The sequence below is a fragment of the Setaria viridis genome, chromosome 9 (genome assembly GCF_005286985.2).
Source record: "Setaria viridis chromosome 9, Setaria_viridis_v4.0, whole genome shotgun sequence".
In the NCBI taxonomy this organism is placed as follows: Eukaryota; Viridiplantae; Streptophyta; class Magnoliopsida; order Poales; family Poaceae; genus Setaria; species Setaria viridis.
Window position 1 is genome coordinate 17,099,345 of NC_048271.2, and position 55,114 is coordinate 17,154,458.

General features: G+C 47.7%; 8 protein-coding genes, 1 long non-coding RNA gene and 2 other non-coding genes across 11 annotated transcripts; 4 read left to right on the forward strand and 7 right to left on the reverse strand.

Moving 5' to 3' along the window:
- Positions 1–112: 112 nt before the first annotated feature.
- LOC117835372 (uncharacterized mitochondrial protein AtMg00810-like) lies at positions 113–712 on the reverse strand. Its single transcript, XM_034714734.1, has 2 exons — positions 401–712; positions 113–346 (listed from the first exon to the last, which is right to left on the reverse strand). Exons 1-2 carry the CDS (start codon positions 710–712, stop codon positions 113–115), a joined length of 546 nt encoding a protein of 181 aa, XP_034570625.1.
- Positions 713–4,850: 4,138 nt separating this feature from the next.
- Positions 4,851–8,522, forward strand: LOC117839073 (uncharacterized). Its single transcript, XM_034719319.2, has 2 exons — positions 4,851–7,984; positions 8,076–8,522. Exons 1-2 carry the CDS (start codon positions 5,092–5,094, stop codon positions 8,447–8,449), a joined length of 3,267 nt encoding a protein of 1,088 aa, XP_034575210.1. The 5' UTR covers positions 4,851–5,091; the 3' UTR covers positions 8,450–8,522.
- A 227-nt stretch (positions 8,523–8,749) lies between these two features.
- LOC117839074 (uncharacterized) lies at positions 8,750–14,582 on the reverse strand. Its single transcript, XM_034719320.2, has 19 exons — positions 14,425–14,582; positions 13,904–14,002; positions 13,637–13,791; positions 12,920–13,021; positions 12,609–12,845; positions 11,813–11,914; positions 11,610–11,702; positions 11,410–11,526; positions 11,270–11,329; positions 10,917–10,994; positions 10,723–10,845; positions 10,573–10,626; positions 10,401–10,492; positions 10,196–10,313; positions 9,945–10,033; positions 9,754–9,844; positions 9,574–9,665; positions 9,099–9,406; positions 8,750–9,011 (listed from the first exon to the last, which is right to left on the reverse strand). Exons 2-19 carry the CDS (start codon positions 13,983–13,985, stop codon positions 8,980–8,982), a joined length of 2,025 nt encoding a protein of 674 aa, XP_034575211.1. The 5' UTR covers positions 13,986–14,002; positions 14,425–14,582; the 3' UTR covers positions 8,750–8,979.
- A 1,408-nt stretch (positions 14,583–15,990) lies between these two features.
- LOC117836359 (cellulose synthase A catalytic subunit 7 [UDP-forming]) lies at positions 15,991–20,213 on the reverse strand. Its single transcript, XM_034715764.2, has 6 exons — positions 19,888–20,213; positions 19,475–19,669; positions 19,228–19,384; positions 17,416–19,084; positions 16,914–17,264; positions 15,991–16,795 (listed from the first exon to the last, which is right to left on the reverse strand). The coding sequence occupies exons 1-6, from the start codon at positions 20,153–20,155 to the stop codon at positions 16,208–16,210; spliced, it is 3,228 nt and encodes a 1,075-aa protein (XP_034571655.1). The 5' UTR covers positions 20,156–20,213; the 3' UTR covers positions 15,991–16,207.
- On the forward strand, positions 17,305–17,375 carry TRNAG-GCC (transfer RNA glycine (anticodon GCC)). The gene has a single exon. It is a non-coding gene; the product is annotated as a tRNA-Gly (tRNA).
- Positions 20,214–21,032: 819 nt separating the features above from the next.
- Positions 21,033–23,921, reverse strand: LOC117836361 (eukaryotic translation initiation factor). Its single transcript, XM_034715766.2, has 5 exons — positions 23,646–23,921; positions 22,627–22,795; positions 22,383–22,508; positions 21,446–21,511; positions 21,033–21,316 (listed from the first exon to the last, which is right to left on the reverse strand). Exons 1-5 carry the CDS (start codon positions 23,861–23,863, stop codon positions 21,266–21,268), a joined length of 630 nt encoding a protein of 209 aa, XP_034571657.1. The 5' UTR covers positions 23,864–23,921; the 3' UTR covers positions 21,033–21,265.
- A 393-nt stretch (positions 23,922–24,314) lies between these two features.
- Positions 24,315–30,477, reverse strand: LOC117836360 (peroxisome biogenesis protein 12). Its single transcript, XM_034715765.2, has 10 exons — positions 30,100–30,477; positions 28,572–28,677; positions 27,881–28,026; positions 26,704–26,956; positions 26,215–26,324; positions 25,885–25,959; positions 25,699–25,785; positions 25,259–25,345; positions 24,927–25,064; positions 24,315–24,835 (listed from the first exon to the last, which is right to left on the reverse strand). The coding sequence occupies exons 1-10, from the start codon at positions 30,205–30,207 to the stop codon at positions 24,764–24,766; spliced, it is 1,182 nt and encodes a 393-aa protein (XP_034571656.1). The 5' UTR covers positions 30,208–30,477; the 3' UTR covers positions 24,315–24,763.
- Positions 30,478–34,486: 4,009 nt separating this feature from the next.
- Positions 34,487–34,681, forward strand: LOC117841179 (U2 spliceosomal RNA). The gene has a single exon (XR_004637206.1). It is a non-coding gene; the product is annotated as a U2 spliceosomal RNA (small nuclear RNA).
- A 230-nt stretch (positions 34,682–34,911) lies between these two features.
- LOC117838973 (uncharacterized) lies at positions 34,912–39,338 on the forward strand. Its single transcript, XM_034719191.2, has 8 exons — positions 34,912–35,473; positions 35,624–35,725; positions 35,821–35,902; positions 36,031–36,050; positions 36,545–36,605; positions 37,519–37,613; positions 38,864–38,956; positions 39,086–39,338. Exons 1-8 carry the CDS (start codon positions 35,003–35,005, stop codon positions 39,146–39,148), a joined length of 987 nt encoding a protein of 328 aa, XP_034575082.1. The 5' UTR covers positions 34,912–35,002; the 3' UTR covers positions 39,149–39,338.
- A 724-nt stretch (positions 39,339–40,062) lies between these two features.
- LOC117838974 (uncharacterized) lies at positions 40,063–44,030 on the reverse strand. The gene is made up of 2 exons (XR_004636750.2): positions 40,598–44,030; positions 40,063–40,450 (listed from the first exon to the last, which is right to left on the reverse strand). It is a non-coding gene; the product is annotated as an uncharacterized lncRNA (long non-coding RNA).
- Positions 44,031–45,110: 1,080 nt separating this feature from the next.
- Positions 45,111–48,067, reverse strand: LOC117836656 (uncharacterized). The gene is made up of 2 exons (XM_034716123.1): positions 46,919–48,067; positions 45,111–46,828 (listed from the first exon to the last, which is right to left on the reverse strand). The coding sequence occupies exon 2, from the start codon at positions 46,686–46,688 to the stop codon at positions 45,273–45,275; it is 1,416 nt and encodes a 471-aa protein (XP_034572014.1). The 5' UTR covers positions 46,689–46,828; positions 46,919–48,067; the 3' UTR covers positions 45,111–45,272.
- Between the last annotated feature and the right edge of the window lie 7,047 nt (positions 48,068–55,114).

Genomic DNA, 55,114 nt, shown 5'->3' on the forward strand with positions numbered 1-55,114 from the left:
AAGCAAGCGAGACATGAAGCTCTTGAAGAAGTTGGCGCAGCTAGCAACACTCTGCCACAGCACGAGCCACGGCCTGGTACTCCGCCTCAGCACTGGAACGAGACACTGTGGTCTAGCGCTTGGAGGACCAAGACACCAGATTGTCACCGAGGTAGACGCAGAAGCCGGAGGTGGAGCGTCTAGAGTCTGGGTAGCCAGCCCAGTCGGCGTCGGAGTAGGCAGTCAGAGACTGAACAGGACCAGTGCCGATGTGAAACCCGGAGGAGGGCGTGCCCTTCACATAGCACACGATGCACTTGATCAGGGCCATGTGGGGCTCGCGCGGGTCATGCATGAAGAGACACACCTATTGAACCGCATACGCCAGATCTGGTCAAGTTAGAGTGAGGTACTGAAGGACCCCAGCAAGACTCTGATACTCAGAGCCGTCCTGGAGCATGGCGTCGTTGTGTGCCGAAAGCTTAGCATGAGTGTCAACGGGAGTCGTTATAGAGTGACACTCAGCCATGCCAGCACGCTGAAGAGTATCGAAAGCGTACTGTCGCTGAGATAGGAACAGGCCCAGGGAGAAACTTGTGATGGAGATGCTGAGGAAGTGGTGTAGATCGCCAAGATCCATCATGGCGAACTCGGAGTAAAGACGCCCCATGATGTGCCAAAGAAGAGTTGAGGACGACGCGGTGAGGACGATGTCATCGACGATGTCAGCCATGGCACTGCGATAGTTTGCCAGAATCGGAGAGGGCAGAGAAGAAGTCGAGGCTGTCATACCGTAGTAATGGCGCCGTTGTATTGCCCCAGTCACAGACCGAGTGACATGGCGCGGAGGGGCAGGTGGCGATGAGGAGGGCGCGGGCGCCACGGGCGCGGAGGGAGGACTGGGGGCACTCGCCCGACCGGTCGGAGCGCTCGCCGATGCGGTCGGGGCGTTCGCCGGAGCGGTCGGGCGTGCGCCCGACTGAGCAGGGCGCTCACCAGTGCGGTCGGGGTGCTCTCCCGACCGAGCAAGGCACTCAACGGTGCGGTCGGGGCGTGGGCCCGACCGAGCGGGGCGCCCACCGGTGCGGTTGGGGTGCTCACACGACCAAGCGGGGCGCTCACCAATGCGGTCGGGGCGAGCACCGGTGCGGTCGGGGCGTGCACCCGATCGAGCGGAGCGCTTGCCGGCGCGGTCGGCATGTCCACCCGAACAATCGGAGCGGGCGGCGGTGCGGTCGGGACGTGCGCCCGACCGAGCGGAGCACTCACTGGTGCGGTTGCAGTGGGCACCGGTGCAGTCGGGGCGCTCACCTGACCGATCGGAGCACGCGCCGGTGCAGTCGGGGCCGCATCCGCGAGTGGCGCGTTCGCGATCGGAGCAGGTCGGAGCGCGGTGGAGAGCGGCGACCTGCTCGCAGTCAGAGCGGGGGACACGGTCGGCCCGTGAAACAGGATGGTGGGGTCATCGTTGGTAAGTTCCTGCAAAACAACTGATGAGAGTCGCGGCTGCTCAACGTCTGACGACGGAGCGACCGAGGTAGAAGCAGAAACATCAAAGAGGATCAACAAAAGGAAGTCGAGCTGCGATGGGTGAGTAGGATGGGAGGAGAAGGGAAAGACAGACTCGTTGAAGACAACATGGCGAGAGATGATGACTCGACTGGTGGACAAGTCAAGGCAGCGGTATCACTTTTGAGAGGAGGGATAACCGAGGAAGACACATGCGGCTGAGCGAGGAGCAAACTTGTGGCGTGCCGTGGCTGAAAGGTTGGGGTAGCAAAGACAATCGAAGACACGCAAGTGAGAGTACTTGAGAGGCTAGGAATAAAGGAGGCAGTAGGGGATATCATTCTGAATGGCAGAACATGGGTGCCGGTTCAGAAGATAGGTGGCGGTGGCGAGCGCCTCGGCCCAGTATGGAGCAGCCATGGAGGCGTGAATGAGCAATGTGCGAGTCACGTTATTAAGGGTGCGGAGGACGCGCTCAGCTTTCCTATTTGGGGGAGAAGTGTAGGGACACAAGAGGCGCAAGTGGATGCCCCGAAGAGTCAAAAAAGAAGTGAGAGGTTTATTGACAAACTTGGTCCCGTTGTCAGCTTGGACGATTCGAACAGGAAGACTAAACTGCGTGTGAGCATAGGTGCAGAAATCAGTGATGTGTGAGGTGACTTCAGACTTGTGAACTAGAGGAAACGTCCAACAAAAACGTGAGAAGTCATCCAAAATGACTAGGTGGTAGCGATAACCAGAGACGCTAACTAGGGAGAAGTCCAAACATCACAGTGAACTAACTCAAAAGGCGTAGAGCTGCGAGAGTTAGAATGTGAGAAAAGTAACCACACATATTTCCCTAACTGACATGAATGGCATAGAGTATGACTATCTTTATTACAAGCAATGGATGAAGTCTGTCTAAGTGTGGTGATGGCAGCAGGACCGGGATGACCAAGACGGAGATGCCACAAACTGGAGAAGATGGCGAGGTCGGCGTGGGGTGCTACAAAGCTGCCTGCTGGAGGCATGGTGTAAAGATCGCCATCGCTATTGCAGCGAAGAATAACGTGTCTGGTCGGAAGATCCTTGACAAAAAAACCAAAAGCGTCAAACTCTATGGTGCAGTTATTGTCCTTAGTAAATTGACGAACAGAAAGCATATTACGAACCAAAGAAGGAACAACAAGGACATTATTAAGATGAAAGTGAGAGGTGGGGGTGGTAAGGGTGGAGTTGCCATGGCACGTGACAGCAAGGGTATGACCATTACCGATGATAATGGAGGAGTGAGAGGGAGGGAGTCGGGAAAGAAGAATACCATCCAAGAATGACATGTGGCCGAAGGCACCTGAGTCAACCACCCAATCGCTGTTCTTAGCGCTATCTGGTTCAGGGCAGCGACCAGACCCGCCTAGTCCCAGGTTGACGCCTGAGTGGACGCTTGAACAGGGGCGTAGGCGGCGTGAGCCTGCAGAGGGGGGCCGAGGAGACCAAGGGCGCCGGGGTGCCAGCCCCCACCACCGCCAGCCTGCTGGAAACTCGTGGCGTCGTAGGAGCTGACCTCGGGACTGAAACAGAACCACGAGATGGTAGGCCATGGGGGCTCATCGCCGTGAGAGTTGCCGCCGCCAGGGGGCACCTAGAAGCCGTCGCCGCCCTTATTCGGCCACTTCTTCTTGCCACCGCCACCGTCGCTGCCGCTGCAGCCGCGGCTACTGCTGCTTCCGCCGCCACCCATCTAGATAGAACCAGACGTCGAGCGACACCCGCCCGTACAGCCGGAGGACGAGGAGGTCCCGGCGAGGAGGGTAGTGGAGTTGGAGATCTTCTCCTTGTTGGCAAGGCGAAGTTCTTTCAGGACGAGCATGTCCCACGCCTGGGCGAAGGACGGGAAGCCAGCAGAGGAGTTGGCGATGTCGTCAGTGGTGTTGGAGAAGTGCGGATTGAGGCCGTGGAGGAGGTTCAGGACAATTTGGGAGTCCTGAACGGGATGGCCGACGTCACAGAGGGCGTCGGCGAGGGTCTTCATGCGGCTGCAGTACTCGGCGATGGTGGAGTCACCCTGCGTCATGGAGTGGAAGTCGTGGTTGAGGAAGATTACCCGGGACTGCTTGTTGGCGCAAAAGAGACCCTCGATGGCGAGCTAAAGATCCCTGACAGTCTGATCGTCATCGGTCATGGCGAGGTCGAGGACGGAGTCGTCGACGGAGCTGAAGAACTAGGAGCGGAGGCAGCAATCCGCTTGATCCCAGTCGGGGTCCTGGGGTCGGGACGCCACCGTGCCATCGATGTGTGACTTAAGGCCGAACTTGCCGCACATGGACTTGAAGAAGGACGCCCATCGAGAGTATGCGTTGGACTTCATCGTCGGCGTCACGGGAACGTGAGACTTGACAGATACGGTGGCGTAGGGGTAGACGGCGAGCGGCGGCAGCGGGTACACGATGAAGCCACCGCCGCAGTTGCCGGCGACGAGAAGCCTGGGGCGTATCGCCAGAGGAGCCACCAGTGGCAGGTGGCGGCACAGATGCACCGCCGTGGGCAGCAGGGTGTGGTTCAGGAGGCGGCACAGGATTAGCAGCAAGAGCGGTGGTGTCGTCGGACTTAGAGGAGTCAGCGGAGAACATGGCGCATGACCGGAGGGGGGAGCCGGTCGGGGAACTGGTCGGGGAGGGGGGCCAGTCGGGGAGGTGCAGCGGAGGGTGGGTGGTGGCGGGATAGCAGGGGGCGCTGCCTAGGGTTGCGCGGAGCAGGGGAAGGCGCAGGGAGAGGAGGCCCACGATCTTAATCTCATGATACCATGTAGAGAAGTAGATGGGAAAACACCACACACCCTAATAAGAAGGGGTGGCATCTATATATATGACCAATATGACTTGGAGTATAAAGAATACATCAAGTGTACAAGGAAAGAATAAATACATTCTAAAATACACATATACTTCCTAATAAAAAGACCAGCTAGTCTCGAATAGGCATTCATAGTGATAGGGTGTGTGTTTGTGTACATATATGGAAGCATTTGTTTGCGTTGTGTTTCTAAAGAAAATGGCCCCATGTGTCATGTCGTGGAGGCATAGTTTAATTTTGTCCCCTTCCTCATTGATCAAGAATAAACACGGCACACGAAAGGAGAACAGATTGATCATATACGCACGCACTAAAACAAACAAATATGCTCTCGCCCTTGTTTTGCTCGAGTCTCGATCATTAAAAAAGGAGAGGGGCCGAGCGGAAATATTTAATCTGATTTGTATCCATTTTATATATGAAGCCAAATTTCCAAAAAGGGCACAAGTCTTGAAATATAAAATATTTGAACAGAAGTGTGGAGAATATAGCATAGGGAAATAGCCGGAGTGATGCATCATTTTGTCAGGTTCCACGGGCACATCCCAGAAGCATTCATAAGCAGGCAGCACAGTGCCCCCCTTACAGAGCCCATCCGACCACCAACTCTTGATCACAAGCACTAGCCGCCATGGCCGCGGCTGCCCTCCGAACGGAGCGCGCACAATTCCAGCAGCGACTCCTGCTCGGTGTCGGCTCCGCAAGTTAGCGCTGATCACCCCCAGTTCGCCGCATTTCGGCATCCGCACAGATTCTGCCGAGGAATTCATGGCGCGCCACGGAGCAGGAACATCTGTGCGCCGTCGCTGTATAGTAGTTTGTCGAGCCGTCATGTCATGGCGGCGCGCGCTCCTGCTGTTCCTGCTCGCCTCGCCGTTCTTCCTGTGCGATGCGGACTCGGCGCAGGGCGAGGCCGAGGCGCTCGCGAGGTGGAAGGACAGCCTCGCCCCCGCGGCGGCCGCCGCGCTCGCCTCCTGGTCGCTGCTGAACGGCTCCGCGGTGGCCGCCGCGCCGCCGGCGCCGTGCTCGTGGCGCGGCGTGTCGTGCGACCCCCTCGGCCGCGTCGTGGGGGTCGACGTGGCCGGCGCGGGCCTCGCCGGCACGCTCGGCGCCCTGGACCTGTCGTCCCTGCCCAGCCTCGCCAGCCTCAACCTCAGCTCCAACGCGCTGACGGGGCCGGTCTTCCCGTCGAACATCTCCGCGCCGCTGCTCAGCTTCAGGTCCGTCGACCTGGCGAACAACAACTTGTCGGGTCCGATCCCGGCGACGCTGCCGGCGTACATGCCGAACCTCGAGCACCTCAACCTCTCGTCCAACCAGTTCGCCGGCGGAATACCGGCGACCCTCGTGAAGCTGACCAAGCTTAAGAGTCTTGTCCTCGGCTCTAACAACCTCGTCGGCGGCATACCGGCGGTGCTTGGAAACGTCACCGGGCTACGAGAGCTCGAGCTGTCCAACAACCCGTTGGGCGGCACGATCCCCGCTGCTCTCGGCAAGCTCCTGTCCCTGGAGCACCTCAACGTCAGCCTCACTCAGCTGGAGTCAACGATTCCAACCGAGCTCAGCCTCTGCACCAACCTCACCGTCGTCGGCCTCGCGGCGAACAAGCTCTCCGGCGGGCTGCCGCCGTCGCTGGCCAAGCTGACAAAAGTACGGGAGTTCAACGTCTCCAAGAACATGCTCACCGGCGAGGTACTGCCGGACTACTTCACGTCGTGGACCGATCTCAGGGTGTTCCAGGCGAACGGCAACCGTTTCACCGGCGGGATTCCACCGGAGGTTGCGACGGCATCGAAGATGGAGTTCCTCTCCTTGGCGACCAACAACCTCTCCGGCACGATCCCGCCGGTCATCGGGAAGCTGACGAGCCTCGAGGTGCTGGACCTCTCCGAGAATGAGTTTTCCGGCGCGATCCCCCGGGCGATCGGCAACCTCACGAGCCTCAGGGTACTGAGGCTGTACGACAACAAGCTCACCGGCCGGTTTCCGGACGAGTTCGGGAACATGACGGCGCTGCAGAGGCTGTCGATAAACACCAACATGCTGGAGGGCGAGCTGCCGGCGGGGCTCACCCGGCTGCCGAACCTCCTCGGCATCGTTGCCTTCGATAACCTGCTCTCCGGCGCCATCCCGCCGGATTTCGGCCGGAATCTGTCCATCTTCAGCATGTCGAACAACAAGTTCTCCGGCAGGCTGCCCCCGGGGCTGTGCAGCACGCCGCGCCTCCAGTACCTCTCCCTCGACGACAACGACATCTCCGGCGTCGTGCCCGCTTGCTACCGCAACTTTACCAGGCTGGTGCGGTTCCGGATGGCGCGGAACCGGTTGTCCGGCGACGTGTCGGAGATCTTGGGATCGCATCCTGACCTGTACTACGTTGACATGTCCGGGAACTCGTTCGATGGCGAGCTCCCGGAGCACTGGTCTCAGTTCAAGAGCCTCTCGTACCTGCACTTGGACGGTAACAGGATCACCGGGACAATTCCGGATAGCTACAGTTCCATGGCTGCATTGGAAGACTTGAGCCTCGCATCGAATCGTCTAGCCGGCATGATACCGCCGGAGCTCGGTGGATTGCCGTTGCTCAAGCTGGATTTGAGTCACAACATGCTGTCGGGACAGATCCCTCTGGCACTCGGGAACGCCACGCGGATGCTACGGCTGGACCTGTCCGGCAATCGTCTCGACGGTGGCGTGCCGGTGGAGCTGACCAAACTTGCCCACATGTGGCACCTGAACCTGAGCAGCAACAACCTGACCGGGAGAGTCCCGGCTCTGCTCGGAAAGATGGCCTCGCTGCAGGAGCTGGATCTTAGCGGCAACCCGGGCCTGTGCGGCGACATCGCCGGCCTGAATCCCTGTCGCCTGGAGCCCATCAGAGGCTCCTCCAAACGCCACATCGCGAGGCGGCGGTTTATCATCGCCGCCACCGCGGTCTCCGCCGCGGCGCTAATGACCTCTGTTATGGCCGTGGCGGTGTGCGCTCTGGCCCGCAGGAGGAGGAGGAGGCGGGCTGGTAAGGACAGCACGGACACGGCGGCGAGCGGCGGCACGGCGGCTCCGACGGCCTCCGTCTGGGGCAAGGACGCGGAATTCTCGTTCGGCGACATCCTGGCGGCGACGGAGCACTTCAATGAGTCCTACTGCATCGGCAGGGGCAGCTTCGGGAGCGTGTACCGCGCCGACCTGCCCGGCGGCCACAGCCTCGCCGTGAAGCGCCTGGACGCGTCGGAGACCGGCGACGCGTGCTGGGGCACCAGCGAGAAGAGCTTCGAGAACGAGGTCCGGGCGCTGACCCGCGTCCGGCACCGGAACATCGTGAGGCTGCACGGGTTCTGCGCCGTGGGCGGGCACATGTACCTGGCGTACGAGCTCGTGGAGCGGGGCAGCCTCGGGAAGGTGCTGCACGGCGCCGGGCGGAGCTGCGAGCGGTTCGGCTGGGCGGCGCGGGCGCGCGCGATCGGCGGGCTCGCGCACGCGCTGGCCTACCTCCACCACGACTGCTCGCCGCCGGTGGTCCACCGCGACGTGACCGTCAACAACGTGCTGCTGGACACGGACTTCGAGGCCCGGGTGTCGGACTTCGGCACGGCGAGGTTCCTCGCCCCCGGCCGCTCCGACTGCACCAGCGTCGCCGGCTCCTACGGCTACATGGCGCCAGGTAAAGACCCTGCAACCTGCATTCGCAATGGCTGCACGGTATAGTGCAATGGGCCCCTGCATCTTCCGTTTCTGACAAATGGTGGAAGCAGAGCTGGCGTACTTGAGGGTGACGACCAAGTGCGACGTGTACAGCTTCGGGGTGGTGGCGCTGGAGATCCTGATGGGCAAGTACCCGGGCGGACTCATCAGCTCGCTGCACTCGAGGCTGCCCGAGGAGCAGCAGGCCGGCGGGTCGCTGCTGCTCAAGGACGCCGTCGACCAGAGGCTGGACCCGCCCGGGGGGCAGGTTGCCGGGCGGGTGGTGTTCGCGTTCGTGGTGGCGCTGTCCTGCGTCCGGGAGGACCCGGACGCCCGGCCGACCATGCGGAACGTCGCGCAGGAGCTCTCGGCGCGGAGGCTGCCGGTGCTGGACAGGCCCTTCGCCGCGATCAGGGTCGCCGACCTGACTGGTTCACGCGGATAGCGCGCTGCAGGATTTGTACAGAAGCAGAATTGTTTGCAAGGACCTCGAGGCTCGGATTAACTTGGATTGTTCAGTGAGTGATTGCAAGTGAAGTGGCGGATTGAAACTTCGAAGTGACAGAAATTGAAAAGCTCGAACTCGAAGTGGATCAGAACGGTTACTGTTTTCGTTCAATGGCGACGCGCCACAATCCTACTACGACTGCTTATAGGATCAAGCGTCCATGGCGATGTGACGGAACATGACACAAATGTCACAGCGCATTTTATGATCTCGTAAACTTCAGCCAGGCCAAAAAAGTTAAAGAACATACGACCTTGCTACTCAATTTATTAAATGCATTCCACAAGAACCGTGACAAATCACGTCCACGAGATACTTCCATATAACTCCAAATGTACGAAAGAGGATCAAAAATTGTCAAAATTGCAAAGCAAGCAGCACGGCTCCAAAAAGGAGAACATATAACAGAAGTTTCAGGGTACAGTATAGAAGGTGTTCGCATTTCACTATAGTCGCGCGCCAAAGCTTCACTCGTCATCACCGAATGTTGTCTTCTTTCCTGAAAAAAAAAATGAAGCATATGTAACAGCAGTCCCAAATCAAGAGGACCCAACAAACGCAGCTGCGATGTAACAGTTTAGTTTACCTGTACTAGCTGTACCAGCGGTCTGCCTGAACGGCGTGCCCCGGCCTCTGTCGCCCCTTCCACCCCTACCTCCAAATCCGCGTCCACGTCCTCCATCACGTCCACGGCCGCCACCTCGGCCCCTGTCACTCCTCCCTCCTCTTCCACTGAAACTTCCACGCCTGTCGCCACTGAAGCCACCATCTCTGTTATTATCAGGTCTAGGCTTCGCCTCATCAACGTACAAGCTGTAGCCACCAAGGTCACTTCCGTTCAGCTCATATGCTTTATTCAAGGAATCCGGGTCCTTGAAGTCCATGTATGCCATCCTGCAAAACCAAGCAAAGCCTCATTTCAACGACAAGAATGGAGGTAGAAATGGTTGCTTTTCAAAATATACATATTATTAGCCTCAAACAGTTCCTCACATATATTGTGCCCCAAAACAGAGCCTCAATTTAAGTGTAAACCATTGATATGTGAAGAGCCAACTGACCCTTTGCATGCACCAGTTTCATAATCCTTTGGAATTGAAACACGAGTAATCTCTCCACATGAGCCAAAAAGTCCTTCAAGCGCGCTTCGGATCTGGCAAAGAAAGTGTCAGATGTAATATAAAGAGAAATTGTTCCAGAAAACAGAAACACAATGATGACAAAAGGAACTTAAAAATTACCTGGTCCTCTCCACTAGATGTGTCAAAGCCTTTAATAAATACAGTGTTGCCAGACCTTGGAGCAAACTTCTTGAAAGAACTGTTGTCCCTCCTGCGCAATACACAATATATTCAGGCCACACTGATAATTGATAATAATGAAAGAAAAGCATTCCCACACGAGAACCAGCAAATATGACATAGAGAATCACCCGCTGCCAGGAGTGTATGCACCCCTCTCAAGGGCCAGGTCGACCCTAACAGGCCGCCCCATCAGGTCATGATTAGCAAATTCAAGTGCCTAAAATGAGAAATAAAGAGTTCATTAGCAAATTCTTCCATGGATGCATCAAATGTCAGAACCAGTTGGCATCAAATAGAACTTGATTGCGTGAGGTGTTCTGATCTTGTAACAGATGAACTAAGCTGCATTGGATAACAAAATAGTAAAATGATTTTTCACCTTCTGAGCAGCTTCAGCTGTAGCGAATTCAACATGACCATAGCCCTTGAAGCTCCCATCCTCAAAAGTAGACAGACGAACATCTACAACCTCACCAGCCTCCTCAAAAAATTGCTTACTACAGGATGTGGAAAATAGATGTTAGTGGCAACACAGTTCAAAAGAAAGAAAGAAAGAAAGAAATTGACCCACTACACAAACTTACACTTGCTCACGCTCTATACTATAGGATAAATTCCCAACAAAAATCGTCTTTGATCCAGTAGCCTGACTTTGGTTTTTGGTAGGAGTTTTGGCCTGCAGGAAATTAGATACTTGTCAAACATCCATTTAACGTGAAACAGCCTAGTTAAAGAATAGTTAGATGGTAGAAATACTTCATTCTGTGCCGACTTTGTCTTGGGAGTTTCAACTTCTACTTTTGGCTTTACCTGTTGTTTTTCAAACAGCATATAAAAAATTAGATCACGTCCATCATAAGTTTATCCACCATAGAAAAAATATCAAGCATGTGAGGATATCCAGACTTCAATTTCGTTATCATCATCAGAGCTTTCTTCACTTTCATCATCAGAGCTTTCGTCACTGCTGCTTTCTTCTTTCTTTGGAACCTTAGTGGCAGGCTTTGCAGCACCAGAAGGTGCCGAGTTCTGCAGATACAAGAGACAGTAAATAAGTGAAACAAAATCCTCAAAAGGCAGAGTGGACAAGAAGAGATTACCTTAGGCTTCTTTTGAGGAGGCTCCTCATCACTTTCATCAGAACTCTCATCCGAACTATCATCAGAATCATCACTGGACTGAAGAGAGAGAAAACAGTTTGTATTGAGTGGCAGCAATATAATATGTATATCACAGACAAGTAAAGATTCCAACCATTGAAAGGTCTATTGTAATATGAAAGTATTCAAAGCATATTTTTTATATGGCACCAAAAGCCACTTTTTGTACACTGAATATAAATATAATTTGAATTACAGGGGGTTAAACTTTGACTTTTTCAAATCAAAATAGGCCTTATAAAGCGGCACCAATTAACAGTCAAAAGGCACAAGATTAACAAGAGAAAGCATACTTGTCCATTCTTCTTCTCTGTTGCTAGAGGCCTCTTTGCAGCGATAGTAGGCTTTTCAGGCTGCAAAGACAAGGGAGACGGATTTGAAAATTTGCACAATAGAGAATTAACAAGAGTAAAGAAATAATAGTGACACTTACTTCATCAGAATCTGAATCTGAATTTGTCTCAGAGTCAGATTCTGAGCTATCACTAGATTCCTCTTTCTTCTTCGGACCAGCAGCCTTGGCAGGCTGTACTTTTTTAGCATTGTTATCCTGGAGGCAGATAGAAAACTTAGCTGTATAAGAAAGTGATTTCATGTATGAAGCCTCTACCAACTTATGTAGTAGGTTGCTACCTCATCCTCGGACTCAGATTCACTCTCAGAATCAGAACTCTCACTCGATTCTTCCTTTTTCTTGGTTGCTACTGGAGCTTTAGCAGGCAAATCCTGCAGATATTGCTCATGTTAGGACAACTGAAACTATTTTTGAACACAAACTATGAAAGGTAATCAAAATCAAGGGACTACTGCAACATGTGAATCCACAAGTACATTACCTCATCTGATTCATCATCAGAATCACTGTCAGAGCTATCAGACTCTTGGGTCTTCTTTTGTGCAGAGGCAACTGAAGGCTTCTTTAGCTGAGCAGCAGGCTTCTGAAAAGCAAGAAAGTGAAACAAATGTCAGTGAAGAAGGGCAGCAACTGCAGAGACACTGCATAAATATTCCAAGACAGCGGTGTCTGATTGTACATTAGTACAAGGATCAAACATTACACGTGGGTTTTCCACTGGAACATATTAATCTTCCTGCTCGCTTGAGCTTATCAGCCGCTGTGGCTGCAGCTGCAGCTGCGGCTGGCAGCCAGCCATTCGGCAGCTGGCACAAGCAGCTGCCGTAGCAGCCTAGCGAGCAGGTGCTGCAGCCTCCTTTGTCAACACAGGTGCTGCAGCCAGCACTACCGAACACGTGAATTAAACTTATTCTTTAGTTTTACAAAGAAACAGAAGACATTAGTAAATTCAGCAAAAGGTGGACTTAATGTTCTATCTTCTCCTAGAAAGGAGTTCTCAGAACATTTCATTTAAGTATTAGTTGTGAAACAGCATTTAGCTCGTCAGAGCTGTGTACATTTTTAAAACATGGAAGATCACAAATAACAGTACTTATGAAAAAAAATTCATAACAGTACTGGGAAGCAACCTTGAAAACAATAGCATATTTTGATCCTTGCAGGTCCAGAAAAGCACATAATATACACAGCAAGATCATGCACAGGTTGCGCAGGCGATGGTAAGAAAAAACATTCAAGATTCACATTTGAAGGTAAAATAGGAAGCAAATACTTACTTCATCCTCGTCAGATTCTTCATCCGAGCTACTGTCAGAGCTGCTGCTGTCAGACTCAACCTTTTTGGAACCATTACTAACCACTGCAGCAGGCTTCTTTGTAAGGGTAGTGGGCTTCTTTGCAGGTTCTTCATCAGAACTGCTATCATCACTGTCACTGCTCTCATCGCTGCTGCTGCTGCTAGCAGCAGCAGCTGGAGGTTTATTTGAAGTAGCAACTGGTTTTTTTGAAGGTTCCTTAATTGAACCAAAAATAAGTATGGATAATGTTGTAAGAAAGAAGGCCCCAAAAGAAAGTGAATAATGCTTACATCATCTGAGGAGCTCTCATCACTGCTGTCATCACTGGTCTCCTCTTTAGCAGGTTGCGTGCCTTTCTTTGGTTGAGTAACCTTCTTTGGCTGGACCTCAACCTGCAATGATTTTTCTTTTTCTATTAAGTTGAAAATAGAAATCAAAAGAATACAAGGATCCCACCCATACACTAGTTTACCATTAAGCCTGAGGACACCAATGCCATAAAACATTCTCTGTCGTGCATACCAATGAAAAATCCAAAAAGGTGCAAAACTAAGTCGCTTTTTAGACACGATTGCTGTTTACACCACAGGTATTAACAGCATGAAACTACAATGCAACCATCTAACAACGAACGAATGTCAAGGTTGTTCTAACAACAAATTAACCTCAATTTTAGATATTCTGACAACGGCATACAGATACCAACCAATACTAGCCTCAAGGATTACTGTTTTTGCTTGCTGGCATATAGATTTCTATGTAATTGTTTGTTTTAAAAATAACATTAAATCTTGCCTCACATTCAATAAGGCATCTGCAATGGGTAAATATGAGTTACCACAACTGCAAGCTTGACTGTCAAAAGTTTCAAGGAATAAAAGTAAATCAACCAATAGCACGCAGCGAATAACAACAATAGAAACAATACAGTACTCATATCGTGCAACCTATTTTGGCATAGTATAGCAGAAGGGGACGAGTGAACCACAAAAGAAGAACGGTAGTACCTCCTCTTCAGAATCTGAAGAGTCTTCCTCAGAGCTACTGCTTTCAACTTTCTTTGGAGGGGGCTGCTTCTTTACTGGCTCAACCTTTACAGGTACCGTCTTTTGCTTCTTGGCACTGACTGCCTTCTCAATCTCATCTTCTGCATTCCTCTTCCCTGTTCATTCGGATTAAAAACTGTTGTTACACCCATGGGATAGCTAAACTAAATACAAAGCCTGTGCGACAAACTTAACAAACAATTATTCCATTGCTCGTCAAAGCATTACCCTTCTTTCCAGATTTGCCCTCGGGAACCGAGACGGCAGCAGGTGCAACCTCAACACCGGATTTCTTGCTCGACTTACCCATAATGTCTTAGATAAGCTCTGCAGAAAACATGGTCACTAAATTAAGAATAATGCACATCAGTACAACACATGAATAGAAACTAGCATACCCCTTATAATAACAATCATATAACAAAGTCAAAAAAATGAGAAGTTACCCACTACACTCGAGGTAATTGGACATGTTAACGAAGTGGGGAAAAAAAATACTCGTGGCAACTAGTCAGGACTCAGGACACACGAGACAGAGGACAGATTTCTAAAGAATCAACAAGTCATAATGAACTGTTACTCGCGCTCCACCACGCACGGAGCAAGCAAGCAAACCAGCAGCGAACTGGACCGATTAGGGAGAACGAAACAATCGGATTCGAGCGCTCGAGACGACGCCATGATTCCGCGGAACAGAGCGGATAAGAACGAGCGATTCGATCAATCAATCAGGGGGTAGGGTTCCTTACCGAGCGCAGGAGATACGGACGGCGGCGCGAGGAGAGGTGGAAGGAGAAGGGGCAGGCGGGCGGCGGCGGCGGCGCGGGGTAAAGGGTAGGGTTCCGGTCGGGTCGGGGACCGGAGGGTTTAGGGTGGGTTTCGGCCGCGGCGCACAGCTTTTATACCATGTCCAAGGGAAGCGCTACTTTTGCATTTGGTCCCTACGAGGAGTCGATGTTCTGTTGCAGTGTGCGGTCGTCCTCGCAGAGTCGTTTGGCTGTAAAGTTATGTAAATATGAGATTTGTATGGATTGAAGTGTAAAGCACTTAGATATTTTCACATAGACCTCGAATGATGGGCCTCTTAGTGGGCCAGAAATAGTTGAACGAGTCTGCACTCCGGCAGACGATGAAGTGTTCTGTACAAAATCCTTCTCCATCCAATAAAAATGGGTACGCCTTGAAAAAAAATTGTACAAAAGAAGCGATCCGTTTCTGAAAAAAACATCAAAACATTCTCCAAACTCGAAAATTCAAAAACTAGGTACAAATAGTTTTTTTTTTGAAACGGAAATCGTGGTCAACTAGAATCGTACATGACAGGATTGGATTGTTCTTGTTTGTTCAACCACAACCTAGTTTTGCAAGGGGCGTGAACCCTATTACATTCTTTAGGGTCGAAAACGAAAGAACCACCGCCCAACGAAAGTCGAACTGACCAGCTTAATTTTGTGTAGTGATGCAAACTCGCCTAAAGAAACACGTATTCGCCGGCTTAGGCCATCCTAATGGTTCAAATCAGCTAGTTCCCCATGGCATTTAATATATTTTTTATGTAATCAGTTTGATGATGTGGCATAACTTCGAGGAGCGAGGAAAAATAGTTTCTCAATCAGAAATTGAGCCGACGCGTTCTTCGAACTCGTGGAGCTTGCTTTTGCCAGCACGTGGACTTGCCGCTGCTGGCATGAAGCCCCCGCCCCAAGTCCGAACGCAGTCCCGTTAGCGCTCGCCGCAGCCGCGCGCATGGCGGCCTCACCTTTCGTCACGCCACGCCCCTCGCCATGCGACCCTCGAGCTCACTGCCATCACACACCCTCCAATGTATCTCTAATTTTGGAAATATTTGATGATGGTTTCTCCCAACGCGTTTGTTGTCAAACGTTAAATAAATAATCTGCATTTCAAATGCAAGTTTAAGATATCACCTCTACGAATAAATACCATCCACCTGATGGGACGATTTATACATTAATTACCATTTGCTGAGCATATGAACCTTTGCTCCTCAAAAGATTAGTGGGTTGGGTTTGATTGATGGTATGTGTATGCATGTTTTATGCGGAACTTTTCTATCTTTGTCAGAAAACATATCATACACTCATCCCTACGAACGACACGCGTCTCTTATTCTGCTGTACGTTTAGCACTTTAGCTACTGGTGCTGGAGATTTGTGCATGTCTCTTCAAGTCCTTATAGTTACTTTCTGGGCAATTTGGAGCCACTCTGGCCCCCTCGCGTTCTTTTCCTTCACAGTAGGCACTTGCTCGAGCAAAATAAGTTCATGGGTTAGGTCAATGGTCAATGATGCAACTAAAGAAAAATGTCCTTTCTTTTAATTTGAGTGAACTCCGATCCACCACAGTTCTTACAACCCCAACACTTTATCTCACTCGATCACAAAAACTTGTACAAAAAACAAGTCGAATATGAGTAGAATCCTGGCCCAAAAGTGCATGTCCAAACGCACGGTCGCGTCCGTACATGCAAACAACTAATTAATCCGTGGAGCATTAGAGCAGCAGGCTCGTTCAGCACTCGACTCCGCACGGCTTGAGGACGGGGCCCTTGGACTTGGGGATGAAGGGGTCGATCCTGACCCAGACGAGCGAGAAGATGGAGGCGAGGAGGATGGACCAGAGCACGACGATGGTGGGCGTCCGGTTCTGCCTCCCCATGAGCCCCTTGAGGAAGGGGTAGAGGTGGAGGATGACCCAGAAGGAGAAGAAGAGCTTGCCGAAGAGCGGGCCCCATGAGCCGTATCCGTTGTTGACGGCGTCGGAGACGCCAGCGACGATGCCGACCATGTTGATGATGATGAGCGTGGTGGGGGGCACCAGCAGGGTGGTCCACTTGAAGAGGTAGAGCTCGCCGAAGACGTCGGTCTCGTCGGCGGCCCCCTTGGAGGTGACGGTGAAGTTGGTGTCGACGCCGCCCAGCACCTTGAGCAGGCCCTGGAACACGGCGAAGAGGTGCGCGGAGACGCCGCCGATGACCCAGAACTGCTCGTTGCGCCACCAGTCCTCGAGGCTCACCCCGCTCCACCGCAGCTCCAGCACGCCCGTCGCGATGATGGACAGGAACAACGCGATGAACCAGATGCTGGCCAGGTTGTTCAGCTGCAACAATGCAACGGCACGCAGCGTGTTCAGTCGATCGATCGGCCATTAATCCATCATAATTACGGCATAGCATAACAACACCATGAGTTATTGTTGGAATCCATGTCGTACTCACCGTGGGGATGATGAACTTGCCGGTGAGGAGGCAGACGGCGGGGATGGTGCAGTAGGCGATGAGCGGGATGGAGGTGAAGGGGTAGACAATGGTGTTGGTGTAGGCGAAGCGCTCCAGCCACTTGAGCCGGCCGCCGTAGGCGTACCAGAGCGGGCAGTGGCGGCTCATGAAGATCTCCACGGAACCCAGCGCCCAACGCAGCACCTGGTGGAGACGGTCGGACAAGTTGATGGGCGCCGAACCCTTGAACGCCGGCCGCGTCGGCGTGCAGTACACCGACTTCCACCCGCGGCAGTGCATCTTGAACCCAGTCAGGATATCCTCTGTCACCGACCCGTAGATCCACCCAATCTACGATCAACAAAGTTAACAAATTAGATTTAGCATCCAAGCACCAGTGGTCTAGTGGTAGAATAGTACCCTGCCACGGTACAGACCCGGGTTCGATTCCCGGCTGGTGCAGTTACTTTTTTAATTTTTTTAAAATGAATGAAGGAATTACCTCCTTGCCCCACTCTGTCTTCTCCTCGTAGCCGCAGCTGATGACGTGGATGGCCTCCTTGATGAGCGCGGCGGGGTCGGCGGCGGCGCCCTGCGGGAGTCCGCCGTCCTCGACGAGCGTGGAGGCGATGAACACCGGCGACTGGCCGAACCGCTTCTCGAAGCTCTTCTGCGACATGAGCGACGAGCGCTCCAGCTCGTCGTACCCCTCCAGGCCCTCCTCGATCTCCTCCAGCTCGAACGCGCGCTGGTGCTTCTTGTACTTCTTGCCGCCGGCCACCGACCCGCCGCCGAGCTTGTCCTTCTTGCTTCGCTTCCTGTAGAACCCGAGCAGCCCGCGGCGCGGCTCGTCGCCGGAGTCGCCGCCGCCGCCTCCCTTCTTGTCCTTGCGCGCCTTCCCGCGCTTGCCGCCGCCGAAGCAGCAGCAGCAGCAGCACCACGACGGCCAGCAGTCGCACGTCATCTTGGGCCTCTTCTCCGGCCGCGGCGGGTCGTACCCGTACAGCGCCTGGCGGTTGAAGACGCACCCCGTGCCCACGTACACGGGGCCCTGGATGCCGTCGAGCCCCTTCATGTTGATGTCGAAGAAGACGACGTTCCGGTTGGCGTACCTGTCGTGTCGGTCGATGCCGTCGAACCGCTGCGGGAACTGAACGTAGCAGAGCTTCTTCCCCAGCTGCGGGTCCATGAGGAAGCACATGGCCTCGCGCACGGCCTTGCTGTTGTTCACGTAGTGGTCGCAGTCGAGGTTGAGGATGAAGGGCGCGTTGGTGAGCACCGCCGACACGCGCACCAGCGCGTTCATGGCGCCGGCCTTCTTGTGGTGGTTGTACCCGGGGCGCTTCTCACGGGACACGTACACCAGCCGCGGCAGCTCGTGGCCCTCCACGTCCAGCGCGCCCTGGCTGCCCAGGTAGACCTGGATCATGCCCGGGTGGTCGCGGGTGTTGTTCCCGGGCCACGGCGTGCCGTCCTGCATCACCCACCCTTCCTCGGGCTTCTTCTGCGCCTTGGCCACCAGCGCGTTGATCCGGACCTTGAACTCCTCGTACTCCCGCTTCATGGCGCGGCGCTCCTTCACGAACGTCGGCTGCACCTTGTCCTTGAGGTAGTCGATCTTCTGGGAGAAGTAGAACTCCGGCGCCCGGGGCTCCACGGCGAACTTCTTGCAGAAGGGCACCCACCGGCGCGCGAACTCGGCGGTCTCGGAGAGCGTGTCGAAGAGGAGCATGGACGCGCCGTCGTCGGAGACGTAGCAGCTGGTGCGGTCGACGGGGTAGTCGACGGCGAGGATGGAGAGCACCGTGTTGGCGGTGATGATGGGGGGCTCCTTGAGCGGGTCCACCGTGGACACGAAGAAGTCGATCGGGGAGAGGCGGCACGCGTCGCCCTCGCGGTCGTAACGGAGCGCCAGGCGATCCAGGTAGGTCTCGCGCGTGACGGGGGCCCACTTGGGAAGCTGGTCCAGGATCCAGGACAGCGCGAACCAGAGCTCGCAGATGACGGACGCCAGCCACAGCGGCACCGCGTCCGTCGCCGGCGTCGTGATACGGAACTTGAGGAAGAAGCAGAGAACAACGAGACGGAGCACGATGACGATGCGGTACGGGTTGATCTGGCTCGACGGGATCGGGACCTTGCGCCACAGCGGCTGACGGGCCTCGGCAAGCCTATTCATCCACCATGGTTTGCCATAGAGATTCAGCTCATTCATCCGTCCATGTTTTTTTTTTTTGCATATATTCAGGTGAAACTGCGGAGAGAAGAAGAAGAAATGACACCGTATAGCACAGTGAGAGATCGTAGTGCTTACAGCATGTACTCGTCGTCGTTCTTGTCGTCGTCGTCGTCGCTGTCGTCATGGTTGAGCTTGCCCCTCTTCTCCTGCTTGGTCTTCCACTTGTCGATGCGGTCCTTCCATTCCATGCTCCCCTCCATCTCCCTCTCGGCCTCCAGGTCCTTCCCGGCCACTGCACGATTCATTTCTGGCGCCATTAGTACTCGATCGATCTTGCAGCATGCCAACACCAATCCAAACGAACCGGTTTTGCACTACTCACCGCTTCCGGTGAAGGAGGACAGCGTCTGCCCCCCCGTCCGCCACTTCTGCGGCGGCTGCTCCCCGTTCTCCGAGTAGACGTCGAAGGCGACGGGCTCGTGGGGCTTCTTGGGGCTCTTGACGGCGGCGGGGAACTCCTCCTCGAAGTCGTCCATCTCCGGGCCGTCGTCCTCGTCCCCTTCTACCCTCGGGCACCCTGCAAGCATGATCGATCACTCGATTCAGAGTTTCAGGCACGATTTTTTCAAAATTCACTTGATAGTTATGCGCTTCAAACTTTTTTTTTTAGGTGACAAACATGGCGTGCAAGGTGCAACTGTATTCGAAATGAAATCTAGACTGTCGTCTGTGAGTTGGTGACTCTCGGTGTTGTGATTGGTGGGGTGTAGTGTTACCAACTGCCAACGGACTGACCTTTGTGTCGCTTGTAGCGGGTGTTGCACTGGGGGCAGCACTGCGTGCCCTCGGCGCGCTCGTACTCGTAGCAGGGCCGGCAGACGGGGAAGCCGCACTCGGAGCACGCCACGAAGGGCTGCCCGTCCTCCCGCGCCCCGACCTCGTCCCCGCACACGCGGCACGTCTTCACGTCGGCGCTCCGCCCGGCCGGCGCCTCCTCGTGGCCGCGCATGACGTGCAGCTCGTCCCGCAGGTGCGAGCCCGCGGCGAGGCCACCGGTGTCCATGGCGCGGGGGGTGGAGGATCGGAGTGTGATGAGGTATCGGTGAAGGGACACGGAAGTGGGCTGTGATATAGCTGATCGCGGAAGCGAGGTGGCGTGGTGACCGGTGGAGGCCGGGGGAGTCGGGCGGGCGGGTAAGGTGGCGGGGTGGCGTCCCGCACCAACCGTGGGTTGGGGAGTCCGGCGTTGATTAGAGCACAAGCCAAGGCAAGGCAGGTGCATGACAAACACAGCGGCGCTCGCCCGGTCGCTTGGACAGCAAGGCGGCGTCGGGGTTGGGGATGTGTGCTCGTCACTCGCAGTGCGCCTGAAGCAAACGTGCGTGCGTGCGTGACTGACCGGGGAAAATTTTCTGTCAAAATCAGGGTCCGATAGGAGGCCAGTGCGTGCACACGGCGGCAACCGACGAAGCAAGCGGGTGGTTCGCGGTGACGCCTCAGCGTTTTTGGTAGGATGGCGAGCTCGTGTGACGGTGAAGTCAGTGCGTGTATAAATGGCTGGTGGTAGGACGGGACAGCCATCCAAGATTAACGAGGCGAAGGCACTTGTGCTCTGCCTGCGAGGTTGGTTTGATACCTCGCCGACAAAACAATACGGCCTTTGCTCAGGAGAACATCTGATGTTTCGCTCGCTACCAAGCAAAGAGCACTAGCAACAAACCCAAGTACTCTTCCTCGTCTTCAAAAGTTCTGGCATCAAGCACCGACACAAAAAGGGCAAACATGTTGGTTGGATCGCCCCATGGGCACATTACTAGAATGATCCACAATGCAGCGGTAATCGGCAAATGTTTCACGGATCATCCCCTACTTTTTAAGGAAATTCGAAGGTCCAAAACACGGATATGCAATGGACGAATCTGAGAACAAGCTCCTTCGGGTTGTCAAATCAGGGCATATTACGATTGAAATTTAGTGCCATACAAATTCGTCAATGTCTCTCCAGCATCTCTTTCTTGTACTACATAGGCTATCTGAGAGCAAAATAACATCATAATAGATGGGAAAATTGCCTCGGGCAAGCTGAGGCTGAATCGAATGAAAGTAGCTACCGAGAAGAAAACTCCACCCGCACCATCCAATCCAAGCCCCAATCTTCATGATACGCACAACCTTAAACGGTGTACCGTCCACCTCTGCTCGGCTTATCTCTTCTAGAGTCATCCTGCATATGAGAGGCGTAGAGTTGGGAGTCTTATCAGTGCACATACTTTGATATTTTCTCAGAAGTGTTTTAACAAATAAAGATGCTATGTGGGGTGAAAATGGAAGAATCTGAAGCCTGAAGGCATACATGGAAAGTGTAGGTGATCTTGTCATTGTAGTCGATGACATCCTTCCATTTCTTTCCAATGTTCACCTGTACAATAAAGGGAACGGGTCAACACACAACAACACAATAATATTATCTGGATTAGTAAAAGGCATTGGAAAACTTCAAAGGTTGCAGCATGGGATGCTGGGGGGATCCATGAGATAACAATGGCCAACAGAAGATGACTAGGGAGGAAATCCAGAATTACACAATGATCACTTAGAAAAGGTTTATGTGCCTGTTTATTCCTACTTTGTTGAATGCATAGAGGATATAATATATAAACAGTACCCACAAATACAACATGTACATTTTCCTACAGAATCATAATAAAGAAAATAAATAACCACTTTCATGCAACATCACATGCTGTTGCCCACTCAATAAGCTGTTTGTATCCCTGCACAACCAAATAACATGCACCAAAACTCCTAGCAAACTACATATTCTCTTGCAGAGGGAGATGATTTAGGGTATGTGCCCTTGTTTGTGAAGAAAGCAGTTTTGAAGCTTCATCATAACAAAATATTGAGTCCGGTTGAAAATCTTTCCAACCAAAATCAACCTTACAAATGCATTCAAACAAGATATGGAACCTTTGAAGAGAACTATAATGATAATATAAAACTTCTGCAATAACTAGCTACCATGCCATGGTATTGATAGCACAAAAACTTCTACCATAACTGAACCCGACTAAGGAAGCAGGAGGAACTAGATATATAGAGATGTATTAGAGGGCAGCATAGCAGCTACGGATTTGCACAGCTTGTTGACAACATTGGCAGGAAGAAAACATGAACTACATAAACCTACTTCACCCCCTTCATTAAAGATACGGACCAAAACTCCATGGTGTTAAGAAAATATCAGTATCAAAACTGATGATTGAATTAGTATGAATTCCAAAACCAACCTGGACAGCTTCATTGCTGGCAGTCCTAGTCCATAATGCGAGCTTATCCCCTCTCTGACGGACACTAGCAACAATTCCACAGATGTCGTCGGTTTCATCAAACTGCTCTCCAATAAGAGCCATCAACTGCATGTTCAAATAGATAAGCACTCCTTCAATAGATACTTCTCAGGTAAGATCAAGCTAATCTATGGAAGAACTTCCTAGCACCTGAACAATTGAAATAAGATTAAGAAAGATGTACCGTTTCAAGCCACATGGTCTCAAAGGTTGCCTTTCTGTTGCATGGGACAGTCCACTTGCCACCATTTGCACACTCCGGGTCCTCCCATTTTGGCTCCACTCCAGCCTTGAATAGATGAAAATCCGCATTCCCACTCAACTTGCTTGGGCGGAAAATCTGATCGTACAAGCTACAGCAAGAAAGAAGAGATTTATAAGTTCACAGATTCCAGGCAACCAAATTAATAGGTATCTAGGGTAAAATAGCGATATAAATAGAAGTTTAACATTACATAGATAGAAGTTTAACATTACATAAATAGAAGTTGCTGTGTAAGTACTACCAATAGATATTGCTAATTAGTTAAGGCTAAAACTAAAGAGTAATGTTAACTCTTTCTATATGTGACAAGGGTCTAATGCAAGCCAGCAAGTATCTTATGATACCTTTTACTAATGAAACGGTGACATCAACAGAAGCAAACTAGAGAAGAGAGTCATTCTCTATATCCAACATGCCAATATGCTCAAACTAGGATTAACATAGTAGAATTATCAACATTTTATTCATTATAGTTCACCGTGGAAATTTTAACTGACATACCAACTCATTAACTACAAGGATAAATCTCCCCGCTCTGATAGATATTGTCCAACCTCCACTGCAAATATACTTCATCACTCGCTATATTAACAACTCTAGCACCACATCATCACTAAAAACGGGACAGCTTAGGTGAAAAATCAGCCAAGCACAATCAGCACTCAGGCAACTAATCCGACACAGACAGCAGATAATAATATCAGGAACAGACAACAAACAGATTTATTATCATCTAATCGTTTCAGATTTCCTCGGCGCTAAGGCAACCTAGAACCCAATCTACCCAGCAGATAATTCCCACCGCCATATGACCACCTATATCACACACAAAAACAGATGAACAGGAACTACCACGGCATCCAGATCAGATCCGAGCGGTACGGATCCGGAAGGGGCGTGATAGAAGAGGGGAGGCGCCCGCGGCGGCGTCCACGTACCTCCAGAACTCCTCGACGGTGTCGAAGGTGTAGGCCTTCTTGAGGGAGGTGCCCCACGCAGCGCCGGGCTTGGGCTTCGACTGGATGTCGTACCAGAAGGTCCACTGCCGGTGCAGCTTGTGCGGCCCCTTCGCCTCCGCCGCGGCGCCGCCCTCGGTCGCCGCCACCTCCGGGGTCGTCGCCGCCACAGCCGCCGGCGCAGTCTCAACCTCCGCCATGTCGCGCCGCCGCCGCCGCCGCCGCTTTTCGAGGGTTTTTTGGGGGGAGGGGGGGAGGGGTGGGGAGAGAAGATACGAGAGAGAAGAGATAGAGAGAGGTGTTGCGGCTCTGTCGAGAGACGTGAAGGAATACGGAAGAAGGCTTCGGGCCTTTTGGGGAGTGTGAGAGTCGGCCGGCGTGGGGTGGGTGGGTTGCAGAGGCGTGCGCGTTTTTGACCGGGCTCCGGCCCAGTTTACGTTGAATTGCATCGAACATTTTCTTCAGCTCGCTTACAGCTTCATACTAGGGATTACACAGGGAGTTGATTCCCTAAAAAATGCGCCTGAGCAACAGTTAACTGACATGAATACAGAATACATCACATACACTGAATGCTCGGAGCATAAGTACCATGACAGAGAATACAACACGCACACTGGAAGGTACTTGAAATTCGAACAGAAAGCAATGTGGCGTTAAAAACCATTATAGGGTTATTACCAAATTACAGCAATACTTTTACAAGAGATGTACAGAACCTTTTCATGACCTCAAATTGTCATGCAGGTGGACAATTACCACTCGTTGGGTAACTGGTTACAGTGACCCCATCTGTGTAGTATCACCTAAATATTATACACCCTAGCCTAAAATTGCCAAGGCTCATACTTGAGCTTTTGCTATTGCCGTTCAATTTTCGATGGACCACAAAAGGAAAAGTACAGGGGTATGAGAACATATCAATTTTCCTAAAACGAGAAGAATGGGCACCATCTATGTATCGTGCTTGAGTATCAAAAGGCCCTATTCAAGCTAAGTTTCTTGTGGTTGAACAAAACGGTGGTTGCACTGTATTTTTTTTTTTATGTGCTGACTTTCTCCTGGTCCTCAGAAAACTGCAAGTGTTGTATCCTGTATGGTTACAAATCATGGAAGAGACGCCTAATTTGTTCAACAGTGGCAGGCATCAGCGTGACAGGACACCTTTTATGCTGTAGCACAAGACAATGCCATATAAGCTGATGATGGACAGACAATGTGGCTGAAATATATTATATCTGTATCTGATATGGTAGAACCCACCTGAGACACGGACTTGAATATGCAACTGTAGCAAAAAACAAAACCAGAAACAGAGAGAACAGAGGGGTTGGCGCGCTTCTGGCAGCACAGGGGGCACAGTGTCTTGTCAGATGGCAAGGGAATCCCATCTTTGGCAACCTAATAAAAATGTTGCAGACCCATATGAGTTTGTAATCATGAACTAAGATTTCGTTATTTAACAGTTCAACACAAAATATATGGACTATAGAGAAAACAACACATTTCAGAATACTTGCAAAATCACGGGTTGACTATGTCACAAGAGAATGGTTTCAGCTCTTTGCAAGCAAGCGTAGAATAAATAGATATACCTTTGGAGTTGGTGGCGGAGGGGGCGGTGGATATACAGTCGGAGCTGACATTCTTTCTTCAGCAGATTGGTACCACCACTCCATCATCTAAGGTAAGATTACCAAAAGGAGAACATTAAGTACAGTTCTGTAATTGAAATCATGCTTTTTCATATGGAGGTCTAACACAGGGATAGAACTAATCAACTAATAGTCCATCTAGATGTGTAAAAAAGTTTGCAAACATCATCAAGTAAGGACTTTGATTTCTTAGTCATTTCAATATTCAACAGGTTTAAGGATGCCTTCTAGGAATTATTTCTCACATTAGTTTCAAATCAAAGTATTTATAAAATAAATACAAAACATTCTAAATCAGCAGTCTGCCTGTAAGAAAATATTCGAAGTCGTGAGAGAACATTAAAGATAGGTTCTCTGTGACAGGAACTTGCAGAACAGACCTTGAAAAAGAAGACTGCAGCAATTAAACCTGTTTGTGCATAATCTAGAGTTGTGTACATACAACTAAGGAACACCCGTTGCACAGCCTGCAGAGGTCATACAAAAAAGTTCTTGTCACGAGTTAGGACTCAAAAATTCATACGTGAAACCAATACGGCTAATGAGTACCATTCGTCCTCTTGTACCTTGAGCCATGGTGGACCACGAAGTCTCTCAAGTTCACGATTTCTAATCCTTGATATCCTAGAAGATGAATCCATCTTATTCAGATGATGAAAGACAATATATTAGGCACATTATCATATCAATAAATGGAAGTGGAAATGTATTTGCCCACTGATTAGTGCTTCCAATGATTAAAAAAGGTTTTTGGTAGGAAAAAAAGGTGATTAAAAAAGGGTGCCACGTGATATGAAAAAACATGTTGGTAAATATGCAATGATGAGATTCTAAATATGCCTCTGCATAATTTGATAATAAATACACCAATAAAAAGAAAGTGTGAAGCACAATACCAGCTCTTGTCCAGTAGCACGACAAACGTGAAGCCCTAGCACATGCAGTGCTGGACTATAAAAAGCAGTGGCATCCAACAGATACAGCAGCTGGTATGCAAACGAGAAACCTGCAAAACAAGGATGCCATTGCCATATGTGAAACTCTACTGCCCACCTGATGAAACAAACAAGCAGGCATTGCATAATTCTTTTGATTACATGAAACACAAATGAAATTGGGTTATACTGGACAAATAGACCAAAAAACACTAGCAATGCAAAACTAAAATGACAAGATCACAAGAGTCAAGAAAAGGATTACTCTTGGCAAAAAAAAGTCAAGAAAGGATGATACAAAGGAAGAACTGATTGTGATTCTTTTTACTGGTGCTTCATAACAATAATATGGAATAATCAGCTCCTTGAAGTGAATAAAGACAGAACAACACAGAAATTACTTATAACTTATACTGGATAAAGATCCATGGGAGTAGCTGGTAAACAAACCTTCATTAGTTGCATGAATCCATGGATAGCAAACACCTATGAGTGAGGCAAAGTTCTTCTTAAAACGTGTCAAGTTTGACACTTCATCGGTTGTAGGGTCATTCTGTGCTTGAGAAGTCTGCTCCTGATCTAATACAAAGCCAGCTTCATCAAACCTCACATCATCCTGACCCCAAAGAGTTGCCTGCAACCTGGCTTCCCTTTCTTTATTGTATATAGACTGCAACTTTGACTTAAAGTATGGCAAAACAACCTACAATACATCAGCAAAAGTTCAGAATAAAGAGGAGAAATATTCCATTATTATATAAAGGAAAATTTTGGTACACATTGATTTATATCAAAAGTTCAATATACATAGTATCTAATTATCTTAGACACAATTCAAGTTTTAGACGGTTACATTTTGGGAATGGCACAATACATGGAGTCATGGACTACTGAAATCAGAAATTAACATTTCCAAACAAAAAAAGATAAAACAGGAAGGCATTTTTTAAAAAAAATTATTCATAAGGTAATTTCTACTGAGCAGTGTTAAATGGGCACAGGTGTGGATGTGAGTGTCTGATCTGGCAGATTTTTTTGGGACACGCCAAAAGCCATGTGGAATCCGACATGAGTGAAGGGTGTCTGACTCAGAAAAAATAAGAAAAAGGGTGTCTGGATAATACTGCTACTTAATTGCATCCCCAATATGTCTTGAAGCATGACATGAACCAATTATCAAAAATAAAACGTATGAAGAAATAAGAATATTATATATCCTTATAGCAGCTGGGTAACACATGAAACAATTGTGCCACATATATCACAATAAACTAACAAGAAGATTGAAAACTGAAAGTTAGTAATACAGTAACCGCATTAGGGCCATAACTAGGGCAAAAGGCATTTCTGATATACATACCGTATAACTAGTTGGTTGTTATAGTAGAAGAAATAAGCTCAATCTTAATAAGAAACTCATGGTGCAAACCAGAATAGAAATATCTCATGAGTCCAGAAATTCAAGTCATGGTACTGACTCTAGTTCATGTGGTTTTGGATGTACCAATTTTGGCAATTCTTTTTATTGAGGTAGCTAAGTAGAAAAGGTAAATTATGTTTCCCCTGGGAACGAAAAACAAAGCAGACAGAAAACTGCAGTGCGCAAGTAAAATTACGGCCATCCTACCAAAAAAACGACCGAGAGAATTTTCTGACGCTTCATTAGTGCAGAATCATAGACTTTGTCACTGGATTCTGTACCAGGACTCTTCTTCACTGAAACCTTAACAGGTCTCCTCCTGAGACCATATAATGACTCTGAAAAGGAACCATCTGAAAGGAAACAATTCAGAACAGTTAAAATAAATGCAATTAAAATTTGGGATATCAGAGCTCAAGCTTGCTTAGTTAAGCTTGTCCATTTGACTAGTTTGGTATATTTCACATACATAAGTAGATTAGAGTAAGTTAACAGAGTACTCGGCAGTTAGGCTTAGTGTTTGGTTTGGCAATAAGTTGGCCCAAGCATGGTCACTTTCTATTCTATTAAACAAATAAACCTGTACGGCTGGATGGTACCATTCCAATAACCTATGGTGGTATGTAAAATATGAGATAGATATGGTGATAGTGATGCAAGTATAAACATAAAGAATGATGGTTCGCTCTATTGAGATATCAGTATATTGGTGCATGAAATTTCTTTTCCCAATAAGCTGCATCCAAGGGGGTTTGCTACAGAAAACAAGAGGCTCAGAATCAACATTGCAATGCTTCATTCACTTAGTTTCCTGCATTCCAATTTCATTCCTTACAAGCATCCTAAACAAATTAATTCTTTTATGCAGAAAGAGTCTTATGGTACAGCAACGACGAACCTGTTGTCCGTAGACTGTGAGACTCAAGGACGCCCATTAACAAAGCAAAGAATTCGTCTTCATAATCTAAAACTTTGTGAAGCAATGGCCTTCTTAGTGCAAAAACCTGCAAGTACACAAGTTAATCATAATCCACATAAGTGGTGAAACAAACTTTCACGAAATGCATAGATGTCAGATCTGGAGGAGAGAACGTCAATAAGAAATGGAGTTATCTCCATAAAAGTTTTTGGAGGGTACTCTTATGCTTCCCTTACTAAGGTACTTAGGCAGCTTTGCGCGATCAGACATAATGAGCTAACCCGACATTTTGTAGAATACTCACTTCATATAAATTGAAGTATCTGACTAGTTTTGTAAAGAAAAAAAATGTTGAAATATAACTTAAAATAAGCACAATTTTTACCACTTTATTAAAATACAACGAACTATCAGTTGAGCGTAATGGGTAACAGGAAGGAAAAGTAATAGCATGTGCAGCAAGGAAATATAAGTAAATTGCCTTTCCCCAAAAATAATAAATTGACTTAAGAGCAACTCCAGCAATCTCCTAACACCACTACCAATACCAAAAAAGGGTCATTATTAGGGTTTGGACTGCTCTGACAGACTCCCAATATGGCTCCCAAAAACCAGCCCCCCAATTCCAAAATAAAGGGAGAACATCCCCCCTCACAATGCCTCCTCCCAATCCTTTCCTGCTGTAGGGGGTCCAATTATTGGGGTGAGATTATTTGGGGACTGCTGCAGCACCTCTCCCAATAATCCTGAAAACAGTAGGGCATTGTGGCCCTCCTAATACCACCTTATTGGGAGACGGCTGGAGATGCTCTAAGATGTATATATTAATGAAGCAATCAAAACATTCTTATAACAAGATACATGTTTACATGCATTAGCTTGCTATGTACTAATGCGCACAGGCAGATGTCCATATCCTATGTCCCATTGCAGATATATTTCTTATGTCACATGGTACACAGGTTTTCTTGCTAAATATGTTGACCCTAGATGTGATGGTTAGTCTCCAAAAATTACAACACGCAAGAAGCCAGCTACACTATCCATAGTTCTCCACGGCACATAGAAATGCAGAGCATCATCATGCTATCAGCCAGCTCAATGCCGCAGTCCCATACCACTCACACAAACGAACTTACTCTGGGCCTGATGGCCAGCCAAAATGGGCTAACCTATATAATCTGATCTCAAGCTCAGCTTTGCACTTGCAATTACATCTAACGAACTAAATCTTACCGAATTCTCTTAAAGCTAGATGGCAGGGCAACAAAAACAGTGAGTGAAACCACACACAGAAAAAGCGAAAAACTCCATGATCATCCCCCCAAAGCTAGGATCACTTCAATGCGTCACTCCACACCGCGCAATTCTAGCATTGATGGCGTCGGGGACACGCACGACCAAACAGCATGCCACGAGACCCCCGGAAGCAGGCACGGGATCTCAGGGATTCGATCCAATCGGAGACGGGCTGGTAAGGGGATGAGCCGGGAGGCGGTCGGTTTACCCCGAGCGAGTAGGTGAGCGCGGCGCGGAGGCTGGCGGGAAGCTGCTGCGCGGCCGACATCTCGAAGAAGGTGGGCCGCGCGCCCTGCCCTCCCACCTGGAACAGCATCGCGCCCCCCGCCGCCCGCGCTGCCTCCGGCGTTACGGGAGGGAGCTAGGGTTGGGCCCCGGAGCCCGGAGCCTAGAGCTCGGCTGGCGGAGGAGCTCCGCCGGCGGTGGTGGGCGCCGCCGCCGCCCGGTGTGTTATCTGTTGGGAAGAGACAGTTGGGTGTTGGCTCGCGCGTCCACGGCGGTGAGGGGAACTCAACTGGGCGAGGAAAGGAGAGGAAAGCGGGGCGCAAAAGGGAAGGAGTGACGTAGATGGGTGGGGAGAAGAGTGCGAGACGAGACGACCAGCAGCGAGCGATTCGAGGAGAGGAGAAGAAGAATCACGAGACGAGACGACGGATCGGTCTGCCAGCATGTGGCCCGGCCCGGAAAGTATGGGCTGTACGGGCTGGCAATCTCTCTTGTCACGTACCACGGCCCGTTGCGCGGCGGCAACTGGACACCGATGCTACAGGGAAGTGGTGCTAAAGAAACGACGATGCTAACGAGAAAGGAAAAAAATAAAATGCATGGATAGCCATCGTAATTGTTAGCGTGTTTCTGTTTAGCCATCGTATTTAAGAAAGTGTAAACCGCGATCATTAGACTCACTCGAGTGCGGCGATACGGTCATTGGCTGATTAGTTATACGTATTTGGATGACGTGGCGTATGTTTGACTGATGACTCATGGTCCACCGTGTACAAATCACAGATGCCTTTTCATCTATATTTATTCATTTATCCCTTTTTCTCTCCTGGATTTTTTTTCCATCTACAATCGTCCATAACTAGCCCCCGTTCATTAGCCCCATTATTTGTTACGCAGATAAGATCGGAGCAGTTCGTGACTTACGTTGGTGGCGGCGGTTAGTGAGCAACGACTCCCGTCCATCAGAAGCTCGACCACGCTGCTTCTGTTGCTGGGCATGGATCCCGTCCGCCGGTCAGAGAAGGCTCCGCCTCCTAATTACAGTATGTGCACTTGAATGCATTTTGTTTAGCGACAGAAGATTGCGTGTTTTTTCGAACGAATTTTTTTTTTGAACGAAGAAGATTGCGTGTTTTGGTTATGTGTACAGCTAACCTATCTACTTTGAACGCAATTTGGATTTTTCCTATTGCCTCATTTGCAAAGTAAGTCTCTTTTAAATTGGATGTGTTACTTGATGTCCTAGGTGATCGTAATGACTCATTCAGTGTACAAATATTTTATGGAGGGAGCAATTCATAATTATTTGTGTGCTTTTTTGCAAAAAAAATAAAAACTTTATCGGGTTATGATGGACGCCGCATCATTCAAATACGTATGGCTAGAGAGCTAATGATCATATCGATCAAGTCAAGCAACTTCAATGACCATTATTTACACTTTAATAAGTATAATAGTCAAACTGAAACACACTAACAATTACAATGACCATTCGTATATTTTACTCAAGAAAAATATTTTTAAAAAAAGAGAAAAGGAAAAATGTATAATCCCCAAAAATAGAATAATTCTGTTCCTGCCACAGTTGACCAAAGCTCTGCGGTCCGGAGTCGAAAAAGAAAATCTCTATGATTCAATGGTACTTTTATATTTATTTGAGCTGCAGTTTTGAGTTTTTTGAAAAGATGTCGCTACCTTTTTTTTCCCGAAAAACTAACACTAGCTTTCTAAATAGAAGATGTGTTTAGCTTTCTTAGTTAAAAAACTCATAAAACTGAGTTCTCCAACTTTCCAAAGAAACTCGGATTTTCTGGACTTACAGCTTTTCGGAAGGTGCACGAGAAATTCACTATTTGTTTGAGCTTCTAACTCTTCATGCTGAGAGAAGCTGCCACGAAGTTTAAACAAGTTGTACAGGGAATAGGCGACTCCTGTACAAGCAAAACTCGAGGTAAGATCAGTGGCAGAGACCCTCCTCTGCGATCGCCGGCCGAAATCACTCGCACAGTAGAAGTAGAACACAGGATATATAAGAGGTTGTCCCTAGCTTAAAAACGGTGGCCGGAGCCAATGCCATCGTCGAAGTTCTGGGAGTAGCTCTGCTGGTCGTAGCCGAAGCTCGCCGCGGCCCGGCCCGGCCTCCCGGCGCTGCTCCTCAGCCTGCACCGCAGCAGCCTCCTTAACAGCTGCCTCACCGGTGCCGCCGGCCGGCGGCGGCTCTGTGCATGCGCAGGGACAGCAGTGTCACCATCCTTTCTCCGTCTCCGGTCGATCACACCGTTGCACCACTCGACGAAATTCGCAGTGTTTTGCACCTGTCTCTGCAGCTTCTGAAAACCATGTCCTAACGAAAACCTCCAAACGCTGCTGCTTTATAAGCTCGGATGGCCCGACCCACTGGCGCGCACTCACTGACGAACGCCAACGTTGATGAATGATGAGGCCATCCAGCATCCACTACACGACGGATCGTCGATCGATCCGTCCGGATGAAATGCATGGTCCAGGCAAATAAAAAGCCCATTTCAGTCGTATCTTTCCCGGCGTCACCGTCCTACAGTTGGAAAGAAAGAGAGTTACAGACCGGTCCACCCAACGAGAGAAGCAAAGCCTGTGCAGTGGCAGTGTCAATTCGGGACGGCCGGATGGCAATGGCATCCATCTCGTGCGAACTGTAAAGGGAGGCTGCCAGCAGGCGACAGGGGTCGGCGGCGGCCTAGTGTCCTCCGTCCGTCCTGCCCTGCCCTGCCGACTGCGGGTGATCGTCTGCTCAAACATTTGACGTGCACCAGCTAGCCAGTACTGCTAAAAGCAAAATCTCTAGAGCCGGCCAGTTGCTTGGATGTGTTGTGATGGATTCGATCATCAGCGTGATTGGATGCATGCTGAGCCTTTGCCGTTATTATTACATTATTACATTGTTCCAAATCACAACACAATTATCACATCCGCAGGCGTCCTGTGTGGCAGACCAAGCAAGAGGCCGCCCATAATACCACCAGCACGGATCAGATTCAGATCGAGCTTGACGGCAGTTGACGAGCCTGCTGGCTTTGTAGAAAACATGCTGCAGCTTCACGACTGGAGCACCTGTGTTTAATTTTTGTTTCTGTCAACGATGTATTAAACAAAATGTTTAGATAACCGGCGGCATACGAAGATCACAGTGCTCGGACTAATCATCACACGCAAGCAACGGGTATCAGAAAGAAATTTCTAAAACATGCATCTTTCTATGTCACATGCCCAATGTTTCCAAGAAACAAATAAGGGATTGTAATATTGTATCATTTTAATCTAACAAGTTGTAGAACATGCACATGAATACATCAAAGTTGTCATATACGATCCGAACCGTGGTTGGTTTTATGCAAACTAGCCCCTACATTTGTCTGGTTTTATGCAAATAAGTCCCCTATGTTCAATCCCACTTTTTACACGTACATATGTTCTCTCTGGCTTCATTTGAGCTCTTCTGCCCTTTCGTTTTTCCCCCCCTGGCGACGGCCATTACAACACCTTATTACTGGCCACCACTCATGGATTTGGACGGACCTGCTGCAATGACAGCGTCACCGATGTACACTTACCGGCACCGGATTTTGGTGCACAGCTGCCTACTCCCTGTGACCGCGGGTCCGCGACCCCGCCTCCATGGACGACGCAACCTCGCCCCAGTCTTGCTTTGTCAGCAGTTCGTTGTAGATTTTCATTTCAACCGGACTACCAATATTTTTGATGAAATATTCATGTTTAAGTCTAGATTACCCGATTCTTGTTTGGTTCATTTTGTTCATGGCTTGCAAATTTATTCGCAGATGAAGTGGATTATCCCACGTTTATCGGAGCACATTCGTTCATAGTTGAAGTGAATTTCGTATGCTAAATTATTCAGGTTGTATACATACTGATTATTTCAGTGAAATTTGTTGGTCGTGTACGACTGATATAAACTTCATTGTCTTCAAGCGGCCAATCAGGTCACCTACTAAACCCTGATGTGCACGTCCTCCACATGATTGTTAGACTAAAACAAATAAATTGCACCCACCAATATCAAGAAACAAAAACTGCACGCATAAAGACTTAGATAAGAAGGGAGACAAAGATAGGGGTTATATGCATAAAACTATTCACGTCACCTGTCATAGTGGCAAAATACATCTATGTGACGTATATGTGACCGTACATGCAAACATGATATATTTGACAAGTTAGTGCATCTATTTGCATGTTTTACAACTTGTAAGACTAAAGTGATACAACAAGTTGTTGTTGATGGGTGGCGCAATGGAACGACGATCAACTAATCATCAGTCCAGATACCTTTCTCGACCTTTTGGCTAAGATCAAGTGTAGTATCAGTCCAGATACCTTTCTCGGCCTTTTGGCTAAGATCAAGTGTAGTATCTGTTCTTATCAGTTTAATATCTGATATGTGAGGCCTCATCCTCACAACGGTATTAAATTTATTTTTTTAAGGGGGGAGTGCCTGGCATGGTAGCTTGCTACTTGGGCTCTCAAGCGTCGCCCTTGCACTGTTGCTTGGACTTGGCGCACCCCAAAAAAAATAAAAATAAAAAAAAACCAAAAAAAAACTAATCATCAGTCCAGCACTAGCAAGCAAACAATTTTGGAGCCGAGTCGGGCCTATTTAGTTACTGGTCTTGGGCCTATTCTTCCTCCACGCATGTGTTTTTTTTTTTGAAAACCCTCCACGCATGTGTTGCATGGGGGCCTGTCATCCATCAGGCCCAGCCGCGACTGACCATCCCGACTAAATTCCAGCGCGAGGGGAGAAAAAAAGAGGAGAGGACGCAGCAGCGCCGCCGCCGTCGCACCACTCCGCAACAGCTCCTCAACCCTAAACCCTAGCGGCTCCGGCCATGGCCGCCGCGTCACAGGCCGTATCAGCACCTCCGTCCGCCGCCGCCCCCGCCCCCGCCCCGAACCCCGGCAAGCGCAAGACGCGGGCCAAGGGCAAGGGCAACAAGAACAAGGCGAAGAAGAAGCTCGCGCGCTCCGGCCAGGATGACTCCATCCACCGCCGCCGCAACAAGCCCAGCGCCAAGTTCCTCAAGCTGCTCCGGAAGCGGGCCCGCGACTACAACTCCGACGACGACGAGGAAGACGACGACCGGCAGCAGGAGCACCAGCCGAACCCACGCCGCCGCCGCCGTGACGAGGAGGAGGAGGAGGAGGAGGATGAGGCCCTCTCCCACTCCGACCAGGAGGAGGAGGACGAGGAAGAAGAGGGTGTCTCCACCTCTGCCATCACCAGGTTCGAGCAAGGCTGCAGGGCGTTCCGCGTAGCCTTCCTCAAGATCATGGCCAAAAAGCTCCCTGACGATCCCCTGGTAATTCTCACCATTCGTTCCTTCCTTCAACATAGATTGTTGCATTTCCCCCTTTCGTGATTGATGCATATGAGTGAGCACAAAAATGAAAGAGAAGAAAAGAAGAAAAATGTTAAGAATCTCTGCTGATGCCTTTCCCTCTCTGCGTAGGGTCCAATTCTGTCAGCGCACAAGAAGTTGGTCGCTGCCAAGTTGGCCGAAGAGTTAGAGGAGCACAAGCCCAAGGGGGAGGCTAGAAAGGAGAAGCGAATGGTATGGCTCTCACCTCCCTTGCTCATTAGGTGTGCACTCTCATTGAAATGTATTTACTTAAGCCATTAATTTGCTCTGGTTTGGTGGGAAAAAAGGCAGCAGAGAAGGGCCATGTCATACCTGAAGATCACTTGGACAGCAAAGAGAAGGAACTCATCAAGGTTGCTACGAAGGGGGGTAATGCACTGTTTCTAATACCATGTCGTTTTGAGTTTTGACTATCTCTGGCTAGAATTTTACCATAATCACTGTGTTTCTGACAATTGTATCTTTTTCCTTGAATTATCCGGCTGCTGTTGACTCAGTTGTCAGGCTGTTCAATGCGGTAAGCACACTGATCTTATCTCAATCTCAAAGTACATGTAGCGTGGCAAGTTACTTTTCTAAGTTGAAACGAAATGGGCTGCCATTTACTTCATCTCAAGTCTATTCTTTGCTTCCTTAATTGTTTTGGGACAATTACATGAAAGTAGGTAGTAATATTCTAGGTCTTAGGAGAGTGAATCTTCTATTTCTTTCTGAGCCATTTACATCCACCTCAAGTCTATTCTTGCTTCCTTAACTGATTTGGGTGTTCATCAATTATATAATAGTGGGTAATATGCTAAATCTTAGGACAGAGAACCCTCTATTTCTTTGTGAAGCACAACGTTTTATGTCCACTCCATGTTTGTTCAACAGATACAATTGCTTGGTCTAATGTCCAAAAGTGGCTTCACTTATTACGTACTAAATGATAGTGGAAAACAATTTATATGCATGTGAATAATTTTTGCACTTGATGGGCTGATAGTTATTGGGATTGCCTTTTCTTTCCAGGTGAGCAAGGCACAGAAGCCTCGGAAAGATTTGAACCCATCAAGAACTAAAGATGCCAAAGGTATATTTTCACTTTTTCATGCTAGTATGATGTAGCCATTCTTCCCCTGTTATTTGTGAATTACTTTGTTCATTGTTGTATTCTATATGTCTGCTAAAACTACAATTTTTCTTGGCCATCTAGAGAATGTTGGCTAGTGTGTTTCTTAGCTTCTTATAGGCTTTTAGTTATTTTTGTTTATTATTATGGATATCCTAATTAATTTTGTTACACTTTTAATTAATTAAGAATAATGTCTAACATGCAAAGTTCCTCCCCAAACACTTACTAGAGGGTGACTTTGTTTACACGAACATCATGTATGACTAGTAGAATAATGGTGCCTGGACTGCTTCTGCAATTTTTTGTTCTATACATTCTGGTTAGACATCATACCAAACTGATCAGCAGGAGCATGACAAGCCATATTAGTTAATGGTACGATCTTAGGTTAGTCAAACGTGAAAACAATCAACTGTTGTTTTGCTCTATGTACCCAACTAACAAAGCTCAACTTGGCAAATGGGTCATATCTTTTGTGGTTTTGAATTATTAAAGAGTGAGCTGGTCTACACTCGGGTAAGCCCTTATCTAATTAGGTATCATGTGGAGCTCCAAATCTTTAGCAGTCCAGGGCTTTGTTAGCTAAACATATAAAACTCAAAACAATTGATGGTCTGCTGAATATGACCTCTTGATTTATGATTCTATGAATGTAAGCAGATGCACACTTGTTTGATATTTTGCTCAAGAACATACAGAGGTACAAACAATGGCAGCATCTGCTGCCTTTCATTGCAGTGCAAGACGATGCTATATTAAACTAATGATGTGTGTGTGTTATGTTTATTTTTATGCATTTCATTTTGAGACACATCAGGCACTCTACAATGATTTCCAAATATTCTGAAAGATTTCCTGATAATCCTGGCAGTTTTAGCAAAAGAAAGGAAAAACACCTTCCTCGCGGAATTGGAGATGCCATCACATCAAGATAAAAAGAGCCAGGCACCTTCAAATTTCTCTAAGGTACCAGCTGCTAAATATTTCTTGGTTGACTCCTTATGCTCATAACATGCCACTGGTGTCTCAGTGCCATCCTTAAGTGAGCGGCATAACTGTAGAACCTGCATTTATTCCTTGGAAGTTGGTATTTTGCAATATTCTCTTTTACTTTAAAGAGTCACCTTCCTAGCTAAAAAAAATCACCTTCCTAGCTTAAAAATTTATATGTTTCTGGTGATAGTATGAACTCTCATATCTACAAAGTCAATTTAGTGCAACTCCTCAGGGTCATATCTGCTGCGCTTTGTTTTTGCTTGGAAAACAGTATTGCATGCTAAATTTGATACATTATTTTCTAAAATTAACCAAGAGAATGTCTTCAGAGATCAAAATTCACATGGCATTTATTACAGAGAACACACCACACCTTTCTGCAGTCAGTTATATATATATGGGTTGATTCTTGGGAAAATATTTCATACTGTAACTTGACATGAAGTTTCAACCAATGTCTATAGCGCACTACCTATTATTCAAATTGGTATTGTGAAGCACAAACACATTGTACACTCCCTGTTCTGTTGAAGTTTGCGTTGAGATGAGGGGTTTTGCCATGTGGCATATGGAGATGAGGAGATTTTTAGTAGCAAAATTTGTATCAAGTACCAAACACAACCTCTCCTGAAAGTATATAAGCCATGTAACCCATAGTTATTAAGTGGGTTTTTTGAAGCTAACTAACTTGCTAGTCCACTGTTTGGGCAAGTTCATTTGGATAAGGGTAACCACACTTAATCAATTTTCCAAAAGGTGGCTACTTAGGTGCTGGGTTTTTTAGATGACTGCACTTACCAAAGCTTAGATGGTCATGCGCATGGTTAAACCTCATATTTCACTAACTTTCACTGAGCAGATTAATTATGGTTTAAGAAACTGTAGTACGGTTTGTTTGGTAATGGTTTGCTATTCAAAATCATAACCTAAAGATATGTTATTGGCATGCCTCATGGCAAGAGTGACACGGCCAGGCAGGAACTGGAAAAGTTGCGCCCTAGGGTTTTCTTGATCTTCTTAACAATAAATATAGATGTCAGGTGAAAATTTTGCTTTCACAGATTTAAGAGTCACATGATGTGTAGTTACTCTTAGCCTAATACTAGCTGTCTGCTCAACGTCAGAATAAAATCTTAATGCAATGTTTGTTTTTAAGTGAATCTTAATTCCTGGACCTCTATGTGGCTTGGAACTTCTCATAATTGATCTGCCTTTTCTAGCATACTGGCAAAGATGAAGATGAGCCAGCATGGGCACCCTTGCGTGACACATACATGCTTGGTTCTAAATTAAAGGACTGGGATAAAATGAAGGTACCGTCTTGTGATTTATGTATATACACATTTTTTCCAATTTGGCATCAGTGCAACACTGATAATTTAAATATGTTAACTGACTTTGCCCTGTAGATCTAATTGACTTCTTTTGTTTCATGAGAGTAGGATTCTGCTGCAGCGAGTGGGCAAGCAGAGGTTCCTTTAGGTGACTCTTCAGACGAGGAATAGGAATACAATCTGTTTAGTCGAAGCCAAACTAGAGATTGATTATGTTGATGTATTCCGTGCTCATTGCTTGTAAAGCGAGTTGAGATGGGTTCTGGATGTTCAAATTATCAAATTCGGACGCCCTCTCCTTTTTATGCCTTTTCTTTTCATTGCATTGCATTAGCTCTAAATATATAGTATACCTTGACTATATGAGTACTCCATAGATGCATTTGTTTGGACGTTTGGGATGGGTGGTCGCATTCAGCGGTCTATTTGATATGCCTGCCTGCTGCTGTTGAGCTGCCTGTGGAAAAGCAGGCATTTGGCTTAAAATTCAGTGAAATTTGGGACAGCCTGATAACAATGTCTAGCTTGCAAAAAGGTTACGCGATTGCTAACTAAATCGCAGAATCATTACAGTGCATAAATCACAAACTAGATTATGCAACGAGAGCTTCGATCAGCTTTCAGTGGCCCATGCAAATAAATCAAATTAGAACCGTGCCGCTCCAATTGCCAACGGCCAGCAGATTCACAGTAGCTAACTAGCTAGTAGAACAAATTAAAGAAGAAGCGAGTCGATCATTTTACAGTAACCGGATGAGCCAGCTAGCTATCTATTCCCTTTTCCAAATTGCAGTTCGTTTTGGGCTTTTTGAGGTTCATACATATTATTATACATTTACTATATCTAGATGTATAATAATATCCATGAATTTAGAAAAGTCAAAATAACCTACAATTTGAAAGCGGTGGGGGTAGTTAATTACTAGATAGTGTTTGGTTCAAGGAGTGGTAACGCAAACATAAATGTAATCAAATCACGGGGGAATTAGCACTAGAATATGCGATTACGTTTTCTGTTTGGTTCAATTAAGGTAACGGTATCGCAAAGTATTATGAGGGAAGCGATGCGATTATAGCCGGAGACGAGCGGAATCCGATTTCAATAGGCTGGTATCCAATTGCAGCGTACGGACCAAACCAAAACAAACGCCTGTAACGCTACTTGTTATCACTTACATTCGGTGAAAGATAGGAGTCACTGAGCTTAGTTACACACGGAATAACTGAAAAGTGGTGGCCGCCGGAGCAGCCGATGCCGTCATCGAAGTTCTGCGAGTAGCTCTGCAGGTCGTACCCGAACGACCTCACCGCGGCCCGACGCCTCGGCCGCGTCGCTCCTCTCTTCCATGTGGACCTCATCAGCCTCGACAGCAGCTGCTTCACTGCCGCCGTCGACCATCTTCCGGCTGCTGCATGGCGGCCGGTGTGCAGGCCCAGCAGAGACGCCATGACCCTACGACGAATTTCTACGTCCTGCAAAGCGCCGTCAGCAAAGAAAAAGGATTTACTTCAAAAAAGAAAAAGAAAAAGAAAAAAGGAAGCGCACTAACGTCAAAGCAAAATATCTAGATGAGAGCAAGCAAGCTGCTATTTGCATGCATGTGACGGTGGAGTCATCACCTGATCGGATGATCGACAGATCACACGAAAAGGACGGCCGTTGGTGATGGCGGTATGGGGATAATCATCCGAGTCAATCATCCGAGTCATTGTGGTCCATCTATGAGTTGGCCGTTTGGGCTTTTGAGCTTTTGCCTTCCCTCATACTTGAGCTTTTGCTGATGGCGCTACCTTTTTGCTTGAGTTGAAATCTAGCTTTAACTTCGCCACAAAGAAAAATTATTCTGAGTGATTTGATACAAACTATATATATATTTTGGAATCATCAGATTCAAAATTAAAGTTCCCATAGGATTCCTTCTCCACTTTTGTTTATAAAGACAGCCTTACAATGCATGAAACATGAGAAAAATACAAGTGAAGATTCTTTCAGTCAAATAAATCGACAAAAAAGCGAATACCTGTCAGTCTAACCGTACTCGTACGCGAACATGCATGTCACGCCAGCTAAAAAGAATCACACAACTTGGTGTTTCTACACTAGCGCTGGGAGGTTGCAAACACTCACAGATCGATCACGTGAAACACATTTGGTTAATTCGGTTGATGACATTCACGTTTAGTTTCTTGTGACTTGTGAGCTGAAGAACAATTGCCTGGCCTCCCGGCCATCTAGTTTCAGCGACTTTCACCTATCTCCCAAAAACCTAAAAGCAGCCACAGATAGTTTGGCGGGTAGGTGAACAATTTGCCTACAGGTTTGGCACATTCTTAAACCAGGAATCAGTTTCCAACAGCTGACAAAGAAGCTCATTCTGCGTGCTGACTGATGGCAGCAAATTTACAGTAGCCAGCTACAAAGAAGAAAAGCGAGTAGTCATTTACAGTAACTGGACGAGCCAGCTATCTAGCTATCTAGCTTAGCTAATGACCGAGAAGCACTGAACTAGCTACACACGGCGGAATCACTGAAAGCGGTGGCCGGAGGAGGCGAGGCCGTCGTCGAAGTTCTGGGAGTAGCTCTGCAGGTCGTACCCGAACTTCACTGCAGGCCGCCTCGGCCGCCCCGCGCTTCTCCTCCATGTGGACCTCAGCCTCGACAGCAGCTGCTTCGCCGCCGCCGAGGCCACCGACGACCGCTCGCCGCTCCTGCCGTCGACCCTTCTCCGGCTGCCGCCGGTGTACAGGCCCAACCGAGACGCCATGATCCTCTCTCGATCGCTCGTAGTAGCGCTGTCACGACTGAAATCTCACAGCGGAGCTAATAATAATTAGGCACCAGGACGCTCTTGACTCCTGTCTCACAGGCGCGTGCAGCTTCTCAGAGACCTTTGCCTGGATGATCGATGCCTGCCGTGCCGCTGCTTTTATAGGCTGCGACCGGATCGGAATGAATCGGATAGGGTTCCTGCTGTCGAGGTCGCCGGCCGGGCCCACCGGCACGCACGCACTGAGTCACTAACGCACAGGGCCACGACGGCATCCACCAGGATGGATTCTCGATCGGCTGGGCAAAAGCCGATTTCAGGCCTCTTTTACGGCGTCGCCTTCAGTCAGAAAAGAAAAGAAAGGTGACCACCAACTACCAACCTATCGAGCTGAATTCGGATGCTGCCCAGCCCAGCCCAGTCATCAACTCATCATGCGTAGGATCGATGAACATGGGAGCAGAGAAGGTTCAGAGGTTCATGATTTCATCTACCCCTACAAGGCTAAAACGAATTTTGCAAAGCGCCGTCGTCAGAAAAGAGAAAGCAAGCGCACTAACGTCAAAGCAAAAATCTCTAGCTGAGAGAGGAAGCTGCTATTTGCGTGCATGTGATGGTGTAGTCATCGCCTGATGGGATGATGGGCAGTTGGTGGTGGCGATATGGGGATCGGGGTCCTACAAATCATCCGATCCGAGTCATCGTGGTCCAAGTATGACTTGGCCGTTTTGGCTTTTGCCCCCATCCGATCTCGAGATTTTGCTGATGGCGCTCCCTTTTGCTTGTGTTTAGATCGATCAGTAGCTTTAACTTCGCTACTAAGAAAAATTTGGAGTGATTTGATACAAACTATTCCTTCTTCTTCTTTGGAATCAGAATCAAAAGTTCTCATAGCAGGATGCAGGAATGTAAAAACGTTGAGAGAATCTAGTAGCAAAAACACAAGTTACGGTACTGAGAAACATGAGAAGAATTGAAGTTTCTACACTTGCTGATGCAAACGTACACTCACAGCTCGACGGTTGCACCGGGACCTAGGATCGATCACGTGAAAAACATTCGGTTCGGTTCACGTACGTTTACCTCCCAAGAAATCCACAAGCAGACGCAGATACTTTGGCCGGCGGGGAAGATGAACAACTTGCATTGGCTGCAGGTGCGGCACATGCGTAGTAACTAGTAGTAAGCCAGAAATCATAACAAAACCACATGCAGACAGAAGCGACCATTCCTTTCCAAGTTTGCAAACCCAGAAGCTGAACAACAAACAAAGCACCAACACAATCACTTTGTGTTTTGCACACATAATTACAAAACCATTCTGCGTGTTGACTGATGGTGGATTTACATTATCTAACTACTCCGTACAAAGAAGAGAAGCGAGTCAATTACAGGAACTGCATGCCGAACTGGATGTGGCCGCTAGCTAATCACCGGCCGGGAATACAATCACTGAGCGAGCTAGTTACACGGGATCACTGAAAGCGTGTGGCCGGAGGAGCCGAGGCCATCGTCGAAGTTTTGGGAGTAGCTGTGCAGGTCGTACCCGAACGACCTCACCGCGGCCCGCCTCGGCCGCGCCGTGCTTCTCTGCCTCCACGTGGACCGCAGCCTCGACAGGAGCTGCTTCGCCGCCGCCGCCGCCGCCGACCGCCGGCAGTGGCCCCTCCTCCGGCTGCCGCCGGTGTACGTGCCCAGCTGAGACGCCATCCTGTCCCGATCGCTCACAGCTTAGATGAGCCGCAGTAGCACGCTTGTGTGCCTCGTGTCTGAACTCTATGCCTCTCTGACCCTGCAGCTGCGAACTTCTGAATCACACCTTTGTCTCCGCTGGACGACGGCTGCCGTGCTGCGTATTTTATAAGCTCGAGCGCTCGACGGACCGATTGGATGGGAATCCGATGCATTGGGCCGGTTCCTTCGTTACCAGAGAGCCGACGACGTGCCAACGTCGCCGGCCGGGCCCACTGACGCTGACGCACCGAGTCACTCACGTACGGGTACAGCCAGGGCGCCGGTGGCATCCACTACGCGAGTCGGATTCCCGATCCGAATGGTTTTCCAGGCAAAAAAAACCGATTCCGGGGGGCATCTTTTTTGGGCGTCGCCCGCCATCAGCCAGAAAAGAGGCTTGCTTGGCGACAGCCGGCAAATGGCGACGGGGTGTGGGCGTGCGGCGTAACGGGAGGTCGGCAAAGCAGAGGAGCGATAGGGTCGGCTCCTCCGTGTCCTGCCCGAGGGATCATGTCCGAAACGAAAACCGACCGGCAGTTGGGCACGGCCTGTTCCATCCATGTGTGGAGCTGTAGGCAGGCCAACGAGGCCATGCGCACGCAAGTAGCGTGCGGGAACGTGTGGAATGTCACACATGCACAATGCGTTCGCCCGCATGCATAAATAGCGCCGATCGACCATGGCATCTCACGGTCCTCATGGAACGGGAGGTGGTAATGGATCGTAGCCATTATGTTTCCTTCACAATTTAACTCAGTTCTATCCATATTTAGCTCAAAATTATATAGTATTTCGATCCGATTTTTATTAAACCTAATCTTTAAATTTGTTAGACTAAATTAGAATGCCCTTTACCACCTAGGGATACGATGCCCCGCTGCAGATCGGCTGCACAATTCGTTTTCCTTTAGTCAGCTGATAGCTGAAAGCTTTATAACAAGAGAATAGCTGCGTGCATATTTTTGCAGAGGCTGGAGATACATCTCTATTTTCTGAAAGAAAATCTATGTTGTGCATAATACTTATATGTGCTTAGGAGGTGAAAACATGGTCTTGTCCAGTCATCATTCGTTGAGTCGAGATGGGAACAGACAACGTGTCATCTACCGAACACAACGGATTTCTTCACCCCGCAAATTAAAGTGTCACCAGTCTGATCAAATGATTGACAGCTGGGAGCGAGCCAGGAAGCTTCGAGTCATCCGTTTGATCGGATGATCAACAGATCACACAAAAAGGACGGCCCTGCATTGGTGGTGGCAGCATTTGGGATAGGATCGATATCGTACAAAACCAGGTCTTGTTTAGTTGCTAAAATTGGGAGTACCAAAATTACTGTGCCGGCACTGTAGCACACTGTAGCGTTTCGTTTGTATTTGGGAATTATTGTCCAAACATTGACTAATTAGGTTTAAAAGATTCTCTCGCAAAGTACAACAAAACTGTGCAATTAGTTTTTAATTTCATCTACATTTAGTACTCCATGCATGTACCGTAAGTTTGATATGATGGAGAATCTTCTTTTTACATAGTGCCAAAGTTGGGAGTTGGGGGTGAAGTAAACAAGGGTCCAATGACGGAGCTGGCCGAAAATTTTAGCTGGGGCGGACTCGCACGACGAACATGAGGGCAAAAAAAAACATTTGCATGCGACATTTATATTGAAACCACAACAGTAGTATCACAAACGGCACATATATGAAGGTTTAAGATGCCATAACATAATCTTCAACACATATTCTACTAATACAAGAACTAATCATGTCTAGGCTTTCTAGGTGGCCTAGGCAAGTCTATGGCCCGATTCTTGCTAGCTTGAAATGTCTTCTTGATTTCATCTCCATCAATGCCTCAAAAATTTCCTTCTCAATGTAGCACAATATCAAGCTATTAAGCCACTCATCGTTCATTCTATTCCGTAGATCTGTCTTGATTATATTCATAGCTGAAAAAGCTCTTTCAACAGATGCTGTTGCTACTGGTAGAAGCAATGCTAACTTAACGAGCCGAAAGACCAATGGAAAAGCAATATCTCTTTCACGTTTAACCATTTTTATAGCCAAACTTCCAAAATCAGGACAATCTTTGAATAAATAAACTCTTCGCATATGTATGACAAAGGTCTCAAGTTGATCTCTTATATTAGAACGCTCAATGTCAGTGAAATCTTGATCATATATTTCAGTCAATCGAGCAATCTTTTCTATATCAAACTTAGCAAAAGAATTTCTTGGATCCAGACAAGCGAAGGAAACAAGCAACTCTGATGATACCTCATTGAAGCGATGGTCCATCTCTGTCATAATAGCATCAAGAGCAGCCAGGAAAGTATCAACACAGTAATGATATTCTTGAGTGATTAAGTTACCATCTAGCCTTGACCGACCCCATCTAGGTATTGTCTCATCCATGTTTGGCACTGGAATCTTCTTATCATTGCAAAATGATATGACTTCATCAAGTAATGGCTGCCAGCCTTCATTTCTCAAAGTGACCAGCCGTGTTCTCACATCAATAAGCAATGAGAAGGCCTGAACAATATTTTGATCCTTCCTTCGCAGCAAGAGAGACAACTCATTAGTAATGCGAAGCACTTTCAACATGAACTTCATATTCAAAACAAAAGAGAAGCTCTCCATTTTGCGCACCAAACCACCTGCTCGACTAGTATTACGCTCATCCTCATGAACCATTGACAGCACCTTGACAACAGAATTCCACATTGACTCAATACGAGCTAATGTTGTTAAATGAGAACCCCATCTTGTTTCCCCAGTTCTAACCAAATTTGTTTTTTGATGCTTTCCTGAAAAGATTTCACCACTTTCCAATCGTTCCAAAATTTCTTCACGATGCTTTGCAATTAGCTTATTTTTTCTTTTACATGATGAACTTGCACTAGTCACAATTAAGCTCACATAGTTGAAGAAATCATCAAAGGATGAGCAACTAGATGTAACAGAAACAATGACTAGTTGCAATTGGTGGGCAAAGCAGTGAACATAAAAAGCATATGGGTTCTCATCACGAATTAGTTTTTGCAAACCATTGAATTCACCTCTCGTATTTGATGCTCCATCATATCTTTGTCCCCGTAGTCTACCCATAGATAATCCATATTTGGCAAGCATTTGAAGCAAAGAATTCTTTAGTGATTTTGATGTTGTGTCCTCAACATGCTTCGGACCCAAAAACCTTTCCACAACCATTCCTTGTTTGTTCACAAATCTGCAAAAAAATGATAATAAGCATTTGAAGCAAAGAATTCTTTAGTGATTTTGATGTTGTGTCCTCAACATGCTTCGGACCCAAAAACCTTTCCACAACCATTCCTTGTTTGTTCACAAATCTGCAAAAAAATGATAATATTAGTATTAATAAACTAGTATAGCACAGATGAATAATGAATCTTTCTGATTTACTCATGTAACAAACTAACCTTACAATAACAGCCATTTGCTCGGCTATCGAGACATCACGAGATTCATCGATGAGAACGGAAAAAAGAACGGTAATGCTTCTTCTGCATCAGCAACCACAGATTGAACCTGCTCTTGATCTTGAACCACACGGTCCACACCTTCAGATTCCAAAGCAGCCACATTTTGACTTTCCCTAGTACTTGGGCGCCGGGAGGAACCAGAACCAGAGCCAACACTCAAATTCGAAAAGAAGCTCTTCAAATCTACAGAAATCACATTGAGCACATGAATAAATGCTAAGAGTTCCAATTCAATTGAGAGCAGAGGATACTTGATTTGGGGCGACAGGGGCGATTTGGGGCGCCTCGCCCTCGCCCAACGCCAACGCCGACCGGGACCATGCTCTGCTGCTCATCATCAGAAGCTTCCGGTGCCGCCCCTCTTCCACGGCCGCGCATTTTCCATCTCCATTTCTTTTGAGAATCTAGCTAGTATACGTCATCTGTGCATCCTCTGTTGATATAACGGCTAGAACCATTTTCGCCTATTATAATCGTAAGAGAAAAGTGAATGCCTTACCGGTCTGTTATTCAACAATTCTTCTGAGCACGTCACGTCAGATAAAAAAGAAACGGAAACTAGAGTGTCCGATGCTGTGTTGAATGTTTGTAGGATCGATGACGTAAAACACATGCACATCGGCCGTACTTTTCCTCTGTGCTGAAGAACCAGAACACGGCCAGTACTGTGCGGCCATCTTCTAATTTCAGTGTTTAATCTAGTGGCTTTGACAGCTTATTATTAACTGATCTCCCAAAAAAATCTACAAGAGGCGCAGATAGTTTGGGAGATGAGCAAACCACAAATCAGAACAGAGAACAGAAGATTTCAGGATGAGAGGTTAGACATAATCTATTCCATTCCAAAGCTTTCAACAGCCGAACAAAGCATAATTTCTGCTGATGGATGGCAGGTAGGTTTAGTCTTGCACACACATGCAGTATATACACAGAAGAAGCGAGTAGTGATCCTGTACAAAGGCTGGACGAGCTAGCTTCCTAATCGCCATTGGAGATCAGCTAATATTCTCCAGGTGAGTACTAGGCACAATCATTTACACACATAACTAGAGAAGAAAGTGAAGGAATAATAGCAGCTCTAGCTACAACCGGCGGCGGTCGGAGGAGGCGAGGCCGTCGTCGAAGTTCTGAGAGTAGCTCTGCAGGTCGTACCCGAAGCTCACCGCGGCCCGACGCCTCGGCCGCGCGGCGCGTCTCCTCCTCCACGTGGACCTCAGCCTCGACAGCAGCTGCTTCACCGCCGCCGCCGACCGGCCGCCGCTCCTCCTCCGGCTGTTGCTGCCGCCGGTGTACAGGCCCAGCTGCAGAGACGCCATCCTCTCCTAGCTCTCTCGATCAGTCGATCGCTAACACGATCACAGTCGGAGCGTTATGTTATGATCAGAACGCAGACTTGTCGCGCTCGCAAGTCGCAACTAGCTGCCCGCGGCCTCTCTGCTCGTAGCTACCTCTGCAATGAAGCTTCTCAAGACCTTGTGCCAGAGAACGCACCCCATGGTGCTGCTTTTATAAGCTGGGGCAGGTGATGTGTTCCGACACGCGTCGTCGCGGCGAGACCCGCCAGCAGCATGGTGACGAGACATCCACTACGGCGATCGCCGTGTGGACGACGGTCCGGGCAAAAGCCGATTCCAGGCATCTTTTTCGTGCGGTCGAAAAGAAAAGGTAACCGTCGTCTAGCACGCACCAACCGCAGCACAGCAGCATGCGTGTTTTTGTTGGTTTGGTGGTAGGCTTTCCTTACTCGGTTACTCCTTAGTGACCTGTCGAGCTAGCTAGGACGCATCATGCATGAGAGAGAGGTGGCCACGGCCGTCGCCGGCCTGAACCGCTGCTAGTGAAGCGGAGGTGCGTTAAGGTCGGCGGCCTCGTGTCGTGATGCCGAGCTAGTCTACCGTGCACGCGCGCGGGGGGCGCCGGTCGACTGGAATGTCACCTGCAGAATGCGTTTCCGCTGCCTGTCGCCTGCCGATTGCCGAATAATCCCTGGGTGAGTTGGGCGAGGTGTTTTATTTCAAAAAGGAAAAGTTGGCCGAGATGTGATGCGGCTCCATTGTATTGCTACTCGAGGCTACGATTTGCCCGCGTGCACAGCAGTGCTCAACATGACATGTCATCACAGCAGGCTGGGATCTTATCCTTGTAGATGAAAGGCAAATTGAATCCAAAAGTATATACTCCACAACGTACACGTGTCTTAAAGCTTGGAACATGGACACATGGTCGTCTTTGGATAATCCTAAAAGAAGATGACATCGAGTCATAATCATGCGTAGGATTGAGGTGGGAGCGTATTAGAAAGTGGTCTACTGAGTACAACGAACTAGTGCATCGTAAAGAAAGAGAAAGGGAACGCACTAGTGTTAAAGCAAAAAAAAAAACATCGAGATCATTCGTTGAATGGATATCGGGAACACAGAAATTGTCATGTTCCGATGACAACGAATTTTTACATCCTGCAAAAGTGTAGTCGGAAAGAAATTAATTAAGGGGTGTTTGGGAGACTTTAGCCCCTGTCACATCAGATGTTTGATACTAATTAGGAGTATTAAATATAGGTTAATTATAAAACTAATTGCACAACTTCTAAGCTAAATCGCGAGATGAATCTATTAAGTCTAATTAGTCCATGATTTGGCAATGTGGCGCTACAGTAACCATTCGCTAATGATGGATTAATTAGGCTTAATAGATTCGTCTCGTGATTTAGCCTAAAGATTCTGCTATTAGTTTTATAATTAGCTCATATTTAGTCCTCCTAATTAGTATCCAAACATCCGATGTGATAGGGTTAAAGTTTAGCCCCTACCTTCCAAACATCCCTAGCTAAATGCCCACTGATGTCAAAGCAATTTCGTCCTCTAGAAGGGGAGCGAGGAAGCTTCGAGTCATCAGTCTGATCGACGTATTACACAAAAAGGATCCAAGAATTGGTGGTGGCAGCATGGGGATCGGTGTCGTACAGATGATCCGAGTCATCGTGGTCCAAGGATGACTGGCCATATTTTCGCTTTTAAACTTTTGCCATGATGTTAGATTTTTGCTTGCGTGATGCGCTCCCTTTTACACGGCTACTTCTCAGTACCTTTAACTTGGCTACAGAAATTAAGAACAAAATGATTTTTCGTTTGGAATCAGCTACAAAAGTTCCCACAGAATTTGTCTATTTAAGTATTTTTCAACTCCACTTTTGATTAGGATTGTAAATTTCGCCTTATAATGCAGCAAAATAGTTAAAAACATGAGAATCTAAGTATAAATATTAGTCACGGTACTGCAAAACATGAGAAAAAGGTGCATGATTTACTCTTTTGGTCACTTATCGAATACCTATATGTCTTGGTTTTTACAAAATGGAACTTGTCATGCTTCTGCATTCTCGATTAATGCAGCGGCTAAGGTAATTTTATTTAAATCCACTATATATCCCAAAAGAAAAGCGAATACCTGTCGGATCAACAAATTTTGCACGAGAACATATCACATCATCAGCTAAAAAGAAACCAAAACTAGAGTTTTAAAATTTTGTGGCATTCATAGTTTCAGCGATCTCACTGGCCACCGAAAAATCCGCTAGAAAGCCGCAGACAGTTTGGGCCGATGAACAACAACAATCGGTTACAGGTTTGTGGCACATATCAGAACAGAGAAAGATCTCAGAATCAGGTTAGAAGCCATTCCATTCCAAGCTTCCAACAGCTGAACAAAGCATAATTTTGCTGATGGATGGCAGGTTTAGTTTAGTCTTGCATACACAGCTGACTACACAGAATTACAAGAAGCGAGGTGATCCTGTACAAATTAAAGACTGCACGAGCTAGCTAGCTAATCATCACTGGAAATCGGCTAGTACTCTCCCGGTGACGAGGCACAATCATTTACACACAGAACTGGAGAAGAAACTGAAGGAATAATAGTACTGGCTCATAGCTCTAGGTTCTAGCTACAACCGGCGGTGGTCGGCGGAGGCGAGGCCGTCGTCGAAGTTCTGGCAGTAGCTCTGCAGGTCGTAGCCGAACCTCACCGCGGCCCTCCTCGGCCGCACCACGCGTCTCCTCCACGTGGACCTCAGCCTCGACAGCAGCTGCTTCGCCGCCGCCGCCGCCGACAGGCCGCCGCTCCTGGCATGGAACCTCCTCCGGCTGCCGCCGGTGTACAGGCCCAGCTGCAGAGATGGCATCCTCTCTCTCGATCGCTCACAAGTCACAAGCTAGGCACAAACTCTCTCGCAACTAGCTTCCCGGCCTCTCTGCTCGTAGCTACCTCTGCGACTGAAGCTTCTGAAGACCTTGAGCCAAAGAACGCACCCCATGACCCCATATATGGTGCTGCTTTGTAAGCTGGGGGCAGGGGATGTGTTCCGACACGCGTCGACGTCGCGGCAAGACCCGCCAGCAGCGCGGTGCCGAGGCTTCCACTACGGCGATCGCCGGAATGGTCCGGGCAAAATCCGATCTGAGGCATCTTTTCCAGCACTGCTGTGGAATGCCTTCGGTACCGGTCCTAAAACCCGTTTGTACTGGTCGTGCCACTGCTAGAAAAATAAGCATTAGCCCCGGTTGGAAAGAGTCATATCTCTCGAATATCCAACTGGACTAATCTTTTGGAACTAAAGGTCTTCCTCCTAAGTCTCGGGTCACTCACCCGGGACTAAACACGCTCTTTAGTCTCGGTTGGTGATGCCAACCAGGACTGAAGGGGCCGCCATGCAGACGCATGCACATGGTCTTTTAGTTCCGGTTGGTAAATACCTTTTTTCTTTTTACCCTAAATTCTTTTTCATATTAAAGCTAATTGTTGCTTCACTTATATATATACACCTATACGTATACATCTTTAGCGTACACTACTTACACATATATGCTCGTATTGTATGCATGTCGTATATATATTTCATGATAATATATGCATAATATTAATTATAACTACTATATACAATTCTTAGTATATTATACACATCAAACTAGTATTAATACAATTACTACATATACAGTAATTTGTCATCGTAATTCTTAGGATCCTCCCGTCGTGGTGCTGCTTGGTTCGAGTACTAAATATCCATCGTAATAAAATTCTCCTTTAGGATTTATCACCTCGTCCATCAGAAATCTATGAGTGCTTCTTGGATTGCCAAAAGTCTTTCCTTCTCCGAGAGTTCTTCGTGAATTTGCTACGTCTGTAATTTGGAAATATGTGAATGTTACACCAACAATTAAATAAAAGGAAATGATTAAAAATTAATAGTAAAAAACATACAGTTATATCATCTGATAGCACCTTACCCCTCACGGAATGGTGTATGTGCTCACATACATAGTATCCACATAAATTATTCCTTTGTTCCTGTCTCAAGCACTTTAGTGGAAAAAAAAGTCATGAAATATTCGTGTTATAGAATGTACAAAATGTGCAAACTTCATACATATTGGAAAAGTTGTACTGAATGTAAGTTTTTCTTTGAATTCACCATGGCGAGTCTTACGGAATCGTTTCCATGCGCTGTGAATTAAAATAATAAATGATACAGTGGAGTAACATGTCTACTAATTGCCATCATTGGACATGTTGAGGAGCATGTCCGTCTGGCTACCCTCATCCTCGGTGTAGGTTTTGGAATGTTTGAGCCACTATCGCCAGCAATAATCTGCTTCATTATATACCTTTCATCCTCTTCATCTCCCATCTCAACTAATTATAACATTAGTTATATACACATGTAATCATAGATACATTAAATTAAAAATTGTATCAAATAGTATAACTAATGTATAAACATGAAATCATAGAACAACAATGAAATAAAAGAAACTTAAATAAAATTTATCCTAACTACTCATATAATAAATCAACTCTTGGCTAGTAGGAAAAGAAAAATGACAATCTAGTAAATAAACACATGATCACTTGTACAATTTATTACATGAAATTTACATGAAATTAAACATTAAAATTTTTTACATGAAATAAATACACATGAATTTCCTAAGCCTTTATACTAATTTTCTATTAATTTCTACTATTTTCTACTAAATTCTACTAATTTCTACTCAATTATACTATTCTCTACTAAATTCCTAATTTAATCTACTAATTTCCTAATTAAAAAAAACCTACCTTGCATCAGCAAGCCGTGGGCTTGCGCCATCGCTACCGCGCGTACCTCTTTGTGAGGCGGCGGTGGCTAGGAGGCGCGCGGTGACGAGGAGGCTGGGGACGGCCATGATCCGGAGGTGGTGGAGGCCGAGGATGGGAATGGCGCGCGCGGCGAGCCGTGGGGTGACGCCGAGGAGGCCCGACGGACGAAGCAGGGGACGGACGGGCCAGGGACAACGAGGCTGCGATGGCGCGCGCGGCGGCCGGCTGGTGGCGCTGGGCGGCGTTGAGGGTGGCGGTGCTGGTGGTGGAGGGGCGGTCGCGCTGGGGTGTCGGCGCGGGAGTGGCACGGCCGAGGCAGAGGATGACGGAGAGGCCACGGCCTGGGCGAATCCGGAGGAGGACGACGATTGAGAGGCGTGGCTGGGGCGGAGGACGACGGAGAGGCATGAGAGTGGCGACGGTAGAGGAGGACAGGGTGGCGTGGCACGTCGATTGGGGCCAGCGGCGGACGCGGCGGCCGGTGAGGAGGACGCGACAGCTGGGGCAGACCAGACGACGTCGACGAGGTCATGGATCGGGGAGTGAAGTGAGGAGGAACAAGGGGACAGAGAAGAGATATTTATACCCCACCCCTTTAGTCCTGGGTGAAGTTGCCAACTGGGACTAAAGGCCCTTTAGTCTCGGGTGGTAATACCAACTGGGACTAAAGGGGGCTTTATGCGCGGGAGACGAAAAAAGGCCCCTTTAGCCCCAGTTGGTAAGGCTCCTCCTTTTCGTTTCCAACTGGTGCTATAATTGATTTTGTAGTTTTAATTTATACATGTTTTAAGTTGTTTTGTGCTGCTGTTGTTCAAGAAAAATAGAAAATTTACATATCTTGAACATGGAAAAATATATTAAATTAGCAAGTATATTTAAAATAAATTTAAATCAGTCATTAATTATGTACTAGTCTATTAAGTTTCTGAAAGAGTTATTTTAATGCATCAATTGGTCAACAAACACTTCAATTAAATAATTTCAATGCACAAAAATGCAATTGATGTACGTGGTTAAGTTAACATTGCTTATATTGATTGAATGAAGGTTCACCATAGAGCATTACAATATAATCGAAAGGTTCTGATGGCCATAGAGCATTACAAAAAGGTGCATCATATATAGTGCATTACAATGTAACGTTAAAAAACTTCTTCTTGACGAAAGTTCCTTAATCATGATCGCGGCGTAAATCTAGCATGATGCTTGGGTCAACTTCGATAGGTATGCCATCAAACTGATCATAATCATCTGACTGGTCTATTTTGTCCTCGACTCTCACGATTTTTCTTTTACCTGGAAGAACTATGTAGCGCTTTGGCTCCCATGATTTTTCTTCATCTTCTGAATTTTTCTTTGGTTTGCTAGATATTTCCTTCATATAGAAAACCTGATGCACGTCATTGGTAAGGACGAATGGCTGATCATTGTATCTAGTCTTGGTCAGGTCCACTATTGTCATTCCATACTGATCTTTCGTTACGCCACCTCTAGTTAGCTTCACCCATTGGTAACAAAATATAGGGATGTTCAATGGTCCGTATTCGAGTTCTCAGATATCCTCTATGAAACCATAATACGAGTCCTTACTCGTGTTGCTGTCTATGACATCTATACGGACACCACTATTTTGGTTGGTTCTTTTTTGTTTTAGGTTCTCATGTAAAATGGATAACCATTTATTTCGTAACCTTGGAATTTCACGATTGTGGTAAAAGGTTCCCTAACTAACCAAGTGAGTTGTTCATGAATCGCGGAGTTACCCATAAGGTGTTAATGCAACCAAGAGGGAAAAATATCCATGTGATGACATATAATCCAGGCATTGGATTTCGTCAGGTATTGGGAAAATAGAATATACTTGTGTTCCTTGATATACGGAGCCACAAAGGATGATTGTTGCAGAACTGTAAAGTGTGCTTTATGGAACAAATCACTATCATTGCTCAAACTTGATTTCCTTCCAAACGTGCCCTTTCCCCTAGCCTTCCCTCATGG

Bases quoted from the DNA above. Each gene is read 5' to 3' on its own strand.
- LOC117835372 (XM_034714734.1), bottom strand. From the start codon at position 712: ATGGCTGACATCGTCGATGACATCGTCCTCACCGCGTCGTCCTCAACT. The intron at 347-400 runs GTCCTTCAGTAC...GCGGTTCAATAG, and splicing joins AGTATCAGAGTCTTGCTGGG to GTGTGTCTCTTCATGCATGA.
- LOC117836360 (XM_034715765.2), bottom strand. From the start codon at position 30,207: ATGCTGTTCCAGGTGGGAGGGCAGGGCGCGCGGCCCACCTTCTTCGAG. The intron at 28,027-28,571 runs GTTCGTCGTTGC...GTTTCCTTTCAG, and splicing joins TCACAGTCTACGGACAACAG to ATGGTTCCTTTTCAGAGTCA. The intron at 25,065-25,258 runs GTATATCTATTT...CATTTTTATTAG, and splicing joins CTCCGCCACCAACTCCAAAG to GTTGCCAAAGATGGGATTCC.
- LOC117838973 (XM_034719191.2), top strand. From the start codon at position 35,003: ATGGCCGCCGCGTCACAGGCCGTATCAGCACCTCCGTCCGCCGCCGCC. The intron at 36,051-36,544 runs GTAAGCACACTG...TTTTCTTTCCAG, and splicing joins TTGTCAGGCTGTTCAATGCG to GTGAGCAAGGCACAGAAGCC. The intron at 38,957-39,085 runs GTACCGTCTTGT...TCATGAGAGTAG, and splicing joins AGGACTGGGATAAAATGAAG to GATTCTGCTGCAGCGAGTGG.
- LOC117839073 (XM_034719319.2), top strand. From the start codon at position 5,092: ATGGCGCGCCACGGAGCAGGAACATCTGTGCGCCGTCGCTGTATAGTA. The intron at 7,985-8,075 runs GTAAAGACCCTG...TGGTGGAAGCAG, and splicing joins CTACGGCTACATGGCGCCAG to AGCTGGCGTACTTGAGGGTG.
- LOC117836656 (XM_034716123.1), bottom strand. From the start codon at position 46,688: ATGGTTGTGGAAAGGTTTTTGGGTCCGAAGCATGTTGAGGACACAACA.
- LOC117836361 (XM_034715766.2), bottom strand. From the start codon at position 23,863: ATGGCGGAGGTTGAGACTGCGCCGGCGGCTGTGGCGGCGACGACCCCG. The intron at 21,512-22,382 runs GTTGGTTTTGGA...TTTATTGTACAG, and splicing joins CCAGCAATGAAGCTGTCCAG to GTGAACATTGGAAAGAAATG. The intron at 21,317-21,445 runs GTATGCCTTCAG...TCTCATATGCAG, and splicing joins AGATCACCTACACTTTCCAT to GATGACTCTAGAAGAGATAA.
- LOC117839074 (XM_034719320.2), bottom strand. From the start codon at position 13,985: ATGGGTAAGTCGAGCAAGAAATCCGGTGTTGAGGTTGCACCTGCTGCC. The intron at 11,915-12,608 runs GTAAGTATTTGC...CTTGCTTTTCAG, and splicing joins AAGAATCTGACGAGGATGAA to AAGCCTGCTGCTCAGCTAAA. The intron at 11,527-11,609 runs GTAGCAACCTAC...ATCTGCCTCCAG, and splicing joins AATCTGAGTCCGAGGATGAG to GATAACAATGCTAAAAAAGT.
- LOC117836359 (XM_034715764.2), bottom strand. From the start codon at position 20,155: ATGGACACCGGTGGCCTCGCCGCGGGCTCGCACCTGCGGGACGAGCTG. The intron at 19,385-19,474 runs GTGAGTAGTGCA...TGAATCGTGCAG, and splicing joins GTCCTCCTTCACCGGAAGCG to TGGCCGGGAAGGACCTGGAG. The intron at 19,085-19,227 runs GTAAGCACTACG...GTGGATGAATAG, and splicing joins AACGACGACGAGTACATGCT to GCTTGCCGAGGCCCGTCAGC.